This window comes from Setaria italica, chromosome I (assembly GCF_000263155.2).
Source record: "Setaria italica strain Yugu1 chromosome I, Setaria_italica_v2.0, whole genome shotgun sequence".
NCBI lineage: Eukaryota > Viridiplantae > Streptophyta > Magnoliopsida > Poales > Poaceae > Setaria > Setaria italica.
In genome coordinates, this window is record NC_028450.1 from 23750941 (window position 1) to 23822444 (window position 71504).

A 71504-nucleotide genomic window follows, 5' to 3' on the forward strand; every position below is an offset into this window, starting at 1 on the left:
CAAAAAATAAAATTTTGAACTGTCCGTATTCCCTTATTGCAGTAGTGATTAACCAAGGCATATCCTTAAACATGAGCAAATGCATCCAACCTTGCCTAATTGACCACCAAACCGTGGTGATCAATTGGTACTAACAAAGGTTAAATCCTAGAGTTCTAGCTTTCCAGGCAAAGCTAGTTTGCATTACACCATAACTAACTGAAAAAATCCATTTCCACTTGTGGGTGAGCCGCCAATGGAAAAATGATTTCTGCTAGCAAATCTCTTAAGAATGAGCTGCCAATAGAAATATATTTCCACTGGCGGATATTGATCCTTCGTAGAAATAGTCTATTTGTAGTAGTGAGCAATTAGTGGTTTGAAAAACGCCAGTTGGAATAAGTTAACTGCCAGTAGAAATGTTTTGCATACCGCTGTTTTTCAACCAATTTATGTTTTTAGGGGACCTTGTGTAAGTCAAGTGACCAAACTGCAGCACACCCAGGTCCATCCATGCCTTAGTCAGGTACTCCATCCATCCTAAAAGGAATACAATTCTAGCTATGTATCTCGATAAGTACTTGTCCAGGTACATAGCTAGAATTGCATTATTTGTGGGACCGAGGGAGTTCCTGGAATAAGCCACCAAACCACTTCAACCACAGTAGATGTAAACATATCATAGTACCACTTCAACCACCGTAGATGTAAACAGATCATAGTATATGAACGAGTATATAAGGATAGGATATATATAGTTGTTCTTTTTCTCGGTTTCGGAGATGGATAGTATCAGATGTGTCAGATTTCCTCGGCCTCGTGGGAGGACATGATGAGTAGGGTGGCGATGAAGCCAGCTACCGTACACTGCTGAGCATCGATGGATCACGGTTCATCTTAATTAGTTAATTAATCAGTGCTCGCTCGTGCCAGCTACAACTAGTATAGCAACGGTATGATAGACTGTGATCAACCAAATTAATTAGTCGTCTTTGATGCGTCTAATGGAACCTTTAGTTTACCTTATTATGATCAGTAGCGCGCGTGTGCATACGGGGCAGTGCTCTAAATTAGGACAAGCTATCTCCAACTCGTCAAAAGGTCACGCCGTTAGCCAATTGTTGCGACCTCCGATTAGGGGGCAGTTCCTCTAATCTAGTATAGCAAATTTAAAGATCGGGTTTAAAAAAAATTGAGCTCAAATACTTATGCTTGTGCCTAAGGATTAATGGGCCAATCAGCCATACCTCCAACCAATAATTAATTGACCATCTCACATCTCAGTCCAGTCACCAGCGTAGTATCATTCCGTGTCTTGCGAGTTTGTGACTCCTGATTGTGCAGGGCAGTGCGCACTGCACACCGATGAGGCATTATCTGGGCTTTGTGTGTGATATCCCACCGTCGTAGGCCCAAAATGTGTCTATCCTTGCTACTCATATTCATTCTCGCGTCAAAAGCACGAATAATGTCTTTGGACCAGCACACTAGGTTTTCCTCAAACAAATTGACTCTGAAACGTCTGTGTCTCGACCGGGCTTAGACCGAAGCTCGTTAGATTATTGAACCAGTTATGTTGTCAGCCGTGACTAGGTAGAAATTGGCTGGAATTTGCACTACTACTTGACGACGTGACCCGATCAGCATAGCCATGTTGGCTGGAACTAGTAGAGACATTGCCTACAGCCTTCTTCAATCAAGGTAACGTTATATAAATTGTTATATAGATCATAAAAAATAAATCGAGAGGGCTTGATTTAGCATAATCATGAGAGCCCCTCGATTTGAAAATAGGAGAAGGGGTTTCAGAAGACAAAAAGGAAAAAAAAAAGAAGTAATGGATTGAGACACCTTCTTCTCCACGCGACATGAGCACTTAGTCTTCTCCAGGACGATGCTAACTCCGGCAAGCTTTGATTTAAGTTTGGGTTTGGGGTTGGGGTTAGGATTTCAAGTTGGGGAGGGCATTTTGCCTGCGGGGTCTAATGGATGGCTAGGGAGGCGGCTGGCCCGGGGGCGGTGGTGGGGTGTGGACGGGAGGCGGCAGTGGCACAGCCGGCCGGGTGGTGGAGGACATCTAATGGCCGGTGCCTGTGGTGGGGGTGAGGAAGAGAAGTGGTTAGGAAGGGTGGGGAAGGGGCCGCTATGTGAGGCAGGCAGACAGCGCGGCGGTGAGGCCACCGCCAGCCGTAGTGATGGTGGAGGCCGGCGGTGGCGCGTGCCGGAGAGGAAGAAGATAGGGACGCTCGCCTGGAGACTCCGGTGATGATGACTGCTTCAAGATCTCTGTAGATTGGGATGGAGGGGAAGGAGGGGAAGGGGATGTTGGCGAGGCAGAGGGTGGCTGCATGGGAGGATCAGGATGGAAGAGCACGTGCACTAGGATAGTTTGTTTTTTTCTTATTTTTCACGTGCTAAGTGGATAATGCCCGCGAGAGTCCCTCCGCGATAGGCATCCATCAAGGGCCCATCCGCGTAGCCATGTCCTATTAAAAATATTAGCCTGAAATGGATAATTTTGTAGCTCATTGTCTTCATTAGGCATGCAAGAACCCTTGTTATCTAAAATTAATTGGCCTCTTTAGCAAGTTAGCTTGCTTGCTTCGCCCTTTGGAGAGTTGGGTTGAAATAAGAGTAAATTACACCCACCAGATAACAGCTTGTATCATTATATCATTTTGGTCCAACAAATTTCAAAACGTACGACTGTACAAGTATATGCACAAACTTGTCAAAGGTGTGCATATATGGTTATATGCATGCCATATAGATGTATTTTGCCACTGTGGCGGATGATAAGGATGGTTTTCATGCATGTAACCCCTATCTTTATCTCCCCTTCTCGTCTATGTCCTAATTATACACACAACTCTTATTCCTTTGACATCGATGCCCAAATTGGTCGTATCACTTTTCGCGGAACTTACTCAACGGCACAGCAATTATCAATTTGAAATATGCAACGTTCATGTTGCATTGGGCAATTCCTTATGCAGGAACCATACAAAATGGGCTATATTTCTCTCCAGCAGTATCATATTTTGTTATTTGCTTAGCTATGTTTCTTTAATTATGTCGCCTTTTATCTATGTACTTGGACGGAATAAAAAATCACTAGATATAACACTACACTGTGTTATGCCTGTTCATGCAGAACAGTGTTCTTGCACACACTAGATTGAGGCATTGAGCCACACGCATCGTCAAAACTGATAATAAGCACAGTAAGCTACAAAATGTACTAAACTGTTAGTACTACGCGTAAAATTTACCCTGAACAAAGTTCCGAAACATTTCCATCCAATATATATCGGTTGTATGACTGAAGTTGCATTTACAATAATCATCTTTTCACTTATCTGTTCACAAATATAAAAAAGAAATAAGAATTGCACGGACTTAGATGAGAAGGTGGGATAAAGATAGGAGCTTATGTGCATAAAGCTGTCCATTTCACCTGCCACGATGGCAAAATACACCCACGTAGCATACATGTGAGTACGTGACCGTATATGCACACATTTAACAAGTTCATATCTTCATTTGCATATTTTGCTACTTGTTGGACTAAACTGGGTGGGTGCAATCTATGTGTATAGGGAAAAAAAATATATATTTAGAAAAGTCAAAATAACGTGAAACAGCAGCTTGTTTTGATTTTCCCTTCTGAATTCAGCAGCTTGTTTTGATTTTCCCTTCTGAATTCAGCAGCTTGTTTCGGTCAGTCATCTGCCTCGTTTCCTTGCCTCGGACCACCGCTTGGACAAAATTCGGTTTAAAACCCCTGCACCCAGACCAAAGTTCCCCCTCGACGGTACGATCAGATTGGGATCCCGATCCTCCCCTCCGAGCGGGCACAGTCCAACAACACCGGCTAAGGAGGCAGCTAATTAAATCGATTAACTTAGAGAAGAGAGGTCACGCACGTAATAGAAACAAGACAGAGCGAGCGATCCACATCCCATGTCGCATCAAGTCGTCGCTTTTTTCGTTCTCTATTCATAGCTACAGCCTCCTTCCGTACAAAAGCGTGCGAATGTACGTCAGCCTTCAAACTTGAAGGACTCCAACCGTTTACATGCCACACCCAAAAGGAAACGAACACTAGATTTAGATACACTAGATTGCTATATTCTTTGATGATGTGGCACTTGTAAGCAGCAGCAGCAATCAGTGCATACAGTCCAGCCCCTAGCTACATTTATATACAACGAACGACAGACTTCACGCAACTCAAGTAACGTAACCAAACTAGCAAAGTTACTTCACACCCTAAGCTTGTTAATTCTCCTCTATTCTTGACCTTGTTTAAGCACCAATCTTTGGCTTAAATTAACTGCACTCCGTTGGAAAAATATATGTGCTCCAGCCTCCAAGAAACGCCTTCAGTCAAATATCTCTTGGGCTTCAATTATGCTGTGCTGGCTGCATGGTTTTGCCAAAGCGGAATCAGTATTTGTATGTTTCCGACATGAAGAATTTGTTGGCAATATCGAATTAGGAAAACCGATGGTTTGGTCGCAAAATCATATCTGGATTTAAGGATCAAGAAAAGCGAATGATCTACTTACTTTTCATCCTTGGAGACTCGATAGTACTTCTCAGCAAGCTGCCTTTGACCGATAAGATGGGCGAACCTCTCGTCATGGGTGATTACAATCAGCTGGAAGTTCTCCTGCCCTTTCCTGGCCTCCATTATTCTGAGAGACGGATTCAGTTCAGTTGGAAACTCCACCTGATGGTGATAGTCAGATATTGTTGCCTAAAGGAGTACCTCAACAGCGCAGTAGCAAGGCTCTCTGCATTTGGGCCATCTAGATTCGTAGTCGGCTCATCCAAGGCCAATATGCCACAGTTCAGACAGAATGTTTCCGCCAGTGCTAGTCTGATTATGAGAGAAGCAAGCACCTGAAGATGAGTGCAGATAACCTTTTAAGATATGGCTATGTTTACTGAAAAGGCTTGAGAATATTCAACGAGGCCTTTTGACAAAAACATGACAACAAGCTACGCAGTAGAAGTTCATGAAGACAACATTTTACCTTCTGACCAGCACTGCATCGCCCTCTCATTTCTAGCTCAGCATCACCCGTTTGCATAACAACCTGGATGGTGCAGGAATAAGAAACAGAAATTCAAGAAAATGATTTTGCTCAAAAGGAATAACTAGTTTAACCTACACGGTAGCTGTATGATCGAGTGCCAGCACCCTCAGAATCAGAATTGATGCTTATGTAATCAATATCTTGGCCTCTGTATGTCTGTTGCCACAGTTCCTTGATTATTTTATTTATCTCCTCCATCTTCATAGTGTGGAAGCGCATGAGAGCCCTGGCAGAAAAATGTGAGCATGTTGTTTATGGAAAATTTCAGATAACTGGTAAAATTGGATCTGAAAGGGAAAAAACATGAATCTATGTATCATCAACTACAGCCTAAAAACATAATTGACTGTGTATTCAATAGTTGTAAATGTACCCTTATTGATGGTAGCATTGAGGAATTAAATAAATCTACCAATAAAGATTTTCTCGAATATGCAGGAGAACTATCATTGCATTAAGAAAGGAAAAAGGCCAAAATAGCCACACACTTGCCCCTAAGGGCGCCTAAGTTACATTCGCGGCCGGAAAAAAATATAAATGACCACTAGCACTAGCCATTCAGGCTCTAGTCACCCTTTAGCACCTGCCAACATCCAGAGGACTGCTTCCTCGTATACTAATAATGATACATGTCTACTCTCTTGATTTCAACAGTTAGTAATCAGTTAGTAAGGAGTGGACTCAATATACTATGATGGATATAGGACAAATGAAATGTGAAATGCCTGGCTTCAAGAGACGCAAGAAAAGGTATGAAGGGTTCGCTAGAGTCCCACAATATAATGATTAATTGCCGCTGGGTTGCCTCATTAGAAACAACAGGCTTCAAGAGACGCAAGAAAAAGTGTGAAGTGTTCGCTTTACAGATGATAAAAGAGTCCCACAATATAATGATTGATTGTCACCGGGTTGCTGATATACTGATATCCGAGGCTCCTTATTAGTACAAGCAATTGTGGGTAAGTAGGATCTAATGGAAGGAGTAACCGTTGTGCAGGTTATGCGTGATTAGCATGTGTGGAAATTATCTGCATCTGGGACATACTACTGCAAGTCGGCATACGAGGCGTTCCCTGTGGGCAAAATAAGGTTTGCTCCTTGCCAAATGTGGGCTGCTACACCCTGCTTGTTCCCCTCAATATGATCAAGCAGATGAGACCATACAGCACCTGATAATCTCTTATGTATTCTCCAGACAAGTTTGGTCAGGGGCAGATCTAGTCATCTAGGGCCCGGGCTGAGGTGCTGCAGCCTGGGTCAGCCCATGTAGTGCCTATGTAAGCAGTAAGTCAGTGCTCTGCTCAAGAAAGAGGCCAAATAAGCCAGCATCAGCCAAATTCACAGGAAGCCGACAAGCAACTAAGACAAAAGGCAAATGCCAAAGCTATTGTGGCCTCGTTCACTTCATTCATTAAGTTTCGCGTACAGCAAGTAGCTTAGAAAAGGGCTCATTCAGAAATATCATAAACAATTGCATATTCAATGGTCATTCCAGGTGTACGCATGTCTGTGAGGTCAGTATCAGAGGAGGGCTCCTTGTGGTGCATGGACGGCAGGGGCAAGGGAGCTCCTAAGGCTGTTCATGGGTTAGACTAAGTGCTTTAGGCCTTAGGTTTCTTAGTCGTTCCGTATCCTTTTGGCAGTGGTATGCTTATCATTCTTTTTCTAGTTTGTTGTGTGTGGGTGTGTGCTGTGCCTGTGCATTCTAGTTTTGTATTTACCTTTCTTTTTAATGAAAAAAGATATGCCTCATATGTGTTCAATAAAAAAATAATGGGTTTCACGAACAAGTCACATATTGTTGATTTAGCCAACACTCTCATGGTGCAACTGGTCAGCCGAACACACCAAAGAAGCGGTTTGCTGAGCCAGCCCGGGTTCGAGTCGCAGCACAAGCTTCTTAAAACAAAAATCAGGGGGATGTCTCTCCTCCTGGTCGAGTTTTTTTTTCTATTGTTGATTTAGATTATGCTTACTCAATGAGCAGAAGAAACGTTTATGAAACAAATCATTAAAAAACAAAACAATGCCACCAGAGCATACCATTATCAAAGCCCCTGTGGGCAACCCTAACCCAATAACCCATGCAGGGTTGTTACTGCAGTCAGGGTTAGGGGGGGGGCGGCTTGATAGAGACCAGGGTTGTTACTGCAGTCAGGGTTAAGGGGGGGAGCTTGATAGAGACCAGGGTTGCCAGTATGAAATTTAGGAAGCCCAAAAAGACAAAGTAGCTAGCATCATGCCCACCTCAAGAATTTAGTACCATGTCAGATCCCAATTCTACATCCATATTCTGTTTGGCTTATATCAAGTCTAGCACACTAGGCCACAGAAGTAATATATCAATTGTCTTTCACAAGTTCCTAATATGATGTAGTTAGGTTTTTCAGATTAGCATGAAAATATTAATAAGATTGCACTGTTTTTCAATTTGCAATGTGTTTAACCATGCACAAAAGACATGAGTACTATGGCAACCATGATTTTTCCGATAATAGAACATGATCTATTATTAGGCAATAAGATTGTTGGTGGGAAGCCTATTGCTACTCTGAAGGAAAAACAAGTTTATCTACACTTATCTGGGAAATAAGACCTTGGAGTAATTGGTGTAAATTATATATTTTCCACCTATCACTACTTTGAAGGAAAGCATGCTAATCTTCAACACAAGGAGCAAACATACAGATCTTATTTAAGTGAAGAAAATAATGTTCAGGGAATCAGTGAAATTCATGAAGAACTATATAGGATGTAATGCTGCCACAAGGTACTTACTTGTCTAAAGCAGCATAATATCTGTCCAAGTCCTTGTTTGCCATTTCAGTTGTCTGGAACCACATCAGTTTTCAGATCAATAAAAAATTGGAGTCATAGAAACAGAAACTGCAATATCATGCCATCTACCTTAAGTTGGAGAAGTTGATTAGTATACCGCATCTCGATATCCTTGTACTGTGTCTGTTTAAGCTCTTGCTTGTGCTTTGTTATATTACTTTGATAAACAGAAAGTGTTCCTTGACACCTGTTGAACTACAATCATGTCCCCGCAGATCAATCTCATGATGTCCAGTTTACAGAAGTAAATCATATTCAAATTTAAACATTTTCACTAAGTACCAAATATCATGCTTTATTTGGCAGTCTCATACAAGATTATGCTATTGTATCAGAGGCAACTTTCTTAACTATTACTGTGAATAGACAATACCTCTGAATTAAGCCTCTCTCTTTCTTGAGAATGACGCTTCAGATCAGCTTCTATAGTAGACGAGCTGCCTATTGAAAGCACTCTCTCTTCAAGTAACTCTATATCACGAGTAAGCCGATCCACTTCAGCCTTTGTTTTCCTGTAGTTGAGATTGTCATCTATGTTTCTTTTCAACTGGCCCTGACCCTGCAGTAGTTCTTTGCTCTTGTTTAATTCATCTGATATGCCTTGCTTTTTTGCCTCACAATTCTGTAGCTCAGATTGTTTAAGTGAGTGTATTTCCTGCAAATCATTAAGCCTTTCTGCTCTTTTGGAATCCAAGTACCTGAGAGTATATTTTGGAGTTACAGATAAGCAGTAAAGTTGGAGAAATGAAAAGATGGAAAGAGATAAGATACTCTTTGATCTTCATATTGAGTCTTCCAAGTGCATCAAGTTCTTGCTGGAAGTCCCTTTTTCTTTCTGCCATCCGATGATATTCTTCATCAAACCTTTGCTTCAAAGCATTATACTCTTGCAACAAGCTATCTTTCTCTTTAGACAATGGATCAAGAGACTCTTCTAAAAGCTAAATCATTGAGAAATAAAATAGTTGGAAAGCAATATACGAACATGTTTAAGTACAAGAATTGCAACGGTATTGATGCAAAAATGACAGAACAGAGATGTACAACAGGAAACAATGAGGTTAATAAGAACATGTAATTAAAAACCAACAGCCACAAATGCGACAAAAAAAAAAGTCATGGCACGAATTGACCTCAAGACTTAGTCCTGACATTCAAGTGGCCAAGGTACTTGACCACCACATCAGCACACATCTCGATGCCACAGTAAGGGTGTATGGGGGAGATGCACAACGAAAAAATTGGACACACATAGGGCGTGTTTGGTTCTGTAGCTGGCCTGGCCTAGCCTTTCTTTGCCAAGCAAGGTTATCCTTGCCCGCGCCGGCGAGCGTTTCTGGCTCGCTCGGGCTGGCGAGGAAAATCTGAAAAGCGCTGGCCCCGAGGTGATCTTACCAGGGAAACAAACTCCAACACCATGGCCATCTCCTTGTCCAGCTAGGCAATACAGTGGCCAGCAAAAGATCCAGACAGACCCATAGTCATGTGCTAGACAGATAGATAGACAGACAGGCCTAACCCTAGAAAAACGAACCATCTGATACTCTACCACATAATACACCTTTGCTGCTGATTACTGCATCATGCAGCACTGCCTCGGTGATTGCCTTAGAGTTATACCACTATCCTTATGTTTGCGTAATATCAAGTTAGCTTCAAGTTGTTAGGGTTGAATCTATTAAAAGAGCACAAGCAGAAATCTAGTCCCAGTATTCTTCTTCCCAGCCCCTTTGGTGTGGCTACAAGTCAGCTCTATTGCACTGCAGCGGTCAATGGGCATCCTTGTCTAAGCTTGCCTGTGTTGCAACACTAAGAAAGAAGGAACCAAACTTGAACAAAGAAAATAGTAGTCAAAACCATACAGATATTGAATATAAAAAGGATCAGTGAGTACCTTCTTTTCTACGGCCAGTTGTTCTTTTTCCTCAGCTAGACGCACCAATTCCTCTTCAGCTTTTTTGAAACTACCCAACGTGTTTGAAGCTTTTATCTTCTCTTCCCGAGCAGTGTGCCATCTCACCTGAGCACTTGCCAAATCCTCATTTAGCATTCTGTGCTGATCCCTAAGATCATCCACTTCAATACTCAATGTGTCCCTGCCAAACAGAAAGGAACATCATGGTTGTTAAAATTATTGTCGTTTCACCCTTGTAGATCTTTTCTGACCTTTTTTCTAACTTTCTGTACAGTTTTTTAACCCTATTTGATATATTTACCACAGTAGGGGCCTCCCCTACTTTAATTACCTCAAAAAAAAGTCAAAAAGAAACATCATGGTTGTTAAAATTATTTTTTGAACTTAACGGTGGTTAAAATTATTTACCACAAGTATCGAACACCCACATATAATACTGCAGTATCATAACACAACTGAGAAAGCGGAGTTTGTGTGCTTATTAGAGTCTGTATCTGGAGAAATATGGATAAATATGTAATGGAGATGGAGCTTTGTCATGGGACATAGCATCTAACTGTTGGTGCGCCGAGCACATGCATGATGCATCATCGTTCATAAAAATTCTACACACAACACAAACTAATGGCTATAACTAATTCAATGCAACAGTGTGTCGAGTATGTCAATATTGATGCCAACACAATTACTTTGAGGCTCATCATGTAACAATGTCCCCCGTGATCTAGCCAGGGGGGGGGGGGGGGGGGGTCTCTGTAACAACATTAGGCCTAATATGTCTTGTACATCATCCTTATGGACCCACATAATCTAAGAGATGAGTCAACAGCAAACCTAACAGTGTGTTGCCTATTAAGTTGTACCTAACTGTGAACATGATTCACTAATTTTTGCGCGCACCATCCAATGGCTAATCTCCAATAGAGACGACATCTGATAAATGGTGCATGCATTGATGTTTAGTGGCTTAGTGCTAAATATTCGTTCCAGAGACAACTATTCCTAGACAGCAATCTTCTTTCTCTCACCACTCTCTTATCCACATCACCTAAAAGGCTAAAATCCTACGAGGCAATGCCATGAAGGGACCCACAACTAAAAGATGGCTGACATGAAGTGTTTTAATGCCCTGATGCTGGTCAGGTTCAAGAGATTGCTCACTTATTTCAATGATTAATTTCAAACTGAATAAAAAAAGCAATTTGCTATATTATTGCTAATTCCATCAAGGATAAGCTCTAAAGGTTTCATTTTTGAATCGTTGAACATTAAAATGAGACCGTTTATGAACCATTTTATGCTTATTAAAAAGATTTCAGATATGAGAATTTGCCCTCTAGAATTTCTTCAATAGCAACAAAGTGAAATGACCAATATAATGCTGCTAAAGCAAGACTCGAGTTACATGGATACACATGCCGTATGCTTAAATGGAAAGAAAGCGAAGGAGAACTAAAGGATTAGAGGTAAATCAAACTGACTTTACACAATCCAAGTCTCGCCCATAGGATTGATATGCTCAATTATATTAGGTCTGAAATAACCCACCCTCTACTTCCCTATCTTTTGTTTTCCATAACTAGTACAGCTAAAAGGGACTGAAAAGTCCACATAAAAGACATCACTTTTATAATACCGATGATTGGATGTGCACTAAAATATCTTATGAACTTAGCACCTTGAACAACATTTTTCAAAATTAGCGAGCAGGATTATATAATGGAGTCCTATTGAACACTGCAGACATGTTGCTGGGAAAATTCCCACAAATCAGATACCTTGTCCTCTGGACGGAGTTTAGCTCCTGTTGAATTTCCTCCAAAGATTTAACACCTTGGCCACAAGAATCAAGTTTATATTCAAGATCTTCTACTTCTCCGACCAGCTGTTGTATTTCACGTGCATGCCTGTCAATAGCATCCGTTGGTTGTAACAAGGCTTCCACTGCATCCCTGTCAATTTTAACTTGGGCAAGAACGCCCAAAAGCTGCAAAAAGGACCACATCATAGATATGTAAGGAAAACTACTTTCTCCAAAGATGGAACTCTTGGAACAGAAAGGAAAGCAGGGCAAAATAGAAAAGGTACCAAACATTTTGACATATATAATATAAAGCATTCTCAATGAAATAACACTACAACAGATGATGTCTCTGCTAGAGCTACTTAAAAGGAAAAGAATCTAATTTTTAAGGAAGCGATGCAGCTGTAATGTGGTCACAGAAGACTTGGTTCATGTTTCCTCAAATAGTAGCGATCTCAAAATACCAAGAAACATAATATGACATCAGCTAACCGAAACAGTATATAGATTTTCGCAATTCAAGAGAAGTCAATCCTACCAAAACCTATGTGGGAGGCCCAACTTACAGCAACTTCAAGTTTGAGATTATGCCCAGTCAAGCATGCCAAAGATTTTTTAATGAAAGATATCATCAGTTTCATTTAATGAAAATGAATTGTACATGGCCTGAATTACAATTGTATCCCATCTTTTTGAAGAATAGGTGTATTTTAACTTTAATGCATGATACAAATATCAAGTCTTGAAGGTTTTTATTTCCAAATTGTGAAAAGGAAAACCGGGTGCACAAACCACCCGCTTTAGCTAGTCAAACAGAAGTTTTTTTAACCATGGTAAATTAAATAATGACCATTCCATAGACTAGTTTCAAAGAGCATTAAATACTTTAAAAACAGATAACTGTCAACAGAATCATTATGAAGCATAATAGAGCTCGAAGATAATTCAGTTTGGAGATGTTTTGATCAATGAAAATTAGCTAAGTCCTCTTGCTCTGCTGTCTACAATTTTGTGTGCGAGAATTGAAAGCGGATGGGGTCAATAACAGAAAACTAACATCATCAAATGTTTGTTCCTTCTGACTTTCGTCCGCCAAACGTTGATTCAAGTTCTTCTCTGCTAGAGGTATAGTCTCTTCTACCAGCTTCATGTAATCATCATAGACAGTACGAAGTTTATCCAGTTGCTGAAAAAAGGTTTCGGCTTCTGAGTATTCCATTGCCAGAGCTTTAACTCTCTCTGCAGTGCTTGCATTCTGCATCCTTTGCTGAGATGGACAGAGAAAGCAACATCAGTGAACAAGTCCAGCATTTAACTTTTTAACAGAAAGAACAGTCTTTGATTATTTCATCACCTACTTTCTTTACGAACTCGTCTTCCTCATCAGGTGTAAAAGCACGTTCACAGCATGGGCATACATGACGATCACGAGCCACTTGTTCAAAAGGTACAAACATCTGCCGCATTCCATTTGCATATATCTCTAATCTGTGCATGGGCATATCAAAGAAACCATTTAATTTAAGTATCCCCAGACAAAACAGCTTCAACAGAATAGTATAAACTTGGACCAACCTTTTCTGTTCATCTCTTTTGTCCTTGGCATCTTGCAGAACTTTGGGAAACATGTCAATGTCAGCAGAAATCTGTGAAATAGATTGAAGCTTCGAGTCCAGGAATCTTCTCTTTGCTGTATAAAATTGTCAAATATCAATGGCAATACACGTTGGTGAACAGAATAGTATGGTATTTCAGTAATATAAACAAATGAACCAACATGCAGTTTCAACTGCACCTTAATTCCCACAAAGAACAATTCGTATACATAATTGTTACACAAAATATGGTATCATTTTTGAAGGAAAAAGGCCAACAGTTAGAGACTGGTTATCTAGATTTTTAGATGAGGCAAGACTTCAAGCTCACAGAATCAAGGAAAGCAAAAAACAGGATTTCCTCTATTGGGTCACCAATGTACAGCATTAGTTTTAGCCCTAGCTCTTAGCCTCCTTTGAGGTCTTTCTGAAGTCTTTTTTCCTTTTAGGGCATTGGGGTGCCCTTTGGACTTTTGTCCTTGTACAGTTTTATTTTTCCTTATTAATATATCTTACCACAGCGGGGGCCTCCCCCGCTGTATAGTTTTCAAAAAGAAAAATATGGTATCATAGTTTTTTAACAAAAATTCTACTGTGCCAATGAAGTGATTGCAGACATCTGTAGCAAGGTGAATTCAACACACTACTCAAGCTAGGTACTCCCTCCGGTCAGAGATACCTGACACCGATTTTTCACGGTCTTCAAGGTGCAACATTCCCTGTTATTACAGGAATAAGTAGGGATGAAAATGGATCGGATACGAATGGATATATATGGATACAGATAGGAATACAGATAGTTATTTTTTTTTCTCTGATACGAATAGTGCCAAGACGTCCTATTCGCATATTATAGATATCCAATTTTAAGTATCCGGATTCGGATACGTTACGGATATTGAATATTCGGATTCAGATATAAACTATCCATTTAGTGTCTGAACCCCTTCGGTCGGAGGAACAGAAACCATCTAAATAACGCCTTAGGGTAGTTTTAGAGGCGGTTTTGCCTATGTGCCATTACATGTGGACAGTGACATGGCAAGGACATGTTTAAAAATCTAACTCACCCCCTAAACTACGTGGAAGATTACATAGCATTGACCCCATCCCTATCTCTCTCACACACACAAGCCATGTCCACTAGTCACCTCTACACTATCTAGCTCTGTGGCAGAGATGACAAGCATAACCCACTAGTCATCTCTGCACTATTCTAGCTCTGTGGCAAAGATGACAAGCACGTCCATTATTCTGCACGACAAGAGAGACAGAGCTAGAATAGTGCAGAGATGGCTAGTGGGACATGCAGAAAGAGATATGGGGACAGCACCACATCATCTTCCATGTAGTGCACCACATCAATGAAACAGCATAAAAATTGTCTGAGGGAATGATTTAGACGTACTGAATAGTTAGGGGTGGTAAATATCCAATTATACAGTCAGTTTCAACAGTTTGAACGGATCAACACACCTCATTACAACCCCCACCCCCAGCATCCCCAAGAAAGTAAAAAAGCCAACACCATCAAATAAAAACTTCTTGCTTCTAGTTGTATGACGGCCTTGGACCACCTAATTGTTTCAAATTTGTTTTCTTTTCCTGGGAAAAGCTAAAGGCAAGCCCAACCAAATAATCCCACAGTCGACTTCCTCCAATAAAATTCCCAATTCAAAACATAGTGGAACTACTTAAATTTGCCAACTTGGTAAAATGTAAAGTGACAAGATCTTACCATCCAAATCTTTTCGAAGCTTTGTTAATTGTTCTCTAGCATCAGATACCTTGCTCTGAGCCAGTTTAAACTCCTGCTCTGCTTCCTGGGATTTTGATTTTAACTCGTTGTATTCCTTATCCACAGGCCTGAGTAAGCAGAATCAATGAAACCATTATTCATTAGTAGATGCAGAAATGGCAAACATTAAATGTCAAATGCATTATTGTAACTATAAGAGTATATGTTATATTGCTATATGTGTGCCTTGCTATGGGATTTTTTAGGTCTATTTGCCTAATAGCATAGGTTGAATCCATGTAAGCCTAAACTCTGAAGCAAGCATCTATTGGGTAGACTACAGACATGTTTATGCACTGTTTTGTATATGATCAGCTTGCGTGTATACATTGAGCTCATATTCAAGATACAAACAATTCATGGAAGTGTCCACAACTGAAGATACTAGTTCTACCCATCCAGTAGTCCAACTAAAGCTGTTACTGTAACTACAGCTTTGCATAGGTAAATATAATTAAGATTGATGACGTGAGTATGTCAAGGTAGGACTTATAAGTCATTATGTACTTCAAAAATATTGGTTACACATTTAATATAATTAAACTAGAGTATTAGGGACAAACCAAAAGGCTTGATTGATCTCCTTCTTCATATCCTTCTCAGCAGGAAGCCTTCCCCTAAGAATATTTCTGATTTTGTCCTTGTGCTCATCAACCCTGCATTTTACAATCCAAGTGTTATATGATTTTTTAGAATATGAAGAGTTCAATGATCTTAGATAGTGGAATATTTGTGAATAAATAGTTTGCCTCATTGTATGTGGGCTCAACAAATACTGTGAAAGGTAAGGAGTAACTAGCATACACATAATGCACAAAACATTAAGAGAAAGGAAAGAAACATGCATCTCCTTCAGCTTCTCCTTGCTGCTTTCCAACGCATCCTTCTTCAAACCCAGTTTTACTCTGTCATCAGCATCTCTATTTATGCTATCTTTCTCCCGCTGAAGTGCTTTGATTTTCTGATCCAAACTAAATATTTCTGTCCTCTTCTGATTTATAATAGAATCATAGTCTCTTTCTCCAAGGGCAAGTGTCTTCCTCTCAACTTCAATTTGCTATTTGAAATGAAGATAGAACAAATTACTTCCTTCAAATTAAGAGTTCCATACTTTAAAGAGAAAGCAAAAGAATGTAAAGAAATACATGTGGCAGGGGTGCAAAACCCATTAAACTTCACATCTTTGGGCAGTTGCTATGAAACAGAGTTTCGAATGATCAAATCCCAGTGTTAACTGTCCAGGTACTGCTGGCACCCAGTTTTCCCAGAGGGGACCAGGAGTTACAGTCGGCGCATGAACAGTGCCAGATTGACTGCTTGTCTAATTTCTTGACATCTAGGACAAATTTCAAACTGAATCCTGCAGCTATAACTTATGTGTACTATATACATGACTTTTTTGACAAGCTTTTGAAACAGTGCAACATGATAAATTCACAGTCTACTAGTCGAATAAATACCATATGTCTCTCCCTTTCGTCAATACGGGACAGATTAAGCTTCGAAAGCTCCACTTCTGCAGCATCACGTTCTTTCTCTTTATCTTTAGTGCGCCTTGAAATACCTGACTGAAAAGTACTTAACTTATTAGGAAATAGTACCGGAAAGAAAAATTATGGGGGAGCATGCTAGTATAGGCAAGTCCAGTGTTCTCTCCATCACTAACCATGGATTCAATCTTAGACTGTATCTGTCCATCAACTTCAGAGTTGCGAGCATTTACTTTAAGATAGTGTTTCCACAAAACATCTAACTGATCGTCATTGGATTTCTGCTCAAGAAAAGAAAACAAACATATTTAGTTTGTACCTTTAATGATGATGAAGCGCCCAACTGTACAGGGCAGATGTTTTTAATGAAATACGTAACATCCTTCCTCAGCAAAAATCATTTGGAACATGACATACAATCATGCACCCAACCACTGAGTTCGCAAGCCACAAAAAACTAAAACTGCAAACTAAAAAGGATGCAGAATAAAGCAAGCTCACAATATGGCCAACTCCATAGAAATTTTAATTTTGAGAACGATTTGGTAAAAGTATACACCAGAAGCAATTCTGAAAAGAAAAAAAGAAAACCTTCTTCTCCTGCAAATCATTCTCAAGATTTGAGAGTCTCGCTTTAATTCTGTTTGTAAGGTTCAGAGCAACATCATTTGTAAAGGGAAATTCAGGAACTGGCCCAAAATTATGTTTGGCGAATATCTTTTTTATCTCAGAGTCTCGTTCCTGCTTCATAGACATGTGAGCCTGAAAACCATAAACATGGAATTAGACTCCACTATAATGACTAAAGAAAAGAGGGAAAATGGCCAGCAGGTAAAAATAGAAGAAAGGATTACATCAGCTTCTGCCTGGAGCTTTCCTATGTCACGTGTTAACTCAGAGATTGTCTGGGACAGCAAGTATCCTTTTGTTGCTTCATCATCCATCTCTCTTCCTAGTTTACTGATTTTAGTTTCTAGTAGTGCAATCCTTTCTTCAAATTTTGTTTGCCATTCCATTAGTTCCTCATCGGTATCTGAACAGAACAATAGTCAACTGCTGTCATATTGGGGGAAAACCATTAGGCAAAAGGGCATACCAGTGAGAACTTTACCTTCATTTTCCTCAGAAAGTGCAGCATACTGTTGCTGCTGAAGTGTAAATAATGTACTTCTCTCCGCTGCTTTGGTGCTAATTTGCCCCTGAAGTCTTCTCAATTCATCCAGACTTGTTTTCATATGCTTCATTTCATTCTCGATACCTTGGATTTTTTCCTTCAGTTGCTCCATTTGAGATTTTGAGGCATCTGACTTCTCTAGATCTTGAGCAATATTTTCACGAAGCTGCAAAAGTAATTGGAGTGAATGGAACAGTTTTCCCTCTAAACAAAACTCAACAGCACAAGTGTGAAATGTGTTCGGTTTTGCTGTAAACATCTTCTGTTATACAAACACCATTTTCACCAAACAACTAAATTGAAACAGAACTGTACCGAAAGCAATACGAGTAAGAACAAGTAGAACAGAAGAGACGACTCAATAACAACAGTAATTATCAGAACAGCACTTATATGACAATCTCTATAATTTAGAATAGGAAATGGAAGAGGGAGAAGATTGAAGAATGCAGATCTAGCTTAATATATGCAAACAATGTAGAATTTGGAATCAGTTTGCTGTGAAACTAATTTCCATGTGTTAAGAAATAAGAATCTGCTATTCTGCTGTCGAAGGCGAACACATGTTCTTCATATGTCCATTCTCAAATATGCATATTGTTTAAAAATTTCCAAACATTATCATTCTTCACCACTACAATTAATTAGAAACATTATAATTCTTCACCACTACAATTAATTAGAATCTTCACAACGTAAATAAATACTGATAAATCAACCAAATTCAAATTTGATGGAGATTTTAAAGGTAACACCGAACAATTTTGGTCCTGGAGGTAGTTACAGCACGGGCAGGACAACTGTGCAAGTCATGTGACCAACTTTTTATACCTAACAGTTCATCTTTAAACAAATGTTTTGATTCTAGGCCATACCAAAGAACCACAAGACCAATCCTCACAGAATAGTAAGTTTACAGATGGCACAAAGGTTGCCAAAAAAAGCAATAGCTATCTTTTGCCGATACTGATTTAGCAACATGCAAAGAAAAGAAAAAACAAGGTAACAACCTAGACTGGTAAAAAGTACCTTAAATGCTTGATCTTTTACAGTCTGAAGATTCTCCAGCTTCAACCTAAAAGTCTTGATCTCTTGAGCTTGATCCTTGTGAAGTTTCTTTATGACTTCTAGAGCTTTGGTATAGCTGTACTTGAATTGGGAAATTAAGGAATTCAGGTGGTTGTTATGAAAATGACATCATCTCATGGACCTTGAAGCAAGAATTATTTAAAGTACATGCTATTTCAAACAGGTGATGATAGTTTCAATAAAGAAATAATTTGGTGCTGCGCAAAGCTTCTTAAGTAACATTTAAATAGTAGTTTTTTTCAAGTACCGGGTCGCAGAGAAAATGTCATCAAACTTCTTCTTAAGCGTTGAAGGGTCCTGCAATGGCCAATTCGACTCATCTTGGTGCACAAATATAACATTCTCCAGTACAGCCTTTGAAACACCCATTAAGGCTGGAATCTCTCTATCCATGTCAGCACATCTGTAGCTGAGACAGACCTTCTGTACTAAGATATAACCAATTAAAGCCAATATGTCAATAAATAAACTTATTTGACCCCGAAGTAGGAAACACTAGTTCCCTGTTAGTGAGAAACATATGCAGTTCCTTGCATAAAACTTAAAATCAACAAAAGTACCAAATAACAGGTGTCAAAATTCCATTGCCTGAAGACATGTATTTCATGTACAAACACATTACGGCAGTCTTAATACAAAGATATCAAGGCTGAGAAGTGTGCTGGGTAGAAAACCTTTTGCAAAGACAAGAGACACAAACACAAAGGAATGGAAGAGATTATGTGTCCTTTCAGTTTACTAGTACCTTACATGATTCACAAGATATTTTCATTATTCCATCAATTGAATACCTTTTATATGTATCAATAAGATGGGAGTAAAAGAGTATTTCATTATCTTCTGAAATCAAACACATTGCATAACACTATGCGCGCGCATGCTAGCAGCAACTGTACTATATACAAAGCATATGGGGGCACTAGCATGATGCCATACATATCTTTCATGACTGACGTTATTTTCATGAGACTGGGAACAGAAATTGATGCAATAGATTCCTTTTGGAGATAAATTTAGTGTCATGAGAAAATTCAGCTACTTCCAAGCTACCACAAACAAAGCAAGTTAGACAGTACACATGAAAATATGTTGCTGTTTCATTAAGAGTTGTTCAGCAATTTGTTATCCTGGGTTTTTCAAAGCAATGCCACTATAAATGTTGCCCTCTCGTAATGCTATACTAGGCTATAATTTTATAAACTCAAAATGCAAAGGCCAAATGGGGCAACAACTTAAAATCTGAACAAAAACAATAAGAAGAATGTGCGGACCTCGCCCGTGTGTGGATTTATAGTCTGGAGAACACTTTCAATTGCCTTAAACTCCATCTTTGATGCCTTTTGGGTAAGCTGGAAGGATCGGATGCACACCACATCCTTTCCTGCCGCTGTCTTAAACCGCAGCTTAATCTGCCCTTTTGTTTCCGTCTCTCCAGCTACCTACATTTTACAATACAACACGGGTAAACTTCAAACAGGTTACAGAGTTGCAATTCATCCCAGATTAGCCACCATTCTCAAATTCTCTTAAGCTGATTCGAAGATTCTAGTATTCACATTAAGTAGACCCGCATGCACTACACTATTCCCAAATCCAGTACAAGGCCCCCTTACAAGAGTACCAAGACCCTGGTCAGTTAATGGACTAATGGTTCAGGAAACCACATATCACCTTGGGGTCGTGGACGAAGGTGTGGCCGGAGCGGGAGTTGGGTGGCAGCTCGCCGGTGCAGGACAGCTTCAGGCACTCGATGATTGTCTACAAAAGCAAGAAAACAGAACATCCAAAAATCAATCCGGGAAACACCAATCTGCTGGGCGCGCGGGCGGGGATTGGTTGGTAGTGGGGAATCACACATACTGTCTTGCCGGCGCCGTTGGGGCCGACGATGAGGGTGAGGGGCTTGAAGAAGGTGATGACGTTCTTGTTGTCGGGGTCGAAGCTCCGGATCCCCTTGATGAGCATCTTGTCCACCGTACTCATCTTGCCCCGCAAGCCCCCGGTGCCGCCGCCTCTGCGGCTTCCGCTCCTCCTCCGGTTGGTGCCGGCGCGATTACACGGAATCTAGATTGCGGATGCTATTCCGGTATCCATCTATTGGTTCGGCTCCGCCATGGATGGTTGATGGAAGCGGATTGAAAAGAGGAAGGAGGAGGAGGAAATGGGGGAGAAATCCCTTTTTCGGTTCTGGGTTTTTGGGGGGGTTTGGCCTCTTTGTGGGGTTTAGGGCTTGGGCGACGACCGACGACCTCCTGGAGGCGTACGGTGGAAGACTCGCTTCCCGGGCTCACGAGTCAGAGGCCCAGAGGTCAGAACCTCACAGACTGCCATTCGGGGCGAAAAAAGAGAGAGAGAAAAACCTTCTGATTCTTTTTTTCATGGTATATTCATCATTAATCATTCTTTCTTTTTTATTTGCGAGTACTAATCATTCTTTTTTTTATTACGAGGAAGCAATACTAATCATTCGACTTGTTAATACTCTTCCATGAGGTACTGAGGGGTGAATCTCTGGTGCGAGTGCTTCATATTTTGAGAAAATTCATGCAAAAGCGCACTTTAAAGTTTCAGAAAAACAATTAAAACATGACACACTCATAGTTCATTGTATTTATTCTGTCACAAAATGTTTTGACAGACAATGCTTTTTCTGTCACAAATTAGTGCATATTTACTCGAAATTTTCATTTTCATGTGAAATAACCTGAAACCAATTTGAAACTCGACTTATGTAACAAAGTACAACACACAATGAACTATGGATGTGCCAAGTTTTCAAAGGAAATTAAACTTCAAACTTTGTTTTCTTTCTTTTTACAAATTTTCATCGTTTTCAATATCCGTGGTGTTTCCAATAGAGACCAGCCCGCTTGTTCATATTGTAGCCATGGTTAGCATAAGCTTTGTTAGCATAAATAATGCACCAGAGAAAAAAGGAGATTGGCTTGGGGTGCGGGTATGTGTCATATATTTAGGGTGATTTTGATTGGGTTTTCCAACCTGCTTTTACTTTTGCAAAATCCAAAAGCCAACTAAAGGGTCTAAAAGCCATAGGTGCTTTTGCCAAAAAGCTGTTTTTGCTCTAGCACAACACCAAAAGCATCTTCCTCCCTGCTTTCAAGTGCTTTTAGGGTAAAAAATTACCCACCCGCCACTGGTTACGAGGGTACCGGTTCGTTTTTCCTCCCCCGTTCTATTTGTCCCCCACGTGCAGTCCTGTCCACCTCCTCCCCGCACACGATCGTCCACCTCCTTCGCACATCGCCCCCAGCGACCCGCCGCCCCCGGTCGCCGGCCACATCCATTGGTGGTATTATTGGCGCTGGACAACGACTTCATGTTGCTAGCGGACGCGGTGGCGGTGGTGCGGCTACTCCGGCAAAACTGCGGCCAAAACCTGGACAACAACTACCCCTAGAGCATCTATGCGAGCGTGTGCATCTTTTCCCGTGGCTCTCATCCTCAGCACATGGTTCAAACGAGCTCGCCCCCATCGGCATGGCCGTGGCGGGCTCTGGCTAGGGTTGGGCGTTTCGGCCGTCCTAGCCAGGAAATGCTCCAACGGGCGCACGCGCGAGCATCCATGAACTTCGGCGAACTCATTCTTGTAGCTACCCTTAGCAGAGGGGGCCGGGAAAGAGGTTCTCACCTTAGGGTGTTGATGGCGGCGGCGGAATAGGGAAGATATCATGGTGGCGCCGTGCCTGATTTTGTTGGGCAAGGAGTTGTTGGGGTCGCTTGGGAGGGTGTCACGGCACGGTAGTTGAGAGGAATTTGGTGAAGATGGCTTGACGGCGGCGAGGTGTGGCGAGCAGTACTGGCGGGAAATAGAGGAGCTTAATAGAACGACGACGGCGGTGCTATAAATATGTGGAGCTTCATCGTGATCCCTTCTACCAGCCCTTGCCTGCCTGGTTGCTCTGGCGGTGCTGCTCGACAGCACGTGGCGGCGCTAAGATTATTACCGCGGCGGCCCAGCGGCGAGCAGCAACACTGCCGCTGTTTTTTACTGCTGTAAGTTTGAGATTCGGTACACAGAAACATGTCCGTAAAAATTGTGTAAAAGAAACACGATTTCTTCGAGCACCGATAAACAAAAGTGTAGATGAAACATAGGTTTATAAATGATAGATAGGAACTTTGTTCAAAGGATCCACTGTTTGAGAGATCAAGAGCTTTGAAAATCCGATCATGAACTGAACACTTGAGTTTCAGTTATTTAACTGAGATTCTGCCTAAGTCTTAAACAGCATGAAAAGTCTTAAACAACGTGAAGTTCAAATTTTGAGCTTCGCATATAAAATTTATTTTTTTCCTTTCTAAAATAGTCATTTACATGCGACTTAGTGAACACATTATTTTGTTACGAGCAATTTGTATATAAACACACCCACAGACTTTTAGGGGCATTACATATATTTCTTACATAATCTACAGTTTCATAGCTGCTCTAACTAAATGTTTTTCTGTTTTTCCCACAACTGTTTTTCCATAGCCCACAGCCCACAACAGCTTTTCCAAAAGTCACAGCTCAACCAAACACACCTTAATGTTGTTTTCTCGCTTTTGTTGACTTCTCCGTAGTCGATGCAAGTCTGAACAGAACCTTACCTCTTCTTTTTACAGGCAGCAGTAATTCATCTATAAGCCAATTCATACATATCAGAGATGGAACTTACCTCTCCAATTCATACATATCAGAGATGGAACTTACCTCTTCTTTTACAAGAAGCAGTAATTCATCTATAAGCCAATTCATATATATAAGAGATTTGGGAAAATATATGCAAACTGTAACATGATATATGTATAGATTTATAGGATCATGGCAGCAAGCAAACACTGTTATCGCTGATAACAAGGTACACAAATTAATAAAAATTATAGGATCCCCAACAGTAAAATGCATTGGACGTACAGATCAACCGTTAGCTATGCTTTTTGGATCATTGACAGTAAGGGGGGCACGTCCCAAATCGGGGAGGGAACCACCACAAATCCACAATGTAATGGTAGTTTTGTGAAAACTTCAATGTGTAGTTTTTTTTTTGCTGAAATTTACTTTTGTTCTACCGTCCAAAGCAATCTCGCAATCAGGACTATGCTTTCAGACCATTCATATATGACACACAAATTTAGCACGGATTCATCACCAGATCAAGATGGAACAAATACCACATAATCAAATCAGAAAATAACCAATATCATTAAAAACTAGAGTGTCCTTCGGCCTCGACTCAATGCAAAAAACTTGTAAATTCTCACCCTAGCTACTATTAACTACTCTAAATTGTCGCTTATTCCAACAGTCCGCAAAAAAGCTATTACCTCAAATGGACACAACAAATGAATACTAACAGTAACAAAAACCTAGATGATGCTCCAGGAGGATTAACACTGAAAGATGGGGGGCAAAAAAAGGCACATCAGCCGACGACCAAAACTAGAACTACATCTGAATAGGTGTATATTCTACAATTAGTAATAACTTCTTTTCCGCTTTTGTTGCCTGCAAAAATAGTGGTCAAGAACAGGAACCCTCAACCAATTGATGAAGCTCTATGTCAACCTCGGAACAATCTGAGGACCATGGAATGACACTCCAAGAGACGTGCAGCTATGTTGTCCCTCATTTCGCAGGTGCACCAGCAGCTGCTGTGCGACCACCACGACCACCTGTGTATTCAACCCTCTGGTAGCCGACATCAGCTCCCCGTGCCGCACCACTTCGGCCACCACTTCGGCCACCATAATCGGACCTGTAACTGAATTCGCCCCTTCCATAGCCCCTTCCACCACTGTAGTTACCACGGCCTCTGGCACCTTCATTTCTGAAGTTGTTACCCCTGCCTGGTGCAAACCTGCCGCCACCTCTGCTGGGGCCTGAAAAAGGGGGAAATATATCACAATTGAAATGGGAAGAGTCAAACAATTTAACAAAATCCAACAAGAGTCAAACATAAACAGCACGCGTAGAAATAGGTATCAACATATTCTCAATAGAATTGTCAAGAGAACCACTCAATGAGATTTAGGAGAAAATTTGGGTGTACTTAAGAGTGAGAACACTACTAGATTCCAACATTCACCGACAGGATATTTTAAGTGGCCGAGGGGGATTCACTCATTAGCATTTTTCCCTGATGGCCGAAGGTGCTTAAGCGTGATTGGACCATTTCCTGTAAATGAAGATGAATTTCCCTACCAAGTATTCACTGACCAGGAAAATCAAACCAGGTGCACAAACGAACAACAGCCCATCGGCCACCTGCTGGCATCTCTCAGCAAATGTCGCAAATCTGTAGTTGATCCTTCAAACATATCTTTGCAGCTTCTAAAGGAGTAATCACAAAATTACGCACCCATGTTTAGAATCACCTAAATCTAGCTCCACGCAAGCTATATGCCCTTAGTCAGCAAGTTAGCACCAAAAAGTGGGCTCATGTTTGAAGTTTGATCCTTCCTAGATCAAAATATATGCTGGTTGAACAAAATGACCGATGATAAAGGAATGTCTTTGTAATATACAATAAGAGGAATTTCAAGACATATTTTCCTATTCAAATCATGGATCTACAGATATAACATAAATTACTGGTGCCATCCATTCATGTTCCTATGATTCATATGCCAAAGGGTAGGACCAATGTGACATTTAATCTCAGTTATACTGGTGTCTGAACCAGTCATCTCATTCATATGGCCCAATGATATAACTGGCTTAGGCACTGCATGAAGAATCAATTTATATATAAACTGACCTCGTGAACCAGGTGTCCTCTTTTCCTCAACGTAACATTGACGACCGCCAATTGTTACAGGAGAACCCTGCAGATTAAAAACATAATCAATTAAACTAAGCTAATAAATCGCCAAAAAAAACTCCTTGAACTCCACCTCTCAAAGGCATCACTTAGTGATACCAGTACTTTTGTAGAACTTAGTACTACTACATTAGACCTCAACACATACTAGCAACCAAGATCATTCATACAATTTAAATGGCTAAGGAACACGAAGTAAATCATGGGAGCAAGCAATATGAATAGATGAATCGAAAATGATAAGCATTTATACATACCATACATATATACCACAGGAAAGGGAGCAAAATGACAGGAACCACAATGAAACAAATCAACAGTTTATCTGATCTGTCCACCAGGACTTCGAGGACAAATCAGGGAATCTTAATATGAAAAAACTTGCAAGGGAATCCTAATCCAGGGTTTACCCATCTAGGCATCTACATGTGTTTGCCTATTTGCAATGCAGAAAATTCTGCACAATTTCCAACTAACGCATGTGACTTTTACCATTTCCTACAAAGGTTCTAAATTCAAAACCAGGTCCAAGCTGTTTATTTGACAAAAACGATTATACGTAATTCTTTTTAATAAAATCAATTTGACCATCACGATGGCACTAAAATGGGCAATCACCACATAATCAAGACAAATAATGGTAACTCACAAGACAACTACCCTTATATTCAGCCAAAATTAACTTGGAAATAAAGCTCCTAGAGAATGGGTATATCACATACAGTTCCCGTGGTAATGTGAAATAAGTTCCTTTGTTAATCTACATTAAATTTCCAGCACTAGAGAACCAGATAATGTTCAGTGTTTTATCGAAGTTAAAAATACAATGAACAAGCTAATACCACAGAAAAAAAATCAAATGAGTTGGTTGCATTAAACAAATTACCTCTATAGCACTCTGGACAGAAGTTGCATCCTCAAATTCAACAAAACCATAACAGAACCCTTGAATCTACATTTTCATAATATGAAAACATTGATGTCAACTTTTGAAGTCAGAATAGCACAAATAAACTCCCAAGCCAGTGCATGCAAAAAAGGGGTACCTTATTGCTTCTGACTTGAATGCCATTTTGCTTAATAGCACCAAATTTCTTGAACTCATCCTCCAGTTGAGTTTCGGTGGCATTTAAAGGTAAATTCCTCACATATATCGCATGTGCATCAACTTCAAAAAGGGATTGCAAGGTTAAGAGAGGCTAGTGCAACTAACAAATTTCAACTGATATCTTGGATTTAAGAAGCACCTTCTGGCTCTTGGATAGTGCTGTTCTCAGGGTTAGAACTGAAAGCTGGTACGTCTGTGACGGGGGCAGGAGCAGGAGCAGGAGCCTGCTTCTCTGGTTTGGGTGGTGCAGGCCTAGTAGAAGGTGCGGGAGCAGGCAATGGAACTTCTTTCATGACTTTGACCTGCAACAAAGAGAAATAGTAATATTGTTAATAAAATAAAGCAGCAAATAAACCTGGTGTTTCACAGCGGAGTAAATAAATCACCAGCTACCAAACAGGAAACAGGCTATTCAGTTATTTCAAAGCAAACAATACCATCTTCACAAGCATTACAAATAAAATAGCACAACAATTTTAACACTATCATTTCCTTGTCAGCAGATTAACTCTAAAACCTCATGACACTAAAGACACGCCATAAAAAAACTAGTTGTGGATGACATCACATCAACGCTTTTCAGAGTGAACAGAGTCCAGGATAAGGTGTCCAAATTACCTGAGTTCATATGTAACAATAAATTCTGGAATGGACTAGCAAACAGCTTTAAAACAGCACACATGCACAAAATTGCAAAGCATATAGAATAAACAAGATAATGACTGAAACTGTATCATCCCATGAACAGGCGCAAGTGCATGAGCAGCAAATGGAGTTCAAATACGAGGAAGTTGCTTTTGAAAAACCTACAATTGAGGCATATGACTTCTTTGGCGCCTCCTCCTGCGACACTGGGGCAACTGTAGTTGCAACTACCGGTGCCACATTGTTTGGAACTTCATTTATCACTTCAGGAACAGGTTGTTCCTCATCCACGACTTCCTCCGGTGGGGGATTGTAAACCTCCGCCTCCTCCTCCTCCTCCGGCTGAGGCGCTGCAGGCTCCACTACGTGATGTTCCTGCTGCTGTGTGGCATCTACAAAACAGTAAAAGACGAGATTTTATCATCTACCTCATGAAAAACGAAACCAAACAGCAGGCTCTGCTTTACACACCATGTTCAGGGACGGCAGGCTCAACAGCTGGAGCTGCAGTGCCGTTGGCAAGTGGAGCGGCAACAGGTGGGACTACGGCGTCCGCCTCAGGCTGCGCCTCGACAGCGGCAGGGGCAGGGCCATCCCCGACGAAGCGGAATATGTCGTTGAGCACGAAGTAGCCCTTCTCCTGTGGGGCGAGGAAGAAGGACTGCGAGAACTCGCGGCGCACGCCGTCGCGGCCGGTGAGGTGGCCCGTGACGAGCACCGTGACGCCGCGTTCTAGCGACTCCTGCGAGTCCACCGTCCTGATCTCCGCCTTCGCCACGTCCATCTCCATGATCTTCTCGCTGATCGCCTGCGCAGCCGCACCAGACACACACCCGGGTCCCAAAAACCTCTCAGAACCTCGACCGAAATGAACTCAAAGCGCCAGATCTGGGAGCGCGCGGGACAGTGGCTCACCTTCATGGTGGTGACGGATTCCATGCCGGCGGCGGAGGCGGGGCGGCCGACGCGGCTGTCATCCTGGTAAAAGCGGTACACCAGATCCGGCGACTGGTGCAGCACGAGGTAGTACTGCTGCACGAACGCGTTGCCCACCTGCAGAGACGAGCGCAGAAAACACCAGATCAGCTTCCGGAACACGGCGAGAAGCCCGCCGGAATCCCGGCACGGGAGCGGCGAGCCTGCTTACCACTTGCGCGGGGGGCGGCGCCTCGGACGCGGGGGCGGCGGCGGCGGGCTGCGGCGCGGCCATGGGGGCTGGATCGGGCGAGTGGGGCAGCTAGGGTTTAGGGGAGGCGCGGCGGCGGCGGGTGCGTCGTGCGGCTCCCGTGAGGCGGCGGCGGCGTGTGGGGGCAGCGCTTGGGGTCTGGTGGGGAGGGAGATGGAGGCGGGGCGAGGAGGGAGGAGGTGTAGAGGCGAGTGTGCAGGCAGGGCGCGGGGGGCTGGCGGCTGACGGCTGGCGCTGGGGCTTATGCGTACGGCGGATCTGGAGCCGTGATACGATGGAGTGTGAATCTGTTGATGTGAATAGCTGGATGCTTGGTTCACTGTCAAAAATTGGCAAGTCACCAACCCTGTCGGGGGTGTTTGCCTAAGGGCAGTCCCAATGGCGATAGTTTCTATCCCCTTAATTATCATGCCAACTAAGCAATTTACTGATATGGTAGTAGATTTATTATGAAGAGAGAAACCATTTCTTAGAGAGGAAACTAAGTCCTCACGCACACCAATAAGCCAAGAAACCAGCGAATCTGCATTGGGGAGACCCAAGTAGTTTCTTCTTACTTACTTACTGCCGGATCCTTTGCGCTTGCACCGCTGCTACCCATCACTCGAGCTCCTTTACATGATGCACAGAGGATCTGGTACTAGAAGGGAGAATGATTGGTTGGATTTTTGTTTAAACTCTAGATAAAAAAGTTGCATTGTGAAGTATGATTTCTTGATATAATATCCTAGACTATGGAAACTAGGTTGGTTTCTCCCATTGGGACTGCCTATCACATCGGATGTTTAGATACTAATTAGAAATATTAAATATAGTTTAATTATAAAACTAATTACACAGATGGAGTCTAATTCGTGAGACGAATCTATTAAGTCTAATTAGTCTATAATTTGATAATGTGATGTTACAGTAACCATTTGCTAATGATGGATTAATTAGGCTTAATAGATTCGTCTCGCGAATTAGTCTAGGAGTTCTGCAATTAGTTTCACTAGTAGAGAATTGGCCTTTAGTCCCGGTTGGTAGGGTGCATATCTCCCGAAAATCCATCCGGGATAAACCAACCGGAACAAAAGGGGGGGTCTTTAGTCCCGGGTCTTTCAACCGGGAGTAAAGGTCACCCTTTAGTCCCGGTTGGTGTCACCAACCGGGACTAAAGGACCTGCCACGCCAGGCGCGGGACAGGCCCTTTACTCCCGGTTGGTAAAAGCAACCGGGACTAAAGGGGCAACCGGTGCCCCTTTAGTCCCGGTTGGGTTTCCCAACCGGGACTAAATGTTTTGTGCATGGCACCCTGCGTGGCGCCTGAAATTTTCATGCATCACGTACGTAGTACCGCGGCCCTTTTGTTAACCTTTAGTAGTTGAGATTTTTTTAGAATGAAATCAACTAGTATTTAAATGAATGAAATTTGTAATTATACAATTACTATATATATACACACACAATTCATATACACAATTCAACTAGTACAAATCGATCATAATTAGGGTGTATTATATATACAAATTAATCAAACTATCTATCTACAATCTTCCCGTCGAGGTGTTGTTGCTCGGAGCGTCTAATTGTCGTCCATCGTAATAAAATTCTCCTTTTGGATTTACCACCTCGTCCATTAGGAATCCAATAAGACCTTCACATATTGCCGCTACTCTTTCTTCCTTCAAGAGTCCTTGTTGAATATTTAACATCTATAATTTGAAAATTTGTGAATGTTACACGAACAAATAAATATAAGGAGCTAGAAAATAATTAACTAGTAATAGTTTTATTTTATGTACTTTAAAGTTGTGCGGCGTCATCTTTAGTCCCTTGGGTCCCATAAAACTGTGCATGTGCTCACAGATGTAGTAGCCACATAGATTATTCCCGGGTTCCTGTCTTAAGCACTTGAGTGCGGAAAAAAATAAGTTATAAAATATTCGTGTTATACAATGTAATAAATGTGTAGACTTCATACGTACCGGGAAGTCTGTGTTCCATGTAAGTTTTTCTTTGAATGGACCTTTGTGTGTCCTTATGAATTGTTTCCATACGCTGCGGATTAGAATAATGAATGATATAGTGTAACAGGGATAAAATTTAGGAAACAAACTTTTGCATAGAGATAAAGGTCCAGAATTATTACAAGCCTAGCATGTCTTGCATGTCTTGGTAGTCCACCGGATCTTTCCTCAACGAATCGAAGACAGTGACGTGGCTTCTTTCAGGCTCAATTATAATAAGGATCCAGTGGAAACTGCGTACGTAAAATGTTCATGCATATTAGAGCTAACTAACATTAATCAGGTAAGGAAAAAGACAATGAAAGTAGACGGTATACACACACTTACTTGAAGTTGTATGGAAGTAGTATGAAATCCTTGAATGTTTATTTGTCTAGGAAATTGTATACTTCCACCAAGGTTTTTTCTGACAATAATTATATCTGTTTTTGGTTAACTACAGATGGATCCATGAAGCCTATATGTAGGTACGCCTCTCGTCGGCACGTCTGAATTAGCATCCTACATAAAATGGAAGACGAAGTTAGTACGGTGACGCACGTCAAAATTTACATGTAGAGATAAACGGATACTTACAGAACCCAAGCGCTGATCAGAGAGACGTCCAAGGCATCATGATGGTACACTTCGTATATATCCTTGAAGTCTAGCCACAACACTTTCTCACCTTCACCGTAAAAATCTATCGATTTTACCTTCAGGCCGAATATCTCCCTCGAGTCGGCGGATGCCATCATATACCATTGATGGAATTTGTACATCTTTGTTGATAGCTTCCGTAGCAACAAAGGCCTTACAAGAGGTTTGCCTAGCTCATAAGGCCATCTCAGCTCAAGGGGCGGTGCAGTTGGCGTCTCAACTTGCCCTAAACATTCATCAAGTCCAAGACCTATTTCTTACATGAATTTCAATACTTCTGCTTGTTGATCCAAGGGCATTGCTGCTACCTTTGAGTGTTTTTTTTATAAATACCCGAGGTCGGGGACAGCACCACTGGAAGATGACTTTCTTCGATTTACTGGCGGTGGCTCCATCTCCCTTGCTTATTTTTCTTCGACTTGTTTCTTGAACCACTCACTGGCCTCTCGTTGGATTTCTGCCCACTGTTCCGCATGAGTCATTGCCTCCCAGCGTTCCTTACGAGTTACTTCAGGTTTCTTTGTTTTCTTCTTTCTCTGTCTTTTGTTAGGAGGCGGTGCTCGTGACTTCTTTAGTGGTGCTGCAGGTTCCTTCATGGGGGCTGCTCTTTGATAGCTTGGATGGATCGATTGCTTTCTGCGAAATCGCATTGAGAAACGCGCATAGCTTTATGAGCGGTAACCGAACATTTTCTGGTAGAACACCCCTCAGTGCAACCAGAAGCAACTGGGTCATCAACATGTGGCAGTCATGAGCCTTGAGATTTGTAAACTTCTTTTCTTTCATATTTATTATTCCCTTTATATTCGAGGAGCCCCCAGACGGGGCCTTCATACTATTCAAGTATTCAAACATGCTATCCTTCTCAGCTGGTGGTGAGCAGGTTTTTTACGATGGTCTGGTGCCCCTTTAAAATGTATCCTGCTCTTTCTCAGCTGGTGGTGAGCAGGGAGAAATCGACGATGACTCATATAGACGACCTTCTTACAGTGCTTCAAATACATGCTGTCTGTGTCATCTAAATAGTGGGTGAATGCCCGATATCCCTTATTTGTCTGTCCCGAAAGGTTACTCAGTGCAGGCCAACATTGATGGTTACGAACAACAATGCTCGTAGATTAAAAATCTCTTGTCTATCCTTATCCCACACACGTACACCTTCTTCCTTCCAGAGCTGTAAAAGGTCATCAACCAACAGTCTTAGATACACGTCAATGTCGTTGCCGGGTTGTTTTGGGCCTTGGATAAGCGCCGGCATCATAATGAACTTCCGCTTCACGCACAGCCAAGGAGGAAGGTTGAACATACATAGGGTCACAGGCCAAGTACTATGGCCACTACTCAACTCACCGAATGGATTGAATCCATCAGTACTTAAACCAAACCTTATGTTCTTGCTTCACTTTCAAAGTCCAGGAATGCTCTATCAATTGATCTCCACTGGGTCCCATCTGCGGGGTGTCTCAGCATCTCATCTTCCTTACGTTCTTCTTTGTGCCATCGCATCAACTTAGCATTCGCCTTGTTCCTAAACAAGCGCATCAAGCGTGGTATTGTAGGAAAATACCACATCACCTTCGGAACTCTATTTTTGGGAGACTACCCCTCGACATCACCAGGATCATCTCGCGTGATCTTATACCGCAACGCTTTGCAGACAGGACAAGCATCCAATTTCTCATATTCATCACCACGATAGAGGATACAGTCATTAGGGCATGCGTGTATCTTCTGAACATCCAATTCGAGAGGGCAAATAATTTGTTTAGCTTCATATGTTGTGGACGGTAATTCATTATTCTCGGGAAGAATCTTCTTGACAATGTTTAATATCCCCTGAAATGCCTCAGCGGACACACCATTTTTTGCCTTCCATTGCACAAATTCTAGTGTCGTATCTAGTTTTTTATGGCCCTGCTGGCAACCTGGGCACAACAATTTTTGGTGATCATCTATCATGCGCTGCAACTTTGCTGCTTCCTTCTCAGTTTTGCAATCTCTGTGTGCATCTCGTATCACCTGACCAAGGTCATCAGTAGGGCCATTTTCTTCAAACTCATCTTCATTAGCCTCGCCCATTGTAGTATCTGCAAAAGCTTGACCTGCAATCCAGTCCGGAATGCTGTCATCTGCCTCCTCCTCGCCATCTTCCATTACAACCCCTCGTTCACCGTGCTTGGTCCAAACTAAATAGTTAGGCATGAAACCGTATTTAAACAAGTGGCTGCGAATAGTCCCCCAGGAATCCTTTGAATACTCCTTCTTGTTATTGCATTGGAAGCATGGACAACATACGAACCCATTCTCTGGCTTGTTCGTTTTGGCCACTTTGAGAAAATAATGCAAGCCATCAATAAACACCTTGCTCCACCTGTCTGCATTATACATCCATTGCCAGTCCATCTGCATCGTATTACGCATGAAAATGGATTACACTTGACAATGGATTACGCGTGAAAATTGATTAAAGATTCAAACAACATGATACAATATAACAACATGAAGATCCAAATACACATATTTAAATTAAAGATGTAAACAACATGATACAATACAATAATCCATCCACTGGTTATTATCTAGGAGGACTTTAAGCATCCTTGGGCGGTGAAGACGAAGGTTCCGCTGAACCAGCCTCATCCTTAGGTTTATTTGTGCCGCCTGAAATGGTAGTACTAATTGGACGTGAAATACCCGGGACTGAGGGTGGAGCATAACGACCACCAAAAGGAGGTTCCTGACCCGCGGTAACAGCTTCTTCATGACGTTGCTGCAAATAACGAAGCATTACTTTTTCCAACGCGCTCATTTTCTTTAGCTTATGCTGAGGGCCAACTATGATTTTCCCCTTGCCAAAAGAGAAACCACGATCGCCCCCACCATCGCCACTTCCTCCAGTAGCAGAAGCCATCTATGTACAAAAATTCTTACCTTAGCACTGCATAAGTTGTTGAACTTGAAGACCGTGATCATGTCGCGAGCATGCCCTCAACTAGGCGGCACCGCACTTCGTCATGAAAGAGGTTCGATTCTACGGAAAAGGGGACACGGTCATGATGTCCGTATCCACTCTTTCTTGTAGAATCGAACCTCCTTCTTGACATACGTTGCTGTTTGGCGGAGAACATCCTCGCAGAGATGAACACGGTATGCAAGTTCAACAAGTATGGATTTGAAAAACCTTATTGAATTTGATAAGATAAACCGTCTAGACAAGGTAGCATCATTCTTAAACCACTGCAAGAATACATACTATATATGACATATCAATCTCCCTCACATTCTAGCTCAAAATACCTATCCATTTTCTACTTCATCACATTCTAGCAATTAATCTTTCCATCTCCAAAGCATAAATCAAAGCATAACACGAGGATGAAGTAGCAAACCTTCACAACACTTGTGTTGGCTGAGTGAAATTCCCACAAAAATGAGGGGGAAAAAATCGGGCAGCACCTCCCTTGCTTCGGCACCACCGGAGAGTAGGTGAAGCTCAGCTCTCTGTCTATGTGGTGGATTGGCTCAGGTTGGAGGAGGAAGAAAGACCTCTGTCAATATAATGGGAAGCGTTTAAAAACTCCCACTCACGCAAAACACTACTAGCTGGGTCCCGGTCCCAAGTTTAAAACCGGTAGCCCCCTGCCCCCGGGCTCCACCTTTTTATCCCCGTTTGAACCTCCAACCGGGACAAAAGGGTGCCGCCACCAACGCCCCGGAACTAGCCGTTGCAACCGGGACTAAAGGGGGGCCTTTAGTCCCGGTTGTAATTACCAACCGGGACTAACTCTCCCCTCTATTTTTGCCTACTGTGGCGCACCCCCTTTTGTCCTAGGCCAACTTTAAACCGGGACAAAAGGGGGCGCATCGAAAGCCAATTCTCTACTAGTGTTTTATAATTAGCTCATATTTAGTCCTCCTAATTAGCATCCGAATATCCAATGTGACAGGACTAAACTTTAGTCCCTGGAATCCAAACACCCCCTCGGTCTCGGACCTCTCTCAGTGAGTGTTTCCGGCAAGTTTTGGTTTATTTTTCAGGTCTATGATATTTGAGACAAAGGTTTCTTTTAAAAAAAGGTTGAAAATAAAAAACGACATTTTCTTGCGTATAGATTAGGGATTTATGAGAGGTTAGGTTTTGAAATTTAAGATTTATCGTGTCTGGATGGCAGAATGTGAACGGTGGCAGCATAGACATACGATGGTAAAGGGGATCATGCTCCATCGTCCGTGATAAAGGATGCGGTGAATGTTGCTCACAGGGCATGCCAGCAGGGAAGGAGCACAAAGTTTAAAAAAATGGCATTGGTATAAGAGAAAGATATACACGAGACATTGGTTGGAAGTGGAAGATAAATGTAAGCTTGGTGCTTATATAATAGATCAAAACAGTTGATAGTAAAAGATCTTGGTTTAAGCCACATAAAGAATATAACATCTTTTTTCTTGAGTAAATTTTAGAAGCCTACAATTATTTTGACACATGTTTTAGAGAGCCTTTTGCGAAAACCTTGATGCACAAAGCTAGAACTTTCTCAGCATGGGCCCAAACGTTAGCTTCTAAGGCATGCATAAGGTGGGTCCACAATGTTATCCTTTAGCTTTGTGAGAAATTTGTTGTTTTCTGCAACAAGTATATAATATCAAAATAATTGTAGAATTGTGCAATAAGCACTAAAATTTTAGTCTTTTACAACATGTGTTAACATATTTTAGTTTTCATAAAAAATTCTGCATTTTTTCACTTTCACCCAATGTCTGGGCCTGGCTTCCTCTAACCATTTAAATGGACATTTTTCTCCCTTGATGAACTTTAATCAGGTTTGTCTTCTACGGCTATGGATGCTCTCATCAATCGGGTCCCTTGTTGCTTCCAAAGACGAAGGTGAACATGTAGATTTAGTTGCAATGCACGTACGTATCTTTCACGTCACAGAACCTATAGAGGCAAGAACTGGCCAATTCGAAGCATAACCCCATAAGCATAAAATGAACCACAATCTTGTAATAGAGTTCACCTTTGTGTGCGCTTTAGGAGTAAAGGGAAGTACCACATTAAGGGATGATCCTTCGCCAACTTGAAGCAAATGATAAGTAAGGGTTTGAATCAATAAACACACGTCATCCTCATCAGCTTCTGTGATATATGTTGATTTCACATCCATCTTGGAAGAGGGGCTATGAAATGGAAGCATTTGTCTTTGAGCATCACTTGAGGCAGTAGCAAACTTCTAGGACTTTCAAAGTATAGTAAAACATTAGACATAAAAAAGATCAAGATACCTAAGAGAGGGGTAAATTAGACTTTTGCAAATTTATCTTGTAGAAATTATACCTAACAATAAGCCTAATCACCCCATATGCCTAACACCTTAGAGAGCGTAGCTATTCTAGTCATTTTAAAGTCTTGCACACTAATCACCCCATATGCCTAACACTTTAGAGAGTGTAGCTATTCTAGTCATTTTAAAGTCTTGCACACTAGTTCCAACCCTATACTTACATGTCAATTTTAGGAATTAAAATTGCAGGAAGTAAAGAGAGAGCTAGAACACCGATCTTCCCCAAGTATCAGAGAGTCGGCATTCTCCCCTAGTTCTCAGAGCACCCGCACAAGGACCAAATGCTAACTAGTGGCAATCCATTCTCAACTTCAGACCAGTGGGTTCCAAACCGAGCACAATGTTCTTAGGACTTCTCACAAGATGACTCCTCGAGAGCTCACCAAGAAACATACCACCAACACCAAGCCATATAGGTGATGCCGATCACCAAGAATAACAAGTAAAGAACACCACTTAACCTACACAAAGCTAAAGAGATGGGTGGATGCACAATTGATACTCTCCAAGCACAAATGATGTTCTTAATCTTAAATTAAAAAACTTGCAAATCACTTCTAGTGCTTCTCTTGTTCTTTGGACTTCCAAAAAAAATTATGACCAAGGCCTGCAAAATTCAGGGTCACCGACAGCTCCTGCACACTATTACTGTGCACACCGAATTATTCGGTGATCACTTTCCTTCATGTTCCAACAGTCACTAACTATCACCGACTCATCCAATGATGCCCTTTATTGTTAAACACCAGTGCATACAGTGTGGCTTTGAAATCATGCACAACCGAATTTGAGCAATGCGAACCGATGAACACTGACTCATCTGGTGTAGATTCACATCAGAGCATACAGTGTGGCCCACAAATCATACAAACCCGAATTCGAGCCGATGTTGAGCCGATCCAAGATGACCACCGACTTATACGATGACTATATCGGATAACTATCATTGTTTAAACCGAACAATCGGTGTGGTACTGTATACATCAAGAATCAACCAACAGTTAAACCCCTGTCACCGACTGCACCTGTGCAAGTACCAATAGGTTGATGATATTACCCAATGTGGCATCAAAGACTCGAACATGAGTGGTCAAATTCCATCACAAGCATATTTTTATTTTAATTATATTTGTATTTTATACAAATAATATATGAAATCATAATAAAATTACAAAAATGTGCTACATTGCGCATGTTTTCTTATAAAAATCATCAATTGACTTACTAAAATAGGTAATTTTGTATATTTAATTGACAAAAATAAAAGTTTTGTCAAACAAAGAACCAAATTAACCTTACCAATTGAAATACAGAAATACATTGTCGCTGGTTGAATGGGCGAGATTTCTTGATTTTGATAAAAATGTTGAGGTAATCCATAATGATGTAGGTTTCCATAGCAGGTCTAAAGTGAACGACCTAAAGATCTCCAGAAGTAATGTAGCTTTTTATGATGGTACTATAAATCATTTGCGACCCATTTACTTAGATCAGGTAGGCATTTGTAGATTTGAAACAAAATTCTTCACGAAACACTATTTGAGTTTTCTCCCAAGTTGTTTTACCCTCTACATGGTCTTCAAAATTCATGGTTTTTAAATTAATATTTAATAAGTAAATTATTAGCATGTATTACTGTGAAATTTCAAGTTGCTTCATGAATCACATTTTAACTTAAACTCTTTAATTTAAATTCAAATTCAAATGCATAAAAGGAAGGGCTCAAATTTTTGCAGAGATGCTTATGATGATGAACACGCTTGCTCCATGTTATGCTTGGAATGGGCCGTGACAACATTGGCATTGAGTTTATTTCATGAAATGTTTCTAAAAACACCATACAAAAAGTATTAAAACAAAAATTCTTATACATCCATTGACTGTGTATACTTTCATAGTTATATACATTCATTAGATTTATAAATAATTTTTTATCTAATAGGTGAATATTATCATGAGTTGTTTTCACTCATTCGGTCTTAATGGTGCGACCTCTCTGATACTATGCTCCCGTGTTTTCATTTTGATGTGAGCTATTTCATTGTGGCCTATGGGCCAATTTTGACCTAGAATTACATGTGTACCTCAGTCTCAGTGCCTGTGTTTGGGTTCCTTATCCAATGGTGGTGTGTGATGCTTACCAAACTAAAAGGGTTATCTTCTACCAAAAACACCATGGTTATTGATGCAGCAGGCAAAGGGCCAGGATCATCCTCACTACCTTTGCCGGCGCCTAGCTTGCTCCTGTAGTATTGCTAGCGGTGAGCACGTACTCCATGGATGGATGAACTAGAGTTAGCGATTTTCCTCGTGTGTCGTCTACTTCCCCTTTTCAAATTGTAAGTCGTTTTATTTTTTCAAGATACATAATTTTTACTATACCTTTTCAAGATATATAACTTTTACTATACACCTAGATATCGGTTATTCTAATCATTCGTAGTAAAATCTATGTATATAAAAAATCTAAAATAACCTATAATTTGGAATTAAGGAAATATATGCGGTGCTTTCTTCAAAGACCATCTATGTGCCATAGTGGCGGAACTGAGGTGGGCAGCGGGGGCTATGGCCTCCCCCAACAAAGAAAAAAAAATTCTACTACCCCTTGTAAGAGCAACTCCAAGAGTATTTCAAAAAATTCTTCCCCAAAACTATGTATTGGGGGTTCTTCCAAAAAAAATTTCCCCCAAAAACATATCAATCCACAGCAGATCGCTAATAAATAGCTCCCAATATTTTAAAACAGGCCTAGTCATCGTATTGGGCCCATCGGAAGGGACGCGCGAGCGTGCAGGAATCAAGATTGGGGGAGGAATGCCAACGCTAAAATATACGCGGTGGTAGGCTGTTTTTTAGTGTTGCTAAAAAGTTGGGGAAGGTTTGGGTGGACTGTTGGAGTTCGTTTTTTCTCTTTTTACCCTAAAAGAAGTATTGGGGATAAGATTAGTAACCTCTTGGAGTTGCTCTAAATCCCTTATAAATGGTCAGTCCATAGATCGTTTTAGCACTCAGCAAGCCAAAGATCACGGAGCTAAGCCTAATTGACATTCTGGCATCTGTTGCCCAGTGCCCAACAATGCATGTACGCACACAAGTGGTCAGGTGCCTGTTCACGTACCTAATCACGCGACGTTTCATTCAAATCTCGCAATGCGTCGATGCCGCCAAAACCTCGCCTGCTGCCCGCTCACCTGTTGCCTGCGGTCTGCGGACTGCTGAAGTCTTGCACTGTCATTGTGCCATCAACGATGGGCAAGCCGGTGGTCGCGGCGGTGTGGCTGCAATGAAGGGCAACATCACAGCCGACCCTCCTGCTTTTATATTCCTCCTCCAACTCAAACCAATTTAAGCAAGTCCTATTTCCCTAAACCATATCGGTATATCCCCTAAATTGTTTTCAAATTTATTTCTTGTCCCATAATATCATAGGATTTTTTTGATGAAGTTAGGCCAAAGTCTTATTCTTACTCTACCAGTTTCAACTGCAACTACAAAAGCACACATTTTTTGCAATAAAATTGGTTAAGACTAGGCAACAAAACAAAATGGAGATGGATTTTTAAAAGATTGCTTCCTACTCTAGAGAGATTGCAATGAAGGTCACGACAGATTCGATTATTGATCATTTCAATATAGTGAAGAATCAGACAGTCAAATTGAAATGAATAAGGTATATTGATTACTTTTGCAAACTATTCGTTTTTGTGTATTACAGTTGCATAATTAACTACTATACTTGTGTGGGACAAATTACCAAAATTATTTAACCGGCAAATGTTTGTCTGACTCCCTTTAAATTTCTCTCCAGTTCCGCTACTGATGTGTCATCGTTTGAAGCTGTTGTTTTGGGCCTGTTCGCTTCAGCTTATTCAGCCGGCTTATCAACCACCAAACAGTGTTTTCCTCTCACAACAAATCAGCCGTTTCAGCTTTTCAGCCGGCTTATAAGCTGAAGCGAACAAGCCCTTTGTACCTAGCATTGACGATGGGTGCCATGTGTCGCCTGGAATTGCGCACTGCGCACGAGGAGTACGTACGCATATGCATCTATGTATCGTATCAATGCAATGTATGCATTGAGTCGCTTAGACTACTCCACTAATGTTTAGGGTACTGATCAGCAGTACTACCTTTCCTTGCAGATCGTGTTGCCTCCTCGATGTGGAGTAGCAAAACAGAGGTCTTGTTTAGTCGCCCAACTTTGGGGTGTCAAAATTACTGTAGCAACACTGTAGCGTTTCGTTTGTATTTGTGAATTATTATCCAAATATTGACTAATTAGGCTTAAAAGATTCGTCTCGCAAAGTACAACAAAACTGTGCAATTAGCTTTCGATTTCGTCTACATTCAGTACTCCATGCATGTACCACAAGTTTGATGTGATGAAGAATCTTCTTTTTGCATAGTGCCAGAGTTGGAATTTTGGAGTGAACTAAACATGGCCAGAACATGTTTCGAGGCATAACTTCTTCTGCGGGTCTTCTCATTTTCTCATTTTGGTCCTCACTTTTCAATGTTTCCTGAATCATTTTCCCTGCCCTCCGGCCTGGTGATTGTTTGTTGTAGGCGTTTTTCCCGTCAAATTTTGTAGAGGTACTAGCTGATGTGCCAAAACCTCGTCGGTTGCATGAAAAATGATTGAAAACAAAAGGAAAAAAAATACAGGCGGAGTCCACGTTTCCTCGTACGATTCAAAAACCGTCCGTTCCAACTCCTCCAACTTATGAATCCGGTACCAGACTGGTTTTGTCCTACATGGTACGAACATGGCGGCGGGTTTGACATGTTTTGACATGCGTAAATAAATAAACAAATAAGACATTAAAAATGATGGACCTTATTACGACAGCATGGACATGTCTTCTTTTTTTATTATATTTTTTTCTCTTCCCCTCCCCTGCCATCGTTGCGAGCCATGCCGTCCATCTGCGCCGTGAGCCGTGGCCGCCTGTGCCACTCAAGATGCTCCAGGTGAGGAGCGGGCGAGTGCGGCGGATACCAGCGCAAGAGGAGCAGCCATGGGCAGCGGACGCCGGAGAGCACCACCCACGCACCATCTACATGCTCATCATCTGTTCCCTGCTTCCTTCCTCTTCTTCACGCTACCACTAAATCCACCGAGCCTTGGTCTAATCCTTCTCTGATGTAGAAGGGAAGCGGCTGCAATAAGCACCCAGGCTACCAATTTCTCGCTCAAACTTGGTCTCGTTACAATTGATTTGGATGGATTGCTCATATATTTGGCAATAGGTTGATTTTGTTTCAATGCAAGTAAATCCAATGGAAGAGCCCCGACATCTCCCATTCACCTCCCCATCCGTTGAGCAAGTGCCATTGCCATCTCGGAGAGTGCCGGCGAGCCCTCAAATGAAGCAGCTGTTCTCTTGCTTCACTGCAAGACATGTGTGGTTTTTTGACATTCTATTTATGTCAAAATATATAGAATTAATGTCACAACTTAAGATTTATGACCTCCGGTTGACGAAAATTCAAACGTTAGGGTCACAAATTGATTATGTGATGTTTGTAAATCTAATGTCACAAGGTTATGACCCTGGATTTTAGTGTCATGTAGGTTTATAACTTTGGTTTGTTGTCACAAAATCTTAGGCCTTGCCACATGGGCAAATGCCTAGGATCAAAAGCTGACATGGCAAGGGAAAAAAAAGTCACAAAATGAATTTTGGCCTGCTAAAGCCCACATAGCAAGCAGTCTCTTCATGGGCCACAAGCTTGTTTCGACTGATATTGCCTGGCCCATTATTTTATTTTCGTTTTTCGGCCTATTTTTCCAGCCCACACAATTTCAGCCCATCCAATTTTTTCAGCTTGTATATTTCAGCCCATATATTCTTGTCAGGCCACATATTTCAGCCCATACACTTATTCAAATGAAATACGTATACATTACATCCATCATATTTTTAAATGAAATACATTACATCCATCAGATTCAAATGAATCAACATCACCACATATGATTGCAATATCACAAGCATTCCACAAGTCTTACAATGCAATACATATACCTTACATCCATCCACCAATTCAACATACGTCCAGTCTCAAAGTCTCAAATTTTAACTTGCTGCTACAGCAGCCGCAGCACAAAAACAGCAGTCAGACACCAGCAGCACAGCGGACACAAGCACAGAATTATCCTACTGCTACTGTTGTAAGTTCAGTAATCATTATAGCAGCCGCAGCACAAAAACAACAGCAAGACACCAGCAGCACAACGGACACAAGCACAGAATTATCATGCTGCTACTATTGTAAGTTCAGTAATCACCAAAATAGCATCCTTAGCCTCGCAGACACAGATGTCACCATAATATGAGCCTAATTGAGTTGGAGAGCTTACTACTAAGCATCAGGTGATGCAAACTTGTTGCCAAACAAGGTACGAAGGAAACCTTGGATTTCAAGACCTTGCTGCTTTAGCTTCTCAGTTTCTTCTTCGTTCTTCCTTGCTGCTTCTTCATTCTTCCTTGCTGCTTCTTTCTAATCCTCTAATTGTTTCTGCACATCAGCCAGCTATGATCGCAGTCCTGTTGATCCCATCTTCTCAACTTGCAATTCACTCTCAAGCTCATTTACGCGATCATTCATTGCAGCAGCTTTGGCATTTCTCTTTATCGCTGCGGACTGCATGCCAACACTGCGAAGAAAAGTTGATTTTGGCATAACATGAGCAATAGCTTGAACAAGAGTCTTCGGATCTTGCCCTTCTTCTGTTGGTTGAGCAACATAGACCTCCATTTGAGCCTAGCAACAATAACACAAAAAAGTCAGATTTCAGTGCTAGTTATATATGTCTAGAACTGATGTCTATATGGAAAGCAACATAGTGGAAGAAATGGAATGATGTCTATAGAATGGAACCTTCTATGCTAATTATCAGTTTCTAGAACATATATATGTAATGATGTTTATATGGAATAAAGATCTGTGTAAATATTTTTCTTTTGTACTGATCTATTGTGTTGTTCATCATAGTAAGAAATAGGAAAAGATACTCACAATGGCATCCTTCGCTTGCTCATTAAAACCTGACTTGCTGCTGTAGTGGGTGTCCTTAAAAATATCAATCACAGTTGGTGGCGCATCTTTAAATTTGGTTTGCTTCTGAAATTACATACAAACAGAAAAGTAAATAACTGAAAGCATGTGAAGAGTTATTTGTAGCAGCAGCACAGTAGCAGCAACACAGTAAATAACATAAAAGTAAATTACATAGAGCAGATAGTATTTTCCATGCAACAAGCACCATTTCGGACACATACAACCTCCAGTATCAACTAAAAATCACAAAAGTTTGTAAAGATGCGGTGATTTATCTTACCATGACATAGCATTGAGCAACATAGCTCCAAGATCCTATCATCTGGTGGTACTAAACTAGCTCACGTCTATCTTTGTTTTTTAGACATTTTCCTATAGAAAGATAAACATTAGTGGACAGACAATCTATATTCTGTGTAAGGCAACAATTTTGATAGATATTAAGGAAGGGTACCTTGTGATTTGGGTTAGACCACATGTCCATGAGTTGTTTCCACCGCATGTCAGTCATAGTGGACAGCGGTGAAGTTGTTCTCACTGCATTTGCTGGTATGCCATTGAAGTATTGCTTCTTCAGCTTGTATCTCATTTGCCGCTGTCCTTTTTTGAGCAAATCAGAAAATGCATCTTTCACTGGCACAACATCTTTGTTAATGGTGAATTGACTCTGGACAAGAGCATGCACATATCGTTAAACATCATTCAAATGATGTTCTGGGAGTGTGCGGCAGTGGCAGCGGTAGCAACAACAAGCAGTATAAACAAGTGTCAACTCTAGATTATGCAGCACTATATTACAAAATAATTTGAATATAGAGATAGACAAAGTGTATGATCAGCAAGAAAAAATACACAAATTGAACCAAGATCACTAAAAGAAATGACAAAGGACGAACACCAATTGAATTTCTGAAAATGCAAGAAGCCACATATTTATTTAGTAATTCATAAACCACAGAAAAATATGTTCCTAGCAGTCACACATTTTTCTAGCTGCAGCAACAAAGCAGCTGCAGAAACTCTCTAACCAAAGATTTATAACACTGATTGATTGAATGGACCCTTTATAAGCACTGTTTGTTCTAAAAATGCAAGCAGACACATACAATTATTTTGTGCACAGACTGTTATGCTCTTTTGTGAATTTATAAGCACTGATATTGCAACTAAGACTTAGATTTAGACCAAAACTATGGTACTAGAAATTTAGAAAATACTAAAGCTTACACCACTTATTGTATAGTTGTAATCCATAAACCACAGAAAAATAGGTATCTATTTAGCAGCCAGGTTACTTACACTAAGTTTATCATTGTAGTTTTTAACAAGAGGTTTGGCAGCGTCCTCCTTATAATGCTTCCAGTGAGTGAAGATTGGGACATGGTCCCGTAGAATAATACCAGCCTTTGATGCTAGTTTTGCAGCTTACAAAGGCTCCTCTGGCCGCAACTTTCCTTCAGAGATGTTCACTGGGATCTTGTCTCTTAACCCTCTTGAAATCGTATCCAAATCTCTGCCTAGGTGTCTTTTGGTGATACATGGACCTATCATGGAATTTGGAAAATAATTAAAGGAAATCATAGACCCATTAATGCAAATAAATAAATCATTAATAGTGGAGAGAGGATACAATCACTTGCCTTCAGTAGAAGGCTCATTCTGGTTGTTGGATTGGGTATTATCATTGGCAGCCATCAGTGCATCTTCTGTGGAACCAACTTGTGGGTCTGTTGTTGGAACTTCATCAGCTGAGGCCAATTCCCTTGTCCTCTGCCTAGTAATTCTTGCTGGTCGTCTTGCCCCCGAAGTGCCATTGCCATCACTCTCTTTGATGTTCTTGCCGAACTCTTCCTAACTTCAGGTTCCAAGTCTTGCATGGCCTCCTACATGATACAACAAATTACAACAAAATGAATAATTCTGCATATTTAACACAAATGACTGAGCTTTGCTCATGTACTGCATATTTAACATAAATGTTGGGTTGTCATCAAGGTACCTTATCAACTACTCTTTGCTCAACGTCTTCACCGGCTTCAGGTTGATACAATGAGCCAAAATCTTCACGAGTAGCATTAGTGGCCTTTGGTCTTGATTGTTTCAGAATAAGTGTACTACTCAGAAAAGAACTGCGATGTGTCCGATCGTAGAGTAGTACTACTCAGACAAGAACCGCAATGTTGTCCGATCACTTGCTCAAGATTTTCCACCCGTTGCAATGCACATGCATGTGTGTTAGTACTAGTACCACTGTCGTTGCGCCACTAGGCCCAATCATTAATTGAGTACTAGTACGACATTGAAGATGTGGTTGCAGCGCAAGTTCAGAGAGGAGAGGGAATCGGTGAAGATGGGGACATTCGGTGCGACAGACATTGGACTTGCGCCAAAAACTGCTAATCATCGCTGTTTTTTAGACTTAGAACTTATTTTAGCGATGAGGCTGAAATCTGCTCATCTTGCCTACTTTGAGCTTCATTTTAAATTTGAATCCTCCACCAATATGGCAAATCCCACAAACATGAAGATTATGCCGTAGCTTCAAACTTGACCAATATGGTAAATCCCACAAACATGACCTTCGCTTCCAACATTGGCCCTCTTCGTCTCGCTTTCTTTTTTATCTTTTAGGATGCTTTCCTGGTCTGACATCCTTGACCCTCTCTAGTTGCTCCATCAGCTCATCCATGGTAAATTTCTCTGGCTTCTCACGGTTTTCAACATTACCATCAAACACCTTGCTCCTCCTCCATGGATGGTCCCTAGGAAGGAAACGCCAATGGCCAATGTAACATATCTTATTCCTTATCCTTTTGGAGTAAGGGTTTTTATCACAATGCACACAAGCATAATAACCTCTTGTGACTCTACCTGACAATGTGCTCAAAGCAGGATAATCATGAATGCACCATATTACAACAGCATGTAAATCAAACTTCTTCTCACTAAGTGCATCAATAGTAGGGACACCTTTCCAAAGCTCTTGGAACTCCTCAACAAGTGGCTCCAAGAAGACATCAATATCCTTTCCTGGGCATTCTCGACCAGGGATAAGCAGGCCCATGATAAAGTTGGATTGCTCCACACATTCCCATGGAGGAAAGTTGTACGGGATAAGAAACACTGGCCACATGCTATACGAGGAGCTCATTTTACCAAATGGATTGAAACCATCAGTAGTGAGGCCAAGCCTGATGTTCCTTGCATCTTCTGCAAACCATCCATACTTCCTGTCAAAGTCTTTCTGTAACGACCCGGGTTAAATCAGCCGAGTAATCCTAATCCGAGTCCCTAATCCCTCTATCTCAGCCCCCTTGAGCTTAAGCGTTTCAAAACCAGTTCTTAGCCCCGACCCCTGGAAACTCGACCCTAAACCCCGCCGGTTCCTTTTAAGTCTCAACAGCAGTGTTCTTTCCCGTCTTGGGGCAGATGAGAAACCGAGACTGACGGGTGGACCCGCACATCTCTTCCCCGGATCTCCCGAGGCAGACGCACTCGAGCAGCATGCGCCCGCTTCAGAGCTTCTCAGCCGCGTGGCTTAATCTCTCCGACGCCCGCCGCCTCGCCTAGTCGCCGGTCGTGACAGGATGGATTCCCGCGCCCTCTTCCCCAATCGCAGCGGAAGCCCCTCTGCGACCCTTTATGCTTCACCTCATCTTGCTCGCACCCTCGCCGGCCGCGCCAAGGTGCCCCGTCGCCGCCGTGGCAGAAACTTTAACGCTGCTGCATCAGACCGCCTCACCGCACGCGCCCATCATTAGCTCGCCAGATCCCCGGCTGCAAGCCCCGATGCCTTCCGGTTTTTCCACCGCCTCTCCACAGTCGCGCCGCCCGCGAATTCGCTACGCGACGATTCCTCCATCGCCAACCCCAACTCCGGCCGCGACAGCTCCTTTCCGCCTTGCCAGAGCAATGCCTCGGCAAACCGCTGTTTCGCGCTCGCCCGCGCAGCCATAGCTCGCCCTGTCTTTTCACCTGTTGCAACCGCTTGTAGCGCCATTCTCCCTATCACACCAATCAAATCCGCCGCTCGACGACGCCCGCCTCCGCTAAATCTCGACCCCGGCAAAACCGCACCTGTGCCGCCTTGTTTCCAGTGCCCAATGGCCGAAGACGCTATCTCCGAAGTTCTGTTCCACCGCCCAGCGCCGCTCAATCGCCGCCATGGCAGCCCACTCCATCCTTTTCCTTCCCGATCTTCGTGCTGCTCCAACACTCTCTATCTCCCGCGCAGCTATAAAAGGGAAGGCCAGAGTCCTACCGGAGTTCCCTTCGCCATCGTTGTCTTGCTGCCTTTTCCTCTGTTTCGTGCTCCAGCGCTGCCACTTAAGTTCTTGAGGAACTCTCCTCTCCGCTTAACACCTGCCTTTCCCAATCCACCCAGCCGCCTACTCCTCCGCGCTGTGCTAGAGCTTTCTTGTTGCCCACAAGAAGCTCTGCCGCCGCTGGAGCACCGCCGGACATCGCCGCCGCCCAAGCCTTAGTGCTTAAAACCTTCCGCCCAAGTCTGCTCCTTCCCGACCCCAAAGCTTCACTAGTAGGCCTAAAGGTAAGCTACCGACCCCTTCCCGGTTCGCCCGACCCCTCTTTCTGTCTCACCCGACCCTGTCTGCTTTGCCCGACCTTGTCTGTTTCGCCCGACCCCTTCTCCGTCTTGCCCGACCCTGTCTGTTTCGCCGACCCTTGTCCGCCTCGCCCGAGGACTCGGCTGTATCCTTTTCCTTGACCCGAGGGTATCTGTGTAAAATTTCGGGGACTTCTCTGTGATAAGTCTGAGGACCCCGGTACAGTATTCCTTAGGTCGGAGGGTCAGACCATAAGTTTCTTCCCATCCGACCCTTTTTTTTCTTGCTGTCCACCAACTAGTGTAAACTTCCCCACCTTTTTTCGTAGCTTTGCTACAAGTTTCTGGGCTAAACCTTGCAAGTGTTGCTGTTGAAATAACCGTCTAAGTGCTAACTCCTGCATTTGCATTCGTGTAGAGCTAAATCTCGCTGACGGCGTCTACGAGCTGCATCCGGTGCCCGAAGACGGAGCTGTAGCTGAGCTGCCAGTTCCAGAAGCCGAAGCCGCCCCAGCTGAAGACCAGTTTCCCTCCCCTCCGCTTGAAGGCAAGCCCTGGAGCATGAACCCAACTTTCTAAACTTGGACATACCTTCGTTCGTTTATATGTGCATTTAAGTACAGGAGTTGTTTGAAACCATAGATGCATGACTTAGTTTCCTTAATCTGAACACTAGTCTGATGAGTCCGAGTAGTTGCATTGCTTAATAGGACTCTGTAAAAGTCGAGTGATTTCCTGTCACTCGCGAGTTATAGGAGTTGGTTGTTCTCCTTCTGGTTACAACTATAAGGACGATGGACGGGGCAGGGCCTGGTGAACTCCTTTGGTGGTCGGTGGATCACCCTGTCTGTCTATTTGAAGTTGCTTAAGGTCGAAAAGTGTTGATGTTCGTGATCAAGTGTTTGAAAGTACAAATCTCATACCTAGTATGGGATGGGGAAGCCTAGTACCTGATTGAACTAGGGCGTGGCTTATACCCCTGCTGTCCCTGGAACGAGGTTCCCATGGTGCATCATGTGGGTGCAAGTGCGGTCACAGTACGGTAGAGGCCGGGACTGTGGAGCATTGCATGCCAAGGGAAGTTTGGACCTGACACGTGCCTGGGAATTGATGGGGACGGCCGACATAGGAAGTGACCCTCGGTGGTGCGCGGATGTCGTGAGATTAGGTTCACCATGCATGGTTAAGAAACTCGAATCGATTCGTCTGCCTCTCACAGTTTGAGACTGCTTGATCGCTATGCTACACTGAGTAAAGATGGAACATGATGATGATATGAACCCGATGCTTGTTCTATACTTTGTTGTTGGAACTATGGTTGTTTAGCATAAGTCGCCAATGTAGACTGATTAAGGAACTTAGAAGCTGAGCTAAAATATTGAAAGTAAGGACCCACTGTAGTCGCTTTTGGCAATACAAACCCCTCCGCCAAAGAGCCTTGCATGTCTAGAGGTTGGTGGAGTAGTTCTCCACTAGTCGGTTAAGTCTTGTTGAGCTTAGTAGCTCAGCCTTGTTTGTGGCTCTCTTTCAGGTGAAGTTGAAGCTCCCGAGTTTGCTCCTGTTGGCACTTGGCCGCCCCAGCTTCCTTCTCGGTGGACAGTCGAGTGGGATCCCTCCTCAGACGGCGAGGAAAGGGATCACTGATGTCCTGATTGGCCTCAACAGGGACATTCGACCCCGGCGATAGCTTCCACTCCTTTATCTTTCCGCTGCATTTGAATCTTGTAAAACTCTGACCTTCATTTTGATGTTGAACTAAATTATCAAACTTGTCTAACTCGGTGGATCTGTTGTATTCTCTTTAACCACTCACCTTCGTGTGGGTTATGCTAACTCGGTCCTGTTAAGTGGTTAAATTAGATGAAATCCAACGACACTTCGAGTTAACTTGACTAAGGCATGAGTGTCGCGTGTCAAGCGGCTTAACCGTGCTTTAATTAAGTTAATCCGAGGTGGTTCCGCCACACTTTCCATGCCTCACCATCAGCTGGATGGTTGAGCTCATTTTCCACTGGCTTCCTCTTCAACTTGTGGCATTGCACCTCCTCTGCTGTTTTTTTGGAAGAAAAGATTCTCTTCAGCCTAGGAATCAACGGAAAATGTCGCAAAACCTTCTCAAGAATCTTCTTTCTTGCATCATTGTCTTTCCATCTTGATGCACTACAAACTGGACAAACAAATTTTTTTTTCTAAATTCTTTCGAAACAGAACACAATTATTTGGGCACACATGGATTGAATTGTATCCGAGCTCCAATGCATAGATAAGTCTCTTTGCTTCCTGGTATGATGCAGGAATAGAGCAATTCGGGAATGATGATGACAACAACTTCAGTATCGCTGTGAATCCACCATTAGAAATCCGGTAAAATGACTTGATATGAAGTAACTTCACCACAAAAGAAAACCTTGGGCAAGGACCACCAGGGGACAATTGTTGCTTCATCTCTTCCAATAGAATTGCAAACATAGACTTTTTCCCTTTACCTTCCTCTTCAGCTGTGTACAACTCCTCTACCATACGACGAATTCCATCATTAGGGTCATCTTCTTCATCCACATTCATGCTAAAATCTTCATTGAGACTAGTATGTTCATCAACATGGTCATCAATTTCATGTGGTACAACCTCCAATGGTTCTCCATGATGTATCCATCCAGTGTAAGTAGCAGCCATCCCATAAATATACAAGTGATCCTGCACCTGTCCTTTAGGTTTGCGAACTTGATTCAAACACTTACGACATGGACAGAGCATTTCTCCATCGTCATTGAATCTCTCAAAAAACAAAGGTCATGAATTCATTCACCCCATTCACGTGTTCCTCACTGAACATCCTACTGTTGATCCAAGATCTATCCATCTACACAAAATCATGAGATACACTTGCTCAAAAACTTTTATATGAAATCTGTACACAATAGTTGAGCATTACTTTATCTCCAATAATGGGTTAAATAAATCTACACTAACCTTTATTTTAATTCTTGCTAACAAACAAACACTAAGATACAATTTGGTATTATCATGAACTGTTGCCCTACAATTGGCGCAAAGCTGTGAGAAACTACTAAGCACTAAGATGCAAGACTACTTTAGTAAGCAAATCAGTACCTTTCTTGCAGGCTAGAACTACGAGCAGAAGAAATCAAGGGAGTTCTGCTAGCTTTGGGGGAGATCAGCCCTTGCTGCACTGCTCGCCAAGCCACTTCGCATCACGCCGCTGGATGCTGGATGCGGTCCGTGCAGCTCCGCGCCGCCGCCCGTTGCCGGCCTGGACGCGCAGCTTCGCGTCGTCGTCTGCTACTGGCCTGGCCGCAACAGGTCACAAAGGTGGATCCGCCGCTGTCCGCGTCCGCAACCGTTCATGAGCTAAAAGTCTACGAGGACATAGGGTACATTGCCTTGTTATATTTGGATATATATAGTATAACGTGTGCCAATCAACAAACATATTGTCGTAGCTCAGTGGTTTGTACACTTCCTGGGAGCCATGAGCGTGTGGGTTCGAGTCCTCCCATCTGCGCTTTTGCTGGGGTGCGAGCAGGTGCCCTATCGGCTGGGGCGCGGCCTGTTGGGCTGAGTATGCCAGATGGGCGCGAACAGGCGCCCTTTCAGCTAGGGCGTGGCCTGTTGGGCCGAGCGTCTGGTGGCCTATCTTGAAGAAAAATTAAACAGGGCAGAGGTAAATAATAGAAAAAAGAAAAAATCTGACCACGTGGCAATAGGACATGCCAACATGGACAAGTGTATTTAAAACAATTTAATAAAATAATTTGTGACGCACAACATTCAAAAATTAGTCCTTATGACATAGCAAATATTGTCACTGAATAGAATTAGACTAGTAATATGACATTTGTTGTGACATACAACTTTTTATTATCACTAAGTCAAAATGCCTAAAATAGAATGTCATAAACCGAATGATATGATGACATTATGACCTGTTGTCATACTAAATACATCAAAAAACCACACATTTCTTGTAGTGCTTGCTGTACTCGATGGAGAGGAAGGAGGTCTGGTGCGTGGAGAAGGAGGAAGGAGGGAGCTCCACTGCTTAGATGGGTGGCCGCAGCATGGTGCTTGAGCCACTAGAGATGGCTTCGATGGAGAGGGAAAAAATAGGAGGCGGAGGAGAGAGATCGATGGGAGCAAGCAATTGCTCCGTGGAGAAGAAAGAGGAGGAGACAAATGGAGGGGGCCTAGTTTGGGAGCAGGGTGTTGATGGTTACAAAATGCCCAAACAGTAGATGGTGGCTCTAGAACAAGGCACCTGTCCAAAGAGCTTCTAGGGACTGAGTGGCTAGAATGTTGTCCCTTGAATGAGTCCATCACTCTCCTATTTACAGCCCCAGGGGTCGGAACCTTTTCGAGCAAAGGACCCTATGCCCTTGGAGGATTCCCGTACCTAGGGCCAACGTGGCGGCTCCTTTCTGTACGGGGGGGCGGGGGGGGGGGGGGAAGGGGGCGGGAACGTCCCCTACTTAGGGTTGACGCTAGGGTTGTCCTTTTACTTTAGATAACGCCTAAAGCAACGATTCTCCTTCCGGGGGCCTGGTCTAGGGGCCTGACTGGGGCTCCCGTTTCACCACCCCTCCGGGAGGAACGACGCCTCCGAACAGGGAGTTGAGGGTCTCCGGAAGAGCCCCGAGTGACCCGAACAGGACTTTCATTCCTCTTGCAGCTCCATGGGCCGTCCCCTTCCGGTTGCACTCATCCGGGGGTCAGCAACTGGCTCCCGCCCGCTCGCTTCGGGGGACCTCCATGGGTTCCAGAGCTCCCTTTCTCCTCCCACTTCCATGACCTCCCACCCTCCTAGCCCCCATGACCCGAGGGGGCAAAGAGAAGATGGGACCTTCTCCCCGCGAGAAGAAGAACTAGTTGAGGATTAGGAAACTGCTCGTAGCAGTTAGAGTAGGACTCACTAGTTGAATCTGACTAGTATTCTTGTAAACAACCGACCTGTAACCCTGCCCCCGGCAATATAAGGAGAGGCAGGGACCCACACCAAATAAGTTCAATCTGATACAATACAACCAACACACAAGATGTAGGGTATTACGCAATCTAGCGGCCTGAACCTGTTCAAATCATGTGTTCGAGTTCACCTTCGAGTTCCTAATCTTGGCAAGCCCCACGCACTAAACATTACCTCGGGCACCCTCTCGGTAGGTTGCCGGGTCTAAACACCGACAGCTAGCGCGTCCAGGTAGGGGATCTCACCTAGAATCCACTAGCGAACCCAATGGCTCAAGTCATCATCAAGCCTACCGTTGTGTTCGAAGCGGGCGCGACATTCATCTTCGGCTCCTGGGTTTGCGTCGCACACAGCGCTGGAAACTTTCAATGCCACATCGCGCTGGCCCCGAAGAAGAAGTAGCATGCCATCAACTTCTAGCGACAAGCTCTGGTGGATCTCATCAAGAAATTCGGCGAAATTTCAATTTCTGACCTAGTCAGAGGCTAGGAGGATGAGTCCGAGTACAACTCGACTTCTCCCACTAGTCAAACTGGTTCCCATGAGCCGGCGCTCAAGCCATCATGCGAATCAGTCTACAACACAAGTCGATTGCTGTTCGGATTTCGAAACTCGGGTGCTGTTTACCAAGCTACCCTCTCCAGATCATAATTCAACTCAGATTTGATCGGGGACCTCTACTACTACTCGAATCCGAACGAAGAGACTCCATTATCAGGTCCACAACAGGGCCTGCTGATTACATCAACTCCACAAGTTAGATTTGTCTACTTGCCCAACATGAAGCCACCTGCTCTCGCCATGGATGATGAGTCACGCCTTATCGCCTACCTTGATACCATCCCATACCAGGAGGGTACCCCTCTATCGCCCATCTACGAAGAAGATGGCTCCATAGAGGTCATCACGTCGAGTTCAGGAAGCTATTCTCCGGAGCTGGAATTCTTCGCCCTTATCGTTGCACAAGAAGGCGAAGATGAACATCAACTAGAAAGGAATCCGCGACGCAAACGTCACCCAGATGACATCTCGCAGGATGAGCTCACCGCCAACATAGAAAGAGAAGAAACTGAAACTCAAAGGAATCAACGGCGAGCAAGAAACGCTACAAGAGCGGAGCATCGCCGCTACCTTGCAGCTGAACTACCAATTATGAACTTGGGTTACGCATTTGAAGTAGTTCAATCACGTCAATATCATACTCCTTTAGCCACTATCGCATCCATCGACTTGATTACCCAGGCAATGCCACAAACTAAGTACACCAGGCAATTGGCTCAGCTAGCGGAGCGTGCGTACAAGTACTCGATCAACAAAACACAATACATTCAATTCCTCACACCACATCCTAGCATGGCAGTAGCCATAGACGACCAAGTTGAAACGAGGGTGCCAGACCAAGCCAAGTCGGAGCAGAGGGTAGTCGGGCGGAACCCTCGGGAGGTCGTGGCCACCGTGGGCCCAATCCAAAGCCTGAACACCCAGTACGTGACTTTCATCAAAAGATCAACAATAGCTGCAATGCCCATACAATCATTGAAGGACGCCATCACGAGCACGAGCAGGAAGTCGAGTACCAGGGAGAGGATTCTGATGGTTTCCCTACTTTCTCAAAACGAGTACGGAAGATAATTCTACCCAACAAATTCAAACCTCCGGGTATCACCAAGTACGAGGGCAAGCAGGATCCTGTCTAATGGCTACGGTGCTACTCACTGTCAGTACAAGCGGCAGGAGGGAACGATGACATCAAGGTCATCTACTTCCCCATCTGTGTGGAGGCAGGAGCACTCACATGGCTCGAGTCACTAGACAAGAACTCCATAGGCATGTGGAAGGACCTCAAGGTGGCATTCATAAACAACTTCGTAGGGGCAATGCAGTGTTCTGGTAAAAAGACCAACTAATCTCAAGTCAACCAGCAACAAGGCGAGACCCTACGCAGCTATCTACGTCGTTTCTTCGATAATAAGGCTACTATCATGGACATCACGGAGCGTGACGCCATAGATTGCTTCCAGAACGGTCTCTATGACTGCCAGATGTTCCAAGATTTTGGCAGGAGATACCCTGAAGATAAATCCCTTAAGATCACGATACAAGCCTAGGCGGATGAAGAAGACAAGTAGATTGAGAGGTTCGAGTCTAGTCGTAACAGGGGTCTGAACAACAACAATCAGAGTAATGGCCAATGCAATAACAAGAACCGTAACAATCGCCCTAATAATGACAACCAAAATAACTACTCGGGTGGTTAGAATCGCAAGAGGAAGCTAGACAATACTGTCGCGGCGATGTCCCAATCTTCCAAGAAAGGTGGCAGGAATCAAGAAAGGACTCCGTTTAACGAGATCCTGAAGAAGCAATGCCCATGGCACCCGCACCATAAGCACTCTGCATTGGATTGCTATAGTCTGTGCAAAGTCATGAAAGATCTATCGGAACCTTCTGGAACAAAGGATAAGGGCAAGGCTAAAAAAGACGAATACGATGGTGACAACGACAAATTTCAGAACCCGTCCAACACTGTCAATGTCATTTTCAGCGGCACACCAGGTACTGCTACTAAGTGGTCCTAGAAACTAACCCTCAAAGGTTGTGTCCACTAAGCCAACAACACCTATGTTCCTCAAGTGGTCCGAGGTGCCAATCACCTTCTCCAGGAAGGATCGGTGGACTAGTTTCTCAAACCTAGGATGCTATCCTCTCATCCTGGACCCAGTAGTCGTAGGCTCTAAACTCACAAAAGTACTCATTAATGGCGGTAGCGGTCTCAACGTACTCTTTGCCAAGACATTGAGGAATATGGGCCTCGACGTTACGGATATGCTCACCCCGACAAACTCACCGTTCCATGGAATTGTCCCAGGCAATGCGGCTGTACCCCTTGGTCACGTGATTTTGCCAGTTACCTTTGGGACCAAAGAATACTACCGGACATAGTACATCCGGTTTGAGGTGGCTAATTTCGAAACATCGTATCACGCCATCCTCAGAAGACCCGCCTTGGCCAAATTCATGGCCATCCCGCATTATGCGTGCCTAGTACCCAAAATGCTGGGGCCAAAGGGAGTACTCTCCCTGCGCGGAGACTTGAAGAGATCATACGATAGCGACACAGAAGCCGTGGAGCTGGTAGCGACTACTCAAGTGTCAAATTCAATGATGCAACTCTTCACCGCTTCAAAAAAACTATCCCCGTCAGAACTCAAGATCCTAGAGAAGAAGTTGGGGACAACCAAGGTCAAGCCGGCAAGTGAAGTCAATATCAAAGCTATTGACCTTGAGACTGGTGATAGCTTCAAGACATCCCTGATTGGCTCAGGGCTGGATCCCAAATAGGAAGCCACGCTCGTCAGTTTCCTCTGAGCCAACCAAGACATATTCGCATGGAAGCCATTAGATATGCCCGGGGTTCCCAGGGAGTTGATCGAGCACTCACTAAATGTAGATTCCAAGGCTACGCCAAAGCAACAACGACTACATCGATTCGGCCAAGACATAAGAGAAGCAATTAAAAAGGAGTTGGCCAAACTACTCGCGGCCGGCTTCATAAAGGAAGTCTATCATCCAGAGTGGCTGGCCAATCCCGTCTTGGTCCAAAAGAAAAATAACAACGAGTGGAGGATGTGTGTCGACTACATAGACCTCAACAAGCACTATCCAGAGGATCCCTTCGGGCTCCCTAGGATCGATCAAGTCATCGACTCGACAGCTGTATGTGCCCTATTGTGCTATCTCGGTTGCTACTCGGGGTATCACCAGATAGCTCTCAAGGAAAAAGACCAAATAAAGACTGCATTCATCACCCACACGGAGCTTTCTGCTACACTACAATGTCCTTCGGGTTAAAGAGCGTATGCGCCACCTATCAACAAATAATCCAGGAGTGATTCAAGAAACAACTACACCACAACGTAAAGACGTACATAGATGACGTGGTCGTAAAGACTAGAAATCCCGACGACTTGATTGCGGATATGGAAGAAACCTTCGCAAGCCTTTGAGAATTCCGATGGAAGCTAAACCCAACAACGTGCGTGTTCGGCGTACCCTCCGAAAAACTACTCAGGTTCATCATCAGCCACCTAGAGATTGAGGCTAATCCTGAGAAGATCTCCACCATCACCAACTTGCACACTCCATCGTGCATATGGACGTCCAGAAGCTGACCAGATGCATGGCGGCCCTCAACAGATTCATCTCAAGGCTTGGAGAATGGGAGCTACCTTCTTCAAACTACTCAAGCGGCAAGATAAATTCCAGTGGACTAAGGAGGCAGATCAAGCCTTACAATAGTTGAAGGACTTCTTATCAAAGCCACCGGTCCTCACGGTGCCAAATCCCAATGAAGACTTGCTGTTGCACATCACTGCGACTACCAATGTCGTCAGCACGGCGATCGTGGTCAAAAGACCAGGATAAGACCACGTATACAAAGTATACAAAGTATAGAGGCCTGTCTACTTCGTCAGCAAGGTGCTGTCAGACTCCAAAACTAGGTACCTGTTAGTTTAGAAATTGCTATACGCAATACTACTCACCTCGCGAAAACTACGATACTATTTCTAGGAACACAACATTTCCGTTGTCACAGACTTCCCCCTGGAAGAAATTCTCCACAATCAAGATGCAACAGGAAAAATCTCCAAGTGGGAAGAAATTCTCCACAATCGAGCTTTGTCCCTGGAATTCAAGTCAAGGATTGCCACCAAGTCACAGCACTAGTCGATTTCATGGCAGAGTGGCAGGAAAATCAAGTACCAACACCGGCAAAGCGTCAGAGCATTTGGTCATGTACTTTGACGGATCACTCAAGCTTGAGGGCGCCGGTGCAGGAGTACTCTTAATCTTGCCCAAAGGCAAACAACTCAAGTATGTTTTGCAAATCTTCTGGGAGGTATCCAACAATGAAGCTGAATGCGAAGCGCTTTTGAACGAGCTTCGCCTAGCAGTCTCGCTAGGAATCAAGCGATTGTTGGTCTACGGCGACACCCTCCAGCCCGTGATCTTGGCGAGCCCCGCGCACTAAACACTACCTCGGGCACCTCCCTCGGTAGGTTGCCGGTTCTAAACACCGACACCCTCCGACCCGTGATCTTGAACCAATTCCTCAACACAGGGAGAAGTCCTCGTGCCCACGGAGGTGACGACGGCATATGGCAGCACGAGTTGTAGAGGTCCTGCGAATGCAGCAGCGGGGGCTGCTTTAATCCTTTCAGGTGGCCTCCAAGAGTGACAAGTGGGTCCGATATCACATTGGATTAGTGGTGTGGCTATGGTATGGCTCCAGCTAGGATAAAATCGAGGTGAAATTAAATGCGGGAGGTCGCATGTCTGGTTTTGGGAGTTGAAGGGATCGAAACAAACTGTTTTAGAATCCAAGAAGAAGGGTTTGTTTGGTTCTTGGGACTAAAGTTTAGTCTCTGTCACATCGAATGTTTAGATACTAATTATGAGTATTAAATATAGGTTAAGTACAAAATCAATTGTATAAATGAAGGCTAATTCGCAAGATGAATTTATTAAGCTTAATTAGTCCATGATTTGGCCATGTGATGCTACAGTAAATATGTGCTAATTATGAATTAATTAGGCTTAATAGATTCATCTTGCGAATTAATTAGTCCATGAATTGGCCACGTGATGCTATAGTAAGCTATATACGGTTGATTATCCTTTTATTTCAAAATTTTTTTCTTTTGGAAGCGAGGTATTGACGTGTAATGTGATTCTGTAGGTATCTGACAATGCTAACTTGGGGCAAAGTGCTTTTTTGAGAGGTTAATTAGGTATGCTTCGCTACAGTAAGCACCTTCTCCATGTGCAAAACAGAATACATCCAAAAATAAGCAAATTAAAATTCTAGGTGTTACATTTTACGATGGAAAGATATCTGACGGTCCCAATGTCACTACTAAGAGCTATGATGAGAAGAGATTTCTTCATTTTTATCAAGTAAAATCTTTAGGTCGTACTCATTCATAAATGTAGATGGTGAAACAACCAAGAAGCACAACCGTAGCCTGAAAACACAATCGAATCTGCTGCAGTTTCGTGGCCGTTGCAACGCAGGGGTATGTGTGCTAGTTATGAATTAATTAGGCTTAATAGATTCATCTTGCAAATTAGCCACGGCTTATGCAATTAGTTTTATAATTAGTTCACATTTAGTCCTTCTAATTAGTATCAAACATCCGATGTCACCTGAACTAAGAATTAGTCCACGGATCCAAACACCTCCGAAAACACACACTCGACCCAAATTCCAAGGAGGTAAATAGGACTTTTTGCAAAACAAAATGATTCTATCATCCATTTTGGGCTCAAACAAGCCACCTGGCCCGGGCTCACCTCAAGAAGCGAATTATATACTTGGGCCCACTGGCCGAGCAAGGCCGCCCATCCAGCCACCTGGTGTTTTTGGTCGCAATCACTCGCTACTAGAGACGGGAACAAGCCCACGGCCTCGGTCAGGGTGTCTCTCTATTGGCAGCCACGTCCACCCCGCTCAGAAAGCGTCGACCAGCCCACGTCTAGCCCGTGCCAAGTCGGACCCCACTTCCCCCACCCCGACCCAGTGCCAGTGCGCCACGTGTACCCACGCAAAAGCCGTTACCCCCTCCCCCCTCCCTCCTCTCAAAAGATCACAGAGAGGTGGGGAGAAAACGAAACGCCGTTGCCTCCTCCCACGAATCTCCCCGCCCTCTCCTCTCCCCTCCTCTGGTGCCCGTCACGTTCCCCGCGTCCGCCCGCCACCGCCAGCCCGTTCGCTGGCGACACCCCCCGCCGCCCGCCGCCCACGGAGGCCGTGGGCCTGCCGCCCCGCTCGGTCGCCAACGGAGGCAAGGTAACCGGCGCCTTTTTCCCCTTCCTCTCGATGCGATCGTCTGCCTGCCTGCCTCGCGCCGATCGGCCGGGCACGCCATTGCGTCCCGGCGCGGGCGCTTTTCCCTTTCCTCTCTCGTTGGGGTTAGGCGGCGTCCACAGGAACATGATGGGGATCCTTTTTTATTTTTCCTCCTCTTTTTCGGGGATGGGAATTTCTGAAAAATCCCTTCGATTTTCTGGGGCCGCGAGATTGGGTTTCGCTGTCGCCGTTCTCGCCGCGTCGGTTTGGCTCCACGCGGTTTTGCGCCCGTGCTTCACGGGTTTGTCCGGGGACGGCGGTTCTCGTTCCGAGATCGCATTCTGGTTCCGTTCCTTGATCCCTCTCATCAACTGAATTTTTACTTCATCCCTTTTCTTTTTCTCTTTGAATGAAATTGTGCTTGGCCAGGTAAATAACTGTTGTTGTAAATAGTTATTGCTATTTATCATTCTTGTTCACTGTTTCATACGTACTTGCCTTTTTCTCCTCTCCCCATTGGTAGTCGAGGTTCCTGGCGTATATATGAGGCTTTCGTCTCCTTTCTGTGGCGTGTTCAAAAGTTTCCTTTCCTTTCACGGGTCAAAACCCAAAATGTGCTGGAAAGATTAATGCGTCGTGCAAGGTTGTGAATCGGGTACCTTTCTCATCTACATGTCTCTGTTCATCTTGTGGGGAACGGGGGGAATTGAATCATTTTCCTTCAACTTGGAGGTCTGGATTTTAGATTGGCTAGTAGACTTGCTTGCTATGATTTTTTTACTCCCTTTTTCAGTTATGTTCCATGAAGCATTTTATTCCCTTGTTCAGTTATGTTCTATAAATCAGTGAGAGGATTCCCATGTCTTCCCCTTTGCTTTGTTAGATTGGAATTATCATGTTCTTCGGACACTTTTATCTTCTTTCTGCTCTTTTGGTATCAGATTTGAATACAGCCGTCTTTTTTGACAATGAATGAATGACGGCATGATGCCTTATGTGTGCTCAACTGTCTACAATTATCCTGAATGCTTTGATCATCCAGACCTATCTTACATGCACCACACATGCAGTTCAATAAATCAAATCTCTTACCTGAAACTCATAGAAAGTTAAGTTTGGGCTGTTGGTAAGTTAGGTGAAGCATTAGAAGCAATCTGACTTTTAGTTTCATGCTGGTTACTATTCTACTTAGTCTTATCAAACAGAAAAGTTCATTTTAGTAAGTTCTCTCTTCCTTCACTATTGGGTATTTAGTTTCAGCAGCTAAGTAATCCTTGGCAAGTGCTATTTCCTTGGTCTCTTCCTGTTCAGTTTCACGCTGGTTACTATTCTACTTAGTCTTGTCAAACAGAAAAGTCTATTTCAGTAAAATTCTCTCTTTCCTTCACTTTTGGGTATTTAGTTTCAGCAGCTAAGTAATCATTGGCCGTTTTTCATGGCTTTCCTGTTGTCATATCCATGATCACTTTTCTTTATGCAAGTGCAAGCTATTGCTCTAAGAGGTTTCCTTTTTCCTGCATGCAGGCTATGTGTTGGGAAGGTCTGAAGGTTTTCAAATCTATTCGGAATTGTCTTTAGCAAGGACGTGAAGTAAAAGTACCATTTCAAAGTGTTGTGATTCCAATCAGTTCGTTTCTGTAGTGGATTTAGACCAAAAGTTTGAAACTCCAAGGAATCAAGGTTGGTCATTTCATTTATGGCATCTTCAGATGAATGAATAAATAAAAAGAATGTTTGTTACAATCGAATATCCATTTTTTTTCATCTCATGATATTTTATAAAGGAACAGTAGTGGCTCAATGTTAGTTGTCTCCAAGGTTTCTACCATTCTTGTGTGTTCATTTATTCTTATCCCTTGGATTGTAGGAATTGGTTCTTTTAGTTCTTGACAGAAAAAATTCCACCAGACATGGTGGCGTCTTTAGACAATGTGAGAGGCTTGACTTTGGCCATGTCATCTAGTGCATTCATTGGTTCAAGCTTTGTGATCAAGAAAGTTGGGCTGAAGAAGGCTGGCGATAATGGGGTGCGAGCAGGTTGTGCCTCTTCTAACAGCTTTGTTTTTATTGAGGAATCATAGCAGCTCTTTAATCAGGATGAAACCTTGGTAGTGCATAATGGTGTTCAGACTCTTAACTCTTAGTACTTACTTAATGATGTATACCTTTCATGTATATCCTGTTGATGCTTCTGATTTCCCTTGTTACTATGATGAACTGCAGCTTCTGGAGGCTTCTCATATCTGTATGAGCCGTTATGGTGGCTGGGAATGATAACTAGTAAGTGTCAACTAAGATCATGCTTTGTCTTCTCAGGGATTTAACAGTTACAGACATATTTCTGTATGTACTTCTTGTAGTAGTGCACTTGTACTGCTATCTGTAGCTCATTGCAGTTCTACTTGTTTTTATGTTTGGGTGTTACTCTGTATCTGATTTATATGCTTTTTAAGCTGGTTGGTTTCATAGTTTCTTGAGTTGTGCCACTGACACACAACTGGAGTTAGTCATTGTTGACTGTTTTTATCATTCTCCACCTGCACGCCTACATTTACCATATAATCTTTCAACAGTGAATTTGGGTTTGTGATTTAACACCTACATCTAATAGATTATTACTGGGATTACTCCATGCTGCTAGCACTAGGCTTCAACCTAAGTGCCAGAGGGTCCAAGTGTGCTGCATCTTTTCTTTTTCCTAATTGTAGGAGAATGTATATAGTAAATGATATGCATGCACTAGTAATAGTAAACTATATTGTATAGTTAGGGATTCTGTCATGTTCGGATGAACAGAGGAGCATGCATATAATGTTTAACTTAAAATCTTGGGAATTCTCTCATCCCTTGGTTCTAAAAAGGCTGAGCATGGGTTTCAACTTACCTTGTTTGTTGGAATCCTGTCACTGCACTTGTAGTTTCATGAATGATGGAAATTTAAAATGTTTGTTAAGAGTCTACCTACTTGCATTATCAAGTATTTGGAGCAATAAAGGGGGTTATATCATCTGATGAAGAATCACTTAAAAAGAATCAAGAACATGACATCAACTTGCATTTATATTTCTTTTCATTTTAAAGGATAGGGCAGTAACACTATAATAACAGTGAAGTACAAAACAATATTTCTGACATAGTATTTACATGCGTAGCAACATTATATAATGATGGAACGGATGGTACACAGTACACTCTCCCTAATCATTTTGTTTTACCTTGCAGTGATTCTGGGTGAGGTAGCCAACTTTGCAGCATATGCATTTGCCCCTGCTGTACTTGTTACTCCTCTAGGAGCTCTAAGCATCATATTTAGGTAGAAGCCTTGCCATCTTCCTGAATTTCCTTACGCCTAGCATTGCGCTCCTGTTTAATGTTTTGCTCATGCAGTGCAGTGCTCGCACACTTTATTCTGAAAGAGAATTTGCACATGTTTGGTGTTGTTGGTTGCATACTATGTGTTGTTGGTTCGATTGGTATAGTTTTGCATGCCCCAAAGGAGAGAAAGATTGACTCAATGAAGGAAATATGGCATCTTGCAACGCAGCCAGGTAGCTAACTGATCACTTGCTCCTGTCACTATGGAGTCCCTTTTCCTTCTTCCTGCCTGCATTTGTTCTGTTTAACTGGTCAGTCCATGTTGACGTGTACACATCATTTGACTTACAGGTTTTATTGTTTATTCATGTGTGGCGGTAGCCTGTGTTCTTTTTTTGATATTCCGGGTGGTTGAACGCTCAGGACACAGGTTGATGCTGGTTTATATAGCAATCTGTTCATTAATGGGATCTCTTACGGTACATAAGAAGTACATCACCTTCAGATTAAATTATTAAATAGAATTAACCACTGACCTTTTATTAACATAATTTTATGATTGGGACAGGTTATCAGTGTAAAAGCAGTTGCCATTGCTTTAAAGCTATCATTTAGTGGATCAAATCAATTCATCTACGTTCAGACATGGTTCTTCATAGTAGTTGTCACTATTTGCTGTTTGGTGCAGTTGAACTACCTAAACAAGGTATAAAAGTGTTCTGGTGTATGGATACATTCTTGAGAAATGCCTTGCACAGTTTTCTTTTTTCTTTTTAATAATGTCATTCTGAGCTATGCATGAGTTTGCTTTTCATTATATATGTGGCAATGCCTTGAGACATTGATATAATGCATCAACTTGCTTTACTTGTCTAATTTCATTTCGTTATGCTGAATTTCTGATCAAACAATCACCCTGTAACATCTTATTTTTGCATATTTCCTGATCTAGGCCTCAGTTTCCGAACATACATTTCTTAATATTTTTAGTTGACATTCTGAGCAAGCACATGTTCAAACAAACATATTTTTATAAGCAAGGCCTTGGTTTAGATCAAAGTACTGCAGGGGTTATCTTTGCACATCAGGAGATTTCAGAAAATTTCTTGTAACCTGTGCTAGTTAGTCATTCAGCTGTACATAGCAATTTTCTTGAACACATGAATAACACACAAGAAGACATAAAATAGACATTTCAAGCTAATAACCAAGAAGACATAAAATAGACATTTCAAGCTAATAACCAAGAAGACATAAAATAGAGGAAGTTGTGTTTAAACTCTTCTGGCAACTCTTCATTGTGACCTTTTCACCCTCTTGTTACTTTGCTGTAGGCTTTGGACTCGTTCAACACGGCTGTGGTTTCTCCTGTATACTATGTGATGTTCACCATTCTTACCATTTTTGCTAACATGATTATGTATAAGGTGATCTTGTTGTCCACTTGCACATAACTTTTGCATGATATATTGGCCTTTATATGTTTTCATCATTATTTCTGCTTGCTGAGAGAAATTGCATGCCACAGTAATTTATATTGGCTGATACAGGATAACTAGTTTGGTGAGCTCCTTTATTGTTCTAAATAGATAACGATTTGCGTCTTGAGTGTAGCTTAGAATATATATGAAATAAGATGCCTGATATTCTCTTTTATCTTGCAAATTGTATGGGCATGAACCAATAATATATTTCTGGAACTTAAGTTTCATTTTCTGTAATCACTAAAGATGCAAACAAAGGGTGAATTGCAATTTTTCTGATATCCAAAGGAGAAATTCCAAAAGAAAGGAAACTATTAAGCAGCATGCCCCCCCCCCCCCCCCCCAAAAAAAAAAAACATTGTTATGATTGTTTCGTATTCCAGTGGAAATGTGAATCTGGCAAAAAAAAAAACTGATATCTGTTTGTCATGGTTTTTCAAGGACTGGGCCTCACAAACCGCAACACAGATTGCGACGCAGCTATGTGGGTTTGTGACCATTGTTGCTGGGACCTTTCTACTCCACAAGACTAGGGATATGGGGAATCCACCACCGCCTGACCAAGTTTGCCTGGAAGAAGCTAGAGAATGTGCTCCACGATCAATGAACAGCTCTAGCTGAAAACATAACATGTACTAAACATGAAATTTGTCTCAACCTCTTTAGACTCTGGTGGAGTTTTTGGCTGTAGATATATTAGGAAAGAGTGAAGATTGGGTGCCATTGATTGAACTATTAAGACTTTTGTAGTAGTAGGATATACGAATGAAGTTTTACGTTTTCTGCACCAGTGAAGTGTATGAAAACAGCAAAATCTTACATAGGATTTAAAACTCATTGCAGATCGATAGTTAACCTTTGCTTAATAGTTTGTTTCAAAATTTTTACTGAGCATAGCTAGTTTCGACACCTAGGATCTGTGTTTCTGATTTGTCCTCTCTGGTTTAGGCAACAGAGTGAAATTCAGCCCTGCTCACCTGCTCGGTGCAGTAGTTCCTCGCTCAACCTCTCAGCACTGTCCTCCGGCAAGTGTCTGCTAGAGGTGTCGAATGTTTAGATATTAATTAAGAGTATTAAATATAGGTTAATTACAAAACCAATTGCATAAACGAACGAATTAGCCTTCATTTATGCAATTGATTTTGTAATTAATCTATATTTAATACTCGTAATTAGTATATAGGGACTAAACTTTAGTCCCCGTAACCAAACACCCCCTCATGGTACCATGGAAGTGTAAATTAAATAAAGCCTTAATTGATTGAACAATCAATACGTTTCCATTATAAATGGAATCGGTACATATAGTTTGGAATGGTACAACAGAGGCAACTAATCCTTAGAATTGCATGCAAGAAATAGATAGAAACCAAAGATCCTGTAGTCTGTAGGTAGTTTCCGTAGAAGCCCTGCCGATCACATGCGTGTCGCTGTGAAGGGTTGCACGGCATCTGTTGCCGGACGCGCTACAGTAGGGGGTGTCACACCAGCAGAAAGCGTTGCCTGGCCGCCACCGCCAACTGGCGTTGCGTGTCAATCTAGAGGGATCTTTTACTCACAGCTTCAGAAGCCATGTCACTTGAAGCAACAATGTTAGCATTCCATCTCAAAATCAACATAGAATGTAACGTATTGTGCTCTCGTTCATCCTTGGAAGAGCTCTTGCAACATCTCTTCCAGGTCCCGGGGAGTGAATTTTAGGGTGGTAATTTTGTTATCCTCTATGTATTCTGTATAGCCTGAAACGATTTTCTCGGTGATAGCTCTGGGCAGCGTTTTCCTCAGCTCGGGATCTGGGACCTTCCACAGCTTTTGGGTATTGTAGGTCTTCAGAAACTCAGACTGGAACTTGTAAGGCAGTGGGGAGTAGTTTCTCCTAAAGCAACGAGGTGCCGGAGCATGACAACACCGGTGCCCACGATACCTGTATATAACTCTCCATATAGCGCTCGAGTTTGCGGGTGAGGGTTACCTCGTAGGATTTGGATAAGTAAAGAACGCAGTTGCTCTGCTGTATGAAATGTGAGTTGTTGAGCAGGAATAAGAACCCGAGGCTTTGATTTGGGAATTCTTCAGACTTCGACAAGACTCATGCTGTCCAAAGGTGATAGGTCCCCAATCTGAGGCACATACTCACAGACAACTGCATCCAATGTCCGGTAGTTTGTCCGCAAGAATCTGATGTAGCTTAATACGGACGGAGTGACCTTGTGAGTGCCAGAAGAGTCTTGGTCGTCCTCCAGTGATTCCATGATTCGAGCCGAAACCTCCTCCACTTGGCTCCTTATGGCATCAGCCGCCTTGCCCTCCTTTGCTAGTAGGACACTGCCTATCTCGCTCCGTATCCTCTCAACGACTCGTGCAGAGGGTGATGGATCATCGAATAGCAACCGGATCTCGGACAAGGCCTTGGACAGAGTATGGCGCACACGGAGCAGGGCATGGAGCTTCTGGCAACAACAACTTCACAAGTACTAGCGGTAAGATTTGGCAGAACATCTATGAAGTCAACAAAAGCGAGCATTTTCAACATGGCTTGTTGGATAATGGATAAATCTTGCAAACTGGAAATGTACTCACTCTCCATAGCAGCAGCAGCAGCAGCATCTTCTTCCTCCTCGGAGACGTGACCAGGCAAGAGCGACACCATGAGACAAAAGGTATTCGTGATCTCGGTGAGAGCCCGGATCCAGCTCGATGCATGATTCGGATCCAGCTTGAGTTTCCCAGCAGCGACACCATCAGCGAGGTGGAGAACCCACCCGATACCCAGCTCCATCAACCACCTCTCAAGGACACCCATGTCGGCGCCTTCGATGCTGCATTTCGCCGACGGCGCACCAAAGAATTCCTTGGCGCTTTTGATTCGCTTCGCCTTCTTCCCGTTCCCCGTTTCTATGCGGGGCTTCTTGACTGGTTGAACAAACTCAGCATCCTTCTTCTCCATTTCTTCCAAGTGCATGGCCGCCTCCATATATAGAGATAGAAGACGACAGGCGAGAGCCGGTGGACGTGTAGGCAATCGAGAGGGTACCTGAGGAGCTGCTAATGGTGTAGGAACTGGATCCGGTTTGCTCGCGGTAGCTCCAAGGCCCGCGGCCGCAGTGGTGGATCTAGAATTTTACCATAGGAATTTTACCACATGGTATGTCAAAACAAAATCTTATACAATTCGATAAAATTATTTACAATTCGATAAATTCAAAGATTAAGCTAGAAACAATAACAAATCACAATATAAATAGTTCGAAATATAGCATAAAAGAAATTTACAATATTACTTGTCTGCTTTGTTTAACTGGCGCTTTTTGAATGATATGAATGTCTTGATTATATCTTCATTCACTTGGAAGAAAATATCTCGCTCAATAAATGTGACTAGACAATCATCCAAAATACTATCACCTAGCTTATTCCTTAACTTTGTTTTCACTTTAACCATCGCATAAAATACCCTTTCAACACTTGTTGTTGCCACTGGTAAAAGCAATATCAATTTGAGAAGCAAGTAAACCATATCATACATTTTGTACCTCAGTGTTTGAACAAGCTTAACTGAGAGATCAACGATGTTGTCTAGACCCTTGAAGCTATCATCTCGTCGCATATCATCAATATAATTATCAAGTTGCAATTCAAGTTTTAGCAAATCATTGTTGGAGAAGTCCTTACAATAAAATTCAGCCAATTAGCATATCTTCTGTGCATCAAATGAAGCAAATGAATTGGAAGGACTAAAGGCTGACATACACGAAAGTAGCTTCATATTGATCTTATCAAACCGATTATCAAGCTCTTGACTAATTTGATCAATGACACCAATATATACTTCTCTTCTAAAATGGTCATCATTTGTTTGGTTTCGGGCATGGGCATACCTTGCTGATTTTCCATATGGCACATAATCACCATCCATAGTAGGAACTTCAACATCATGTTTAATGCAAAAAGAAGTGACTCTCTCAAGGAAGTGGTCCCAACCATCATACCTTAACTGTTGCATTTTGTTCTTTGCCACATTAACAAGGGAGATTGCATTAAGAATATCTTGATCCCTTCTCTGCAAACACTCGGATAACTCATTTGTGTATCCAAGAATAACAAACATTAAGTGCACAAAGAAAACGAACTTAAAAGTTTCAAATGCTCCAAGCACAAAATGTATCTTTGTCCAATCATCCTTATGTGAAATATCATCACCAAGATCAATGAGCACATCATGGATTGAGGAATACATTGTAATGATGCTGCATATAGTTTTGTAATGAGAGCCCCATCAAGTTTCACTAGGCCTAGGCAAACTCATCTCTTGATTTAATCCACTCCCAGCTCACCACACTCAAGTGCTTTCTTGATATTCTCAAGCCTAGCAGTTCGAAGCATATCATGACACTTGTAAGAAACTCCAATAATATTCAATAAGATAGATACTTGATCAAAAAAGCTCTTACAATCAGTATTTCTCTTGGCAACAGCAACAAGAACTAGTTGGAGTTGATGTGCAAAGCAATGGATATAATATGCAGAAGGTGATTCTTGCATGATCAATGTTTTTAGCCCTTTAATATCTCCTTTCATATTGCTGGCCCCATCATAACCTTGACCTCTAATTTGAGTCATAGTCAATCCATGACTAACAAGTAAACCCTCAATAGCTTCCTTAAGTGACAAAGAGGTAGTATCATCTACATGAACAACTCCAATAAAGTGTTCACATGGCCTTCCAAGTTTATCAACATAACGCAAACACAGAGCTAGTTGTTCTTTATGTGATATGTCACTGGACTCATCAGCTAAAATTGCATAGGGCTCATCATCAAGTTCTTCAATTATTTTCTTTCTAGTTTCTATGGCACAACAATGAATAATTTACTTTTGTATCTCTGGGCTAGTTAAGGTGCAATTACCTGGAGTATTATTCAAGACATACTTGTTCACTTCATCACTGTTTCCGGCAAGAAACTTCAAAAGTTCAGCGAAATTTCCTCTGTTGCTAGACTCTTCATTTTCATCATGTCCACGAAATGCCAATCCTTGATGCAAAACTCTTCATTTTCATCATGTCCACAAAATGCCAATCCTTGATGCAAAAGAAACTTGATACATCTAAGTGAATATGTCAACCTTTTCTTATAAAGATGAAGATCCTCATCAGTCCACTTCTCAATGTGATAATCAATTGCTACCTTGGGATTTATAAAACCAATGTATCTCTCCTGAGCTGCATTGTGTGCCATAGAACCACTATGTTTGAGAAGTGCTTTGTTTCCTATATTCCAATTATTCCCTCCTCCAACAATAAATATATTTGACCCAGCACCCTTCTTGAACAAGTAGCATATAAAGAAAAACGCAGAATCCTTGTTGATACTATATTCAAGCCACTCATGATTATACATCCATACATAATTGAATTGGCGATCCCTACCTCTAATTTTTCTTGATGGAAAATCATGATTAATAGGTTTGAATCGGCCTTTAATAATATATGATCTTCGAATTGCATCTTGATCATTAACATGATAACTTTCAATGGGCTGCCTTTCACTTGGATCATGTGGAAGATGATTGATGTCATAAATCGGCGGATGTGATGTGGGTGGTTGCAATGGCGGAGGTGAGGGCACAGGATCCACGATTTCTTCAACTACCACTCTATCCTGCTCCTGATTCTGTTCTTCCACAAAAGTTTCAACTGGAGATGAGACAGTGTTTGAAGCAACAACAGTTGCTGCCTTCTTTGCTGCGTGTTTATGAAAAAGAGATGCAATATCTCCGCCTCTCTTCATAATCCAACCGTTCTGGAAAAAAACAATGTCTATGAAATGTAAGTACAACAACTTACTAGACATTATAGCAAAACAAATATGTAACGATATAATCATGTTCTAAACTTTTAGGTAGAAAACTTACAAATCACATCCTCACACGATATTAATTTAAGAATGTTGATGGATTGATGGTCCGTTCAATAAACTCACGAATTAAAATAAAAAAAACACTCATACATAAATAAATAAAAATATTTAAGAATATAAGTTTTTTCAAATAAGAAAAAAATAGAAGATAGATTCATCTTAAACCTCCTTGTGGACGATCAAAAGTTTTTGCGCAACGGCACAAATTCCCACGCGCAGTCGCGCACTTGCGCAGACGCACTGGCCGGCCCGGGTGGCCTGGTGCGGCGATTGGCGGTGTTGCCGCGGAGGACAGGAGGGGTCGTGGCGGTTTGACAACGTCTAGCAAGCGGACTGCGGAGGAGTCGTGGACTCGTGGCGCCATGGCGGTGGCGCGGCGCCGAGCGGAATTGGAGGGATCGCGAGTCGTCGAGTCTCGGACTGACGTCATGACGCATGGAATCGTTTGCTACGCGGCTAGGCCTGGGCGCCATGGCAGAGGAAATCAGGAAAGGAATCATCACAGGAGGAAACGAATCGTCACAGTCGTGGGGAACGTGGGCTCCTGCCGTCCTGCGTCCTACCTCCTGACAGACTGGCGCTTGCCGCCTGGGTGCCTGCCTCTTGAGTCCTGACGGACTAGGTGCTTGCCTCCTACCTCCTGACGGATTTACAAGGTGCTGGCCTGCTGGGGCCTAGGGTATGCCGGGGCCCACCCGGCATACCCTGTAGCTCTGCCCATGCGCAGCCTTCACCCTGCCCGTCGCCTCATGCTAAACTGGCACCGATCTTTAGAGAGCAA

General features: G+C 42.6%; 3 protein-coding genes and 1 pseudogene across 5 annotated transcripts; 1 reads left to right on the forward strand and 3 right to left on the reverse strand.

Annotated features, from left to right (window-relative positions):
• Positions 1–3943: 3943 nt before the first annotated feature.
• Positions 3944–21003, reverse strand: LOC101763296 (DNA repair protein RAD50). Its single transcript, XM_004952465.3, has 27 exons — positions 20648–21003; positions 20459–20545; positions 20059–20226; positions 19035–19210; positions 18728–18842; positions 17636–17864; positions 17379–17557; positions 17116–17286; positions 16701–16805; positions 16495–16602; positions 15880–16091; positions 15598–15690; positions 14975–15102; positions 13217–13331; positions 13000–13129; positions 12699–12908; positions 11616–11824; positions 9817–10018; positions 8694–8863; positions 8296–8620; positions 7992–8117; positions 7863–7915; positions 5160–5310; positions 5022–5084; positions 4754–4887; positions 4551–4679; positions 3944–4404 (listed from the first exon to the last, which is right to left on the reverse strand). The coding sequence occupies exons 1-27, from the start codon at positions 20768–20770 to the stop codon at positions 4365–4367; spliced, it is 3951 nt and encodes a 1316-aa protein (XP_004952522.1). The 5' UTR covers positions 20771–21003; the 3' UTR covers positions 3944–4364.
• A 2956-nt stretch (positions 21004–23959) lies between these two features.
• On the reverse strand, positions 23960–28746 carry LOC101763701 (ras GTPase-activating protein-binding protein 1). The gene is made up of 9 exons (XM_004952466.4): positions 28512–28746; positions 28280–28417; positions 27836–28172; positions 27530–27756; positions 26859–27021; positions 26658–26779; positions 26498–26563; positions 25549–25615; positions 23960–24670 (listed from the first exon to the last, which is right to left on the reverse strand). Exons 1-9 carry the CDS (start codon positions 28572–28574, stop codon positions 24417–24419), a joined length of 1437 nt encoding a protein of 478 aa, XP_004952523.1. The 5' UTR covers positions 28575–28746; the 3' UTR covers positions 23960–24416.
• Positions 28747–43080: 14334 nt separating this feature from the next.
• LOC111257926 lies at positions 43081–45303 on the reverse strand (annotated as a pseudogene).
• A 14527-nt stretch (positions 45304–59830) lies between these two features.
• On the forward strand, positions 59831–65671 carry LOC101764504 (probable magnesium transporter NIPA2). Of its 3 annotated transcripts, none has more exons than XM_004952468.3 (11): positions 60283–60435; positions 60530–60661; positions 61531–61686; positions 61874–62043; positions 62230–62286; positions 63229–63319; positions 63394–63554; positions 63673–63800; positions 63890–64027; positions 64656–64748; positions 65247–65671. In XM_004952468.3, exons 4-11 carry the CDS (start codon positions 61917–61919, stop codon positions 65424–65426), a joined length of 975 nt encoding a protein of 324 aa, XP_004952525.1. In that variant the 5' UTR covers positions 60283–60435; positions 60530–60661; positions 61531–61686; positions 61874–61916; the 3' UTR covers positions 65427–65671. The 3 variants fall into 3 exon arrangements, with proteins under 3 accessions (XP_004952527.1, XP_004952525.1, XP_022679419.1); XM_022823684.1 differs by having other exon boundaries at positions 60530–60649; XM_004952470.3 differs by lacking the exons at positions 60283–60435; positions 60530–60661 and adding an exon at positions 59831–60006.
• The last annotated feature ends 5833 nt before the right edge of the window (positions 65672–71504 follow it).

What these genes read in the sequence shown, in the direction of transcription:
- LOC101763701 (XM_004952466.4), bottom strand. Translation starts at nt 28,574, where the DNA reads ATGGCCGCGCCGCAGCCCGCCGCCGCCGCCCCCGCGTCCGAGGCGCCG. An exon ending in AATCCGTCACCACCATGAAG is followed by an intron (nt 28,173 to 28,279) that starts GTGAGCCACTGT and finishes GCGGCTGCGCAG; the next exon opens with GCGATCAGCGAGAAGATCAT. An exon ending in GCCTGCCGTCCCTGAACATG is followed by an intron (nt 27,757 to 27,835) that starts GTGTGTAAAGCA and finishes ACTGTTTTGTAG; the next exon opens with ATGCCACACAGCAGCAGGAA.
- LOC101763296 (XM_004952465.3), bottom strand. Translation starts at nt 20,770, where the DNA reads ATGAGTACGGTGGACAAGATGCTCATCAAGGGGATCCGGAGCTTCGAC. An exon ending in GAGAGAGGCTTAATTCAGAG is followed by an intron (nt 8,118 to 8,295) that starts GTATTGTCTATT and finishes ACATGATTGTAG; the next exon opens with TTCAACAGGTGTCAAGGAAC. An exon ending in GATGCAGTGCTGGTCAGAAG is followed by an intron (nt 4,888 to 5,021) that starts GTAAAATGTTGT and finishes ACTCATCTTCAG; the next exon opens with GTGCTTGCTTCTCTCATAAT.
- LOC101764504 (XM_004952470.3), top strand. Translation starts at nt 61,917, where the DNA reads ATGGTGGCGTCTTTAGACAATGTGAGAGGCTTGACTTTGGCCATGTCA. An exon ending in GCTCTAAGCATCATATTTAG is followed by an intron (nt 63,320 to 63,393) that starts GTAGAAGCCTTG and finishes TTGCTCATGCAG; the next exon opens with TGCAGTGCTCGCACACTTTA. An exon ending in CATTAATGGGATCTCTTACG is followed by an intron (nt 63,801 to 63,889) that starts GTACATAAGAAG and finishes TGATTGGGACAG; the next exon opens with GTTATCAGTGTAAAAGCAGT.